Here is a 72089-nt window from a genome sequence, read left to right on the forward strand (position 1 = left end):
GTTTGGAGTCTGACATGGCTCCAGCAATTCTAACCATGTGGGTTCTGTCCTTGAGCCAGTTTGCAACCCATCTAGTGACATAGGGGTTTATATTTAAGCTGGTGAGCTTATCTATAATGCCCGAGTGGGGTATTGTATCGAAGGCTTTTGCGAGGTTCAGGTAGGCTGTGTGGACCACCTTCCCCTCGTCAATGGCCTTGGTGACTGTTTCAAAGAAATCGACCAGGTTTAAGAGGCGGGATCTGCCCTTAACAAAGCCGAACTGGGTAGGATCCAGTGTCTGTAGGTCCCCAATATCTTTATTTATGAGGTCCATGATGATCCTTTCCATAGCTTTGCAGACCAAGCTAGTCAGGCTTATGGGGCAATAGTTTCCAGGATCTGTTGAGGCACCACCTTTGTGGAGAGGGACCACTGTTGCTGTACGCCACTCTTTGGGTACATATCCTATAGTAAGGCTGAGACTGAACAGTAGTTTTATGTTTGGGTTTAGCTCTTCTTGGAGTTCATGTAGGACGCAGCCCGGGACACCATCTGGTCCCATTGATGCTGTGTTTTTTGCTTTGGAGAGGGCGGCTCTTACCTGAGCATCTGAGATGTCAGGGGGGCAGCACTCTGCTGGGATAGATATTCGCCCTTTTGGTGGGGAGGGGGGGGGAGAAGTTTGCGCTGAACCTGTCAGCTAGGATGTTGGCAATGTCTGTGGGTTCGGTGTATTTTTTGTCATTTTGGACTAATTCTGAGCATATCTGGGAATTCCCACCCAGGTTCCTAACATAACTAAAGAAAGCCTTGTGATTATCCTTAGTGTCCTGTGAAATTTTTCTCTTGAAGCTGGCCTTAGACGATTTTATGAGTGCCCGTAGTTTTTTGCTAATACTGATCAGAGATGCCTTCCCTTTTTGGGATTTTGCTCTATCATGTAGTAGCTTCCTCCTTCTATTGTATAGTTTGTTTATGGCTGGGGTCCACCAGACAGGACGTCTGCCTTTGGAGGATTGGGTCTTGGTTTTATTTGGGATTGCATGATCCATGCATTCCTGAAGGTGTTCATAGAATGCATTTATAAAGGATTCTGCGGTCTGGGCAGTATTCTCCACAGGCCCGGGGGCTTTAAAGGATTCCACCTCGGATTTGAGGAGTGTGAAATTTGCTTTAGAGAAGTTTTTCACTGTGGTTTTCTGGGCAGGGGGTGGGGTTGGGATGTGAATATCCAGTTAGATTAGTTTATGGTCTGATCTTACCAGTGAGGGATACACTTCTGGTCTGGAGCATAGAGTCCCCATGTTGGTGTTGAACACGTCCAGTATGTTTTCCCCTCTTGTGGGAGTGGTAACAAGTTGTTCCATAGCATTTGAGTTTATAAATTCTAGGAACATTTGGGCTAGGGTGTTGGAGCTACAGTAATGCTCCCAGTCTATGTTTGGGTAGTTGAAGTCGCCCAATATAATGGTGTTTGGCGAGACCTTCATATTTTCCAGTGCTCTCAGGAAGGCCGAGTGGGGTTCCTGGGTTTGGGAGAGTGGTCTGTAGCAGGCTATAAACTGGAAGGCAGTTTTACCCACTGTTAGTTGGACATGGAGAGTCTCTGATGCTTTGTGCTGTGCCACCAACCTGGAGGTGTGGGTATCTTTGACGAATATTGATACTCCCCCTCCTTTTGCAGTTCAGTCCAAGTTTTGGGGACAAAAAGCATGGTATGAGGTATAACCTGGTAGTGCTGGGGTGCTCTCGGGAGCCTTGAACCAGGTTTCTGTTACTGCACAGATATCAATGTTCTCCATGCTAAGGAGAGTTTCGAGTGCATGCATCTTGAGGTTTAGACTTCTGGCGTTGAGTAGCATTACTCTTAGTTTCTTATCCCTTGTGATACCTATGGAGGTGGGTTTGTCTTTTGAGCCTTGCCTAAAAAATGCACTATGGGGGTAGCAAGAGCCTTTGCCAATATCCGAAAGCCCAGGGGTGACAGGTGCAAGCCGTTCCTAGCGAAGCATCGTGGCTTGTCGAGCATGTCATCCCAGACTGACAGGCATTGGATCCCCTTTGAATGACACCAATACTTAAGCCAATTGTTGAAATTGATCATCTTGTCTTCATATTGTGGCATCATTCTTGGTGAGGGTAAGATGCTACTCAAGGTCAGGGTCATACCGGCCTGGGCCACATGCTCAGAGAGCTCCTCTATGTCTCTTTTCATGTAGTCCAGGGAGGTACGTCTCAGGTCATTCACACCAGCATGGACAATGACTGAGTCATATTTGTACTTGCCTTGGAGTGACCTGAGTGCATGTGTTATGTGACGGATCCTAGCACCCGACAGGCAGCTCACCGTGACCTTCTCCTTGTTCAGCCTGGTGAGCGGGAAGTCAGTGTGCCTGACGATAGAGTCACCTATTACAAGTGTATCAGGTGTGTTGTTTAGCCTTAAGGGCTGTAACTGTTCGGCACACTGGCTTTGTGAGCTATGTGTTGCACGTGTTTTGTTTTGGGGTAGCGGTTGCTTGGGTGTCTGCTTTGGAGGTCTCTGCTGCTTAGGCAGATTTTTATTTAGAGCCTCCGAGTATGTTTTTGTGTGTTTATGTGTTTGGTTTGCTGTCGTGGTAGGTCTATGTGAGACTGGAATTGTAGTGAGTGTGGTTTTCTTCTCCTCCTGACTGGTTATGGCAGTACTGAGTTGAGAGAGCTTAGCCTCCAGTTTGGATATATGGTTGCATCTCTCACATGTGTTGGAATTTGTTGGGAGGAGGAGAGGGTTGTCTGTGTACATGAGGCAGTTGTAACATTGCCTCAAAATTCCCAGATTCACCAGCTGGACCGGAGAGGAGATTGACAACTGACCTCTGGACATGCTAGAATAGTATTGGGAATTCCTTTATAATTGAAAAAAAAAGGGCCGATGGAGAACAAGGTACTCAAGGGGAGTTTGTGAGGGTGTAGTGCTTTTAATTTTTTTAGTGCTGACTTAGTGAGCAAGTGCCAGGTAACTTAAATGCAATGTGTTACAGGTAACTTAAATGCAAAAATGACAAACAGTAACTTTCTTTCAAGTGAAACAAGGAACTAAGTACAGTAAGCAATGCAGATATCACTAGGGATCTACAGAAGCGCTGAAAAGCCGCGTTTTAGGTGGAATTAGCGTTTTAGGGAAATAACAAGCAAACAAACAACAAGCATACAAACAAAGCTAGATTCAGCAGGCCTGGATCTAGTCTATGCTACAGCAGACAAGGTGTACCAATTTCAGTAAGAAACAGTTCAAATATGCAGGCACTATAAGCCTTTAACCAGAAATTCCCAGCTCAGAAGGGCAGAGTCCAGCCTCTCCTCCCACAAGAGTGCAGACCACGAACCTTCTTAATGTAAAATAACTGGCCTGAAGCCCAAGTGCTTAAACCAGAACTAATACACTTTTAGAATAACAGACACTGAGCCCTCAATCAGCAGTTCCCAACTTAGAAGGATGTAAGCTACCTGTTCTGCCACTACAGTGCAGACCACAAACCTTCTTAATGTAAAAAAACTGGTCTGAAGCCCAAGTGCTTAAACTAAAAGGCTTAGAATGAGTTACACCAAGCAGTAATAAATACAACTGAGTACTTTTAAGATGACGCAAAAGCAAAATAAAGTAGGAAGAAACACAAATACAGTAAAAGCAGATAATTTTTTTTTTTTTTTTAAGTGGAAAGAGAGAAAGGAAAGAGAGAAAGGAGTAGCAGAAACTAAGCTGATTGGCCTTCTCAAATATTCTAATAAATCCTGAATAAACTGTAGAATCAAAAGATGATGGTTCCAAGTCGCCAAAGATGATACAAAAATTCTTTATTCCAACAGTAAATGGTAAGCGCTTTCGTCTACCAATATAGACTTCATCAGACAAATAAGTAATGGCACCACTCCTATATTTATAGAACCCTTAATTGTCTTAATCAAACAATGAAATTGAAAAATTATTTAAAAAGACATATAAACCAAGTTAGTAAATTGATCTTCCACAGTAAAAGGTGTAGTAACAATATTAATAAAATTAAACAACTTCTATATAGACTTTAACATATTTTATACATAGACAATAAAATTGTAAACTTAATAAAATTGCTTGTAGCAAAAAACTTATTGTATATATATTTATATATATGTATTACTTTAAATGATTATGACCAAAAAAATATAATAATAACAATAAAATTAATAATAAAATTAAAATTAATTTAATTATACTTTCCCTGCTTTATCAACCAAGATAGCTTTAATGCTAATGTATTCATTCAAGCCAGGGAAAATATTAGCCTTAAGCCTCAACTGCCAACTCACTTCCCTGTATAATAATATATTCTTCAAATCACCCCCCCCAAAATCATTTTTCACCAAATCAATAATGCCGAATTCAAAACCTTTAAATGAACTGCAGACAGAAGAATGTTTGTAAAGGGCACTAGTATCTTTTTTAACTCTAATATCATTCATGTGTTCATAAATCCTATCCTTTAGTGCCCTTTCAGTTTTCCCCTACATAAAAAGACAAACATTGTGTGCAAATAGCTAAATAAACTAACATATTTGTGTGACAATTACCCTTACAGAAATGAACAATACTACCCAAACCATTATTTAATTTTATAGATTCCTTTTTGTAAATATGGGTACATTGTCCACATCTACCACAAGAATTTGTAGCTTTTTTAATATTTCCATAATTGCTGTCTCTTTCGAGCATTCTTTTAAAATTAGTACCTATTTTGTAAGTAAAATGGGGTCTGTTGCCTACTGCTTCATGTACTTCCTTATTGGTCTTAAGTATAGACCAATTGGTTTCCAAAATTTTAGTAAATTCTTCAGAGAAACCATTAAATTCAGTTATACATGTCCCTTGATAGTTTATTTTTTCCTTGTCAGGTTCCTCTGTTTTCTTAAAAGGTTTACCCAGTAGTGACTTAAATTTCATCCCCCAGCCATTATATACTTCCTCTAGAATCCCACCGACCAAAGCTTTCGGATACCCCCTCTCTATAAATTTTTCTCCTAAGAAAACAAATTCTTCGAATAAATCTTCGAAGTCAGAAGTCATCCTTGCTACCCTTACAGCCTGCCCTTTAATAAGGCTCCTTTTTTGGTGAAAGAGGTATTACTATTAAAGTGTAAATATCCATTACACCATGTCTCCTTACGAAAGATCCTAGACTTAAAACCTTGTACTACTTTACTAACTGTAATATCAAGGAAATTAATACTATTTTCATCAACAGTATGTGTGAATGATAAAAAATTAGTTGTGTTGTTTAAATAGACCATGAATTCCTTCAAATGTTCCTTTGTACCTTCCCATAAAACAAAAATGTCATCCAAAAACCTATAATAGCACTTAATAAATTTAGAATATATACTGTTAAATATATGTCTTTCTTCCCATTCCAACATCACAAGGTTGGCGTAGATGGGAGCACACGCGGCCCCCATAGCTACTCCACTAACCTGTTGGAAATATTCCCCTTGGAAGGCTATATAGTTATTGTCTAATACGACTTCCATTAGTTCCAAAATCAATTGTTTCTGATCTAAGGATGCTTCAAGATGTTTATGTATACTATCTTCAAAAAATTCAAAACCTACTAATCGTGGGATACAGGTAAACAAATCCTTTACATCTATAGTTAAAAAGATGCAGTTTTCAGACCACAAATCATTATTAATTTTACCCAGAAAATCCCAGGAATCTTTAAGAATATGATTCGTCTTTGTAACAATATTCTTAATAGTTCTATCTATATAGACCACCAAGGGGTGTGTTTTAGAATATTTTGCTGAAACAATAGGTCTAAAAGGTGGTTCAACAATAGATTTGTGGACTTTAGGAACTCCAGAATACTGTGAAATAACAGGGTTTGGTTGGTTCAAAAAATTATAGATGGTCTTGTCCACTCTATTATCTAACAAATATTCATACAAGAGGGAATCAATCCTCCTGTAGGCTATTTGTATCTCGTTGTATGACACCGACGCATATGTATTGGTGTCTAACAATATGTTGGTGAGGAGATTGTTATATTCCTCTTGATTAAATAAAACAACTCCCCCTCCATTGTCGGGCTTCATAATTCTAATGTCATTCTGTTCTTTAAACTCTAGTAATAGCTTTTCTTCATCTCTACTTAAATTACAATAATGTCTATCCTTTCTATTTTTATTATACGCTTCATAAATCTCATTCGTAACAATATTTTTGAAGGTGAATATAGCTGGATGAAGAGGGGGGTTATATGTGCTACTCCTAGTCAACTCTCTTTTAAATGTGGAACCTTCACTACCTGATTTTTTGTGTAATAATTTAAGATTTAATTTCCTGAGGTACATCTTAAGTTCTATCAATATATGTGCTAAATCTCCGAACTGAGATTTAACAAATTTAAAACCTTTGGAAAGTAAATTGAAGTGTTCAATACCCAAAACAATGTGTGTATAGTTAAAAATCTTAAAACCCTTGTGTTCAAAAATTATATCATTAACATCAGATGTTATAAGGTTTATCTGCCCTTCTTTCTCACATCCTTCCAACCATAAATGTTCCCATCCAAATGTACTGGGGGGTCTGGGTTGGATGCATGGTTGGTCTTGCTTGCTAGGCGTTCTGATCTTCTGGGGCCTAAAAAAAGTCATTGTTTTCTGAAAAGGAATCAAGCTCATCCATACCTCTGTTAACATTACCCATACTGTGTACATTTCTAACTTGGGAATTTATCATAGGTGAAGTAATGGGTTCAAAGGTATCATAATGTTTATACCGAGTCTGTGTTTTATTCTTATCCTTAAAATTATTGTGAGAAGGTCCTGGGTACATTTTACCCTTTATATATTGTTCCTTATCCCTTAAAAACTTACTTTGTTTCCTAATGAACACTTTATTAATCCTAGTAACAGTTCTATCCAAGACCCTGTTATATAGATATTTATATTCATCAAATAACAAATCTCTACAAATATCTACATTTAACTTGTTTAAGTCTGTTAGTAAACTGTTCAACAATATCTCATTGTGTTTAATCAACTTTTTGATCAACCCTAACCCACATTCATTAAAAAAATCTTGAAAATCTTTCAATACTACATCCGTGTAAATTATACCAAAAGGGTACTTAAACATTCTAAGTCACAATGGGACTATTTTATGATTAACACAACTATGCAGGTAACGGTTGTCTAGTTGCAAACATTTGTATTTAAATAACTTTTTTTCGAAAGAAAAAATCATGTCCCTTAACGTAGGGGAAACAGTTCCATTTTTATTATGTTCATTTGCACTACTTTCTCGATAATGAGCTGGAGATGAATAGTTAAAATCAAAGTTTCTGTCTAAAACATCCTGAAAGCAAAGAATGTCAACATTGTCCGATGGTGAATTAGGCAAATTACTCAAAACTTGGGAAGTGGTATTGGCCCCTTTAGAACTAGCGTGAGCTAGTAAAACAGTACCTTTTTCTTTGTAGTTAGGCTGCTGCAACAAACGCTCCTTTTGCCTCGCACTAGATCACTGGATTTCTCCTCGACGATGTGGGGAAAGAAAAGCCCCTTCATTACCATTATCTCTTGCACTTTCCACGGCATTCGCCTTAGTTCCACCATGGCTCTGTATCCGCGAGCGTGGAGATGACGTCGAGAAAGTCGACAAAGGCCAGTCATGCTGTTTTTGTAGTGAGAGGACTCCCTCTGCTGGCTCAGTTTGACTAAGCAAGTCAATAAGCCTGGTGAGGTCACCTCTTAACGTAGCCAATTCTTCTCGTACCTTTACCACTTCTTGCTGCGTTTTAATGAAACTGCCTGGGCTAAGTGTATTTTCTTGAACTATAATTGTAGAGTCGCTGGATGTTCTTTCCATGAGTGGTGCCAAAAGTAACGATAGTTGTTTAAACCTCCCTCAGGCAACAAAGGAACTTAGTAGAAGCACAAAACACACCAATAAATCCTGAATAAACTGTAGAATCAAAAGATGATGGTTCCAAGTCGCCAAGGATGATACAAAAATTCTTTATTCCAACAGTAAATGGTAAGCGCTTTCGTCTACCAATATAGACTTCATCAGACAAATAAGTAATGGCACCACTCCTATATTTATAGAACCCATTTACTGTTGGAATAAAGAATTTTTGTATCATCCTTGGCGACTTGGAACCATCATCTTTTGATTCTTCTGAAATATTCTCCCAGTACTGGGTACAATGAGGTAATGACACTAGACTGGGAAGAGGGTCCCAGATCAAATTTACACTAGGGGCAGGCAACTGCAAAGCCACCAACTATAAAAACAAACTGCAGAAATGTTTCTCACAGCTGAAAAGCAGCAGTGAGCCTTTAAATGAAAGTTTTAAACAGCTAAAGGAGCCTCTAGAAAAAAGAGTTTAACTGCAACAAGTTATCAGAAACAAACAGCCCAACAGATGCTTAATAAAAGTGGACAATTTCCAGTTAATACCTCACACACAGTGAAACTAGCTAGAAAAATACACAGTACACAAAGTGCTATAAATAACAAAGAAATAAAGAACAAAATAAACAAAAAACAGGATACTTAATGTTATATATTATAGCTCCGAGTTTCCTCAGTGTCCTTCCTTCGATAAGCTCAGTGTGAAATGGCAGAACGCTCACAACTGAACTTCTTGGGTAACAGAAAGTTGAAACCTGAGACAGCTTTTAAGAAAGAAATCTCAAAAGAACCAATGAGGTGCTTAGTCTAAGCTGTAGTCCAGGTGACCTCAGTCAGCCAATGACCTCAAACAATTCTCTCTCACTTGAAATGCCTGATGGCTTTGGCTAAACCAAGATGTCCCTGAATATGTGATCAGACACACAGCCTCCACAAACACTAGGCCCAAATACAAGCCTGAATATGGAAATGCTACAAATATCCCCACTACTTAGAACAAACTGCAGAAATGTTTCTCACAGCTGAAAAGCAGCAGTGAGCCTTTAAATGAAAGTTTTAAACAGCTAACGGAGCCTCTAGAAAAAAGAGTTTAACTGCAACAAGTTATCAGAAACAAACAACCCAACAGATGCTTAATAAAAGTGGACAATTTCCAGTTAATACCTCACACACAGTGAAACTAGCTAGAAAAATACACAGTACACAAAGTGCTATAAATAAAGAAATAAAGAACAAAATAAACAAAAAACAGGATACTTAATGTTATATATTATAGCTCCGAGTTTCCTCAGTGTCCTTCCTTCGATAAGCTCAGTGTGAAACCTGTGCTCTGAGAGACTGCCTTACAGATTATCTGCAAATATACAGAGCTGAGTATATATTTTTTGTTTATAGAGTTTGTTAATTGTTGCTTAGATCTCTGTTGAAACTGTTGTCTCACTGTTCTGAGAGACTATTCGGCAAATATACAGAGCTGAGAATATTTTTTTTTTGGTTTTAAAGTTTGTACTGTTAGTTGTTGCTTAGATCTCTCCCCACCCTCCCCCATTTTCTGCTTTGTCTTCAGTTGATATAGTAACAGCTGCATTAAAATTGCTGGAACCGGTGTCCTGAGAGACTGCCTTACAGATTATCTGCAAATATACAGAGCTGAGTATATATTTTTTTGGTTATAGAGTTTGTTAATTGTTGCTTAGATCTCTGTTGAAACTCCTGTCTCACTGTTCTGAGAGACTGATCAGCAAATATACAGAGCTGAGAATATTTTTTTGGTTTTAAAGTTTGTACTGTTAGTTGTTGCTTAGATCTCTGTTGAAACTGTTTTCCCTATCCTCTCCCATTTTCTGCCGTGTCTTCAGTTGGTATAGTAGCAGCTGCATTCAAATTGCTGGAACCTGTGTTCTGAGAGACTGCCTTACAGATTATCTGCAAATATACAGAGCTGAGTATATATTTTTTGGTTATAGAGTTTGTTAATTGTTGCTTAGATCTCTGTTGAAACTGATGTCTCACTGTTCTGGGAGACTGATCGGCAAATATACAGAGCTGGGAATATTTTTTTTGGTTTTAAAGTTTGTACTGTTAGTTGTTGCTTAGATCTCTGTTGAACTGTTTTGTCCCACCTACCCTCCCTATTTTTGGCTTGTAGTTTAAATTTGTTGGCTTTTGCAGTTGCCCGCCCCACTGTAGATTTGATCTGGGACACTCCCCCAGTCCCATCTTTTTATCATATTCTACCTAATAAACTCTTACTGCACTTGCTTTTAGTCCTTTTTAATTTAATTGCATTTTTTAAACCGTGTTTGGTCTAATATTGCTGCATACCCATGTGCTAGCTTGCACTGCATGTGAATTGTTTTTACTACTGTTTTTGCTACTTTTCTGTAAAAAAAAAAAATTGTAAGCCTGTTTCCTACCCTTCCTGTAACTAGTGTTCCAGATACAAATTTGCTGTATCCAGAACTGTATGTAAACTTCTGACTCCCCCAAGCCTTTCTGCGTTGGAGGGAAGCCTTCTAGCTTATCAGTGGGAGTGGTAAGCACTAGATAACCTGTCTACCACATAAGGAGTGGTTCTGGCCCAGAAATTGTAGTTATTGGTCATTTGGGCAATCTTCCATCTCTCTCAACTTTCTGATTTGAAAGCCTGCATTTGCACTTGTTTCTGTCCTGTAACTCGTCTAGTGCAGATACAGATTCTTAGTTTTAGCACTTAAATTTGCTTATTCATGCTCAGCACTTGTTCAGAACTTGTAAGCACTAAATAAGATACTAATTACTATAGCACTCAATCTTCCTCATTACCTAGAGGAAAACAGTTTTTGTACTTACTTTTCTCACTTGCTTAGAGAAAAACTGCTCTTGTACTCACTTTCCTCACTTATCTAGAGGAAAATAGTTTTTTATTCAGGCATGTCCAAGGGTCAGCTCCTAGTGTTCTCTCCTGTCTATCTGATGAATTTGGGCATCTTGAGGCAATGTAGAAATTGCCTGATGTATACAGACAACCCTCTCCTCCTACCACCCAACACTACAACCTGTGAGAGATTCACTTATCTAGCCAAACTGGAGGTAAAGCTCTCTCCAACCAAGACTGAACTTGGCAGTCATGAGGAGAAGGTAAACATTTGCACCACACCACACTCATCACATAGTCTCACCAAATCTACACCACCAAAATCCACACATGGTAACACAAAAACATTCGCGGAGGCTCTCAGTAATAATATGTCTAAGCAACAGAGACCTCCAAAGCTGAAACGCAAGCAACCCCCACCCCCCAACACAACCCAAATGACACATAGCCCACAGACTCGGTGTGCCACTCAGCCAATAAGGCAATGCACCAGTCATAGGTGACACTATAGTCAGGCACACTGATGTCCCACTCACCAGGCTAAACAAGGAGAAGGTTACTGTCAGCTGCCTGTCAGGTGCCAGGATCCGCCACATAACCCACGCACTCAGGTCACTCCACAACAAGTACAAATATGACTCTGTCATTGTCCATGTTGGTGTGAATGACCTGAGATGTACCTCCCTGGACTACATGAAAAGAGACATGGAAGAGCTCTCCAATCTTGTAGCCCAGGCAGGTATGACCCTAGCCCTGAGTAGCATTCTGCTATCGGCCAGAATGATACCACAGTACAAGGACAAAATGATTGACTTCAACAATTGGCTAAGCTTCTGGTGTCATTCTAAGGGGATCCAGTATGTGTCTCCTTGGGATGACATGGTCGACAGACCACAATGCTTTGCCACAGATGGCCTGCATCTGTCGCCCCTGGGATTGCTGCCCCTATAGTGCCTTTTTTAGGCAGGGTTCAAATAACAAATTCACCACCATAACAGGAACAGGCAAGCAAAAACTGAGGGTAATGCTACTCAATGCTAGAAGTCTAAATCTCAAAATGCACTCACTCGAGGTACTCCTTAAAATGGAGAACATCGATCTCTGTGCAGTGACTTGAGACCTGGTTCAAGGCTCCAGAGAGCACCCCTGCACTACCAGGCTATAACTCATACCACACTTTTTGGCCATGTAACCTGGACCGAAACACCAAAGGTGGAGGTGTGTCCATATTCATTAAGGATATCCACACTTCCACGCTAGTTGCTCAGCATAATGCATCCAAGGTTATCCGAGTGCAACTAACTCTGGCCAAACTGCAATCCAAATTATAGCTTGCTACATATCCCCCACCATGCCCCAGGATTCCCACTCCTCTTTTCTTGATGTACTGGAAAATATTAGGGTTCAACCAAACACCCTAATAATGGGTGACTTCAACTACCCCACCATTAACTGGGAAAACTATTCGTGTACCAACTCCTTAGCTCAATGCTTTCTGGAATTCATAAACTCCAATGCCCTAGATCAACTTATCCACACCCCCACCAAGGGCAACTATATCCTAGACCTAGTCATTACCAACATGAGTGAACGGTGTTCCACACCTGAAGTCAACTCCTCATTGGTCCGATCCGACCATAAGCTTATCACCCTTGATATCCACACCCCCCCCATTAAGGAAACCACAGTAAAAAATTTCTCCGAAGCCAACTTCATGCTTCTTAAGACAGAAGTGGTGAACTTCATGACACCCATGCAGATGGACAATACAGTTACAACTGCTGAATCCTACACAAATGTACTCTATAAGCAGTTACAAGAGTGCATGGATCATGCTATCCCAAACAGAGCCAAGAAGCTATCCTCCAAAAAAAGGAAGCCAATCTGGTGGTCCTCTGCCATAAACAAACCTTACAACAGAAGGAAGAAAATGTTGCAAAAGAGAGTAAAATCCCATGAGTGGCGGAGCTCTCTGGTCAGCCTCGGTAAGAAGCTAAGATCCTCCAAAGCTAGCTATGAAAACAAAATCACCACTAAATCCAAGGACAACCATAAAGCATTCTATAGCTATGTCAAGAATCTAGATGGCAACACCCAGATCTGCTCTGAGTTACAGCACAAAGGCATGAAAATTACAGAACCAACTGATATTGCCAACATACTGGCAGATAGGTTCAGTGCTAACTTTAGCCCCCTCTCACCCCCTAAAGGGCCAATATCTATACAGGAAGAATGCAGAGTCCCTGTAATCACAACTCTGCAGGTAAAAGCTGCACTCTCTAAAGCCAAAAACACAGCATCCATGGGACCGGTCAACATCCCAGGCTGCGTTTTACACGAACTTTAGAATGTACTGGCTCCCCATTTAAGCACCATGTTCAATAATAGCCTCTCATCAGGCTTTGTGCCCACTGAATGGCGCACAGCAACAGTTATCCCACTCCACAAAGGGGGAGCCACCACTGAACCCGGGAACTATCGACCTATTAGCCTGACGCGCCTGGTCTGCAAGGCCATGGAATGTATCATCATGTAACTCATAAACAAAGACATTGGTAACCTCCAGACTCTGGATCCCACCCAGTTTGGGTTTGTAAAAGGCAGATCATGCCTCCTGAACCTGATCGACTTCTTTGAGGCAGTCACCAAAGCCGTGGATGAGGGTAAGGTGGTTCACACAGCCTATCTTGACCTCGCCAAGGCTTTTGACACTATCCCCCATTCTGGAATTATAGCTAAACTCACTAAACTAGGTATAAATCCCTGCATCACAAGATGCGTTGCCAACTGGCTCACTGACAGAACCCACACTGTAAAAGTTGCAGACTCCAAATCTGATCTCAAAGCAATGACAAGTGGAGTACCCCAGGGTTCCGTTCTGGGACCTCTCCTGTTTGGTATCTACTGCTCTGAAGTACAGGCTAACACAGAAGGCCTCTGGCTAATGAAGTTCGCAGATGACTGCAAACTAGGAGCCATAGTCAAGTCCCCAAATGATGTGGACATCCTACAGAAGGGCCTCACTGAGACAGATGCCTGGTGTCAGAGCCATGGCCTCAAGCTCAATGCCAAAAAGTGGATTGTCATCCCCTTTGGTAAAAACTCTGTACCCATGAACTACCACATAGGCAGCAATCTACTTAACACCGAATGTGTGATAAGAGACCTTGGGACCCAGATGGACAGTAGTCTCTACCTTGGATAGTCACATCACCACAGTAGTCAGGAAGTCCTTCTACGTGGCACACCTCATCATAAAAGGGTTCTCATCCAGGAAAAAAGAGGTCATTGTTCCCCTCTACTTGTCACTCATTAGACCCATTATAGAGTACAATGCCCCTTTTGGAATGTACTTCACAAGACATCTGCAGCAGCTGGAAAGGCCACAGAAGTACGTCACAAAGAGGATTACTGGCCTCAAACAAATGCCCTACACTGACCACCTCAAAAAACTCCAGCTTTACTCCGTAGCATATCTCCTACTCTGAGGTGATCTCTGCCTAACATATAAAGCTATGTCAAACCCAGAGCTGTTGGACATGCTACACCTAAAGAAATTCCAATCCCTCCGAGCTACACACTCTAGGGACCTAAACCTTGTCACCACAATAAACAGGACACGCTGGAGGGATAGATTCCTGCCCAGAGACTTTCTATACTCTGGAACAAGCTACCCATCTATGTCAAGCAAAGTTCTTCATTAGCACTCTTCAAGAAAAATCTTGATGAGTAGATGGGAAATAGGAAATACACCCCGGGGATCACTTCTGTGTCTCTGCTGGACAGTGGCACAGGAAAATAACTTTCTTGGGTGGTGTAAGCTATGGAACCTTGCTGGCTAGGCTTACGTAGGACCTTGGGCCGATAGCCTAGTACCTACCTATGAACCTATGAACTTATGAACTAGTCACATATACTCTAAAAGCAAGAAGAAAGTGAATGAATGGTGTGGTGATAAGTGTTGTAGAGCTACAATTAGTATGTATATTTATTGAGAATATGTGTTTTTAGTATTGCTAGTTTAAGATAAATGTATATCATTGCTATTTGAAGTGACAGTGTATAACATAACACATTGAATTGAGTGATAATGGCCAGTGTATTTATGATGAGAGAATATTTATTTCTGTTCTTTGTCTGCTGCCATTTTGTACAGAATATTGGTTATCATATTTATAGACATACTGGTGTATCCTGATGTTACTAACACTGCCATTTGACATGACTGGGTAACCAGGGGTGTATATTATGGCAGAAGATATCATTGTGATGTCAATGAACTGGTAGAAGAAAGGGCTAAGATGGGAACTTGTTGAGGAAACAGGAAGTATGAATGGCAACAGGAATGTGGAAGTATAATGAAGTCATTTTTACAGAGAGGGTGGTGGAGTTCTGGACTGCTACAAAGGGCTGTTCATTTCAACAGTAATTAAAAGGGAGTTTGACATGGGAATGGGATGGACACGGGAGTGAGCAGGGGAGGGTGGAAAGGGGAGTGAGCAGGGGAGGGTGGTTTTGTATGGACTAGCTGTAACAACTAGGTCATCTCAGTAGGTCATTCGTGTTATTCTGATGCTTGTTCTATGGTATAATATTCAGTTTAATTAAAATTGCAAGAGGTGTTATTTGTATTACTACAGCAGCTCAGTCTTCATACTGCCAGCAAGTATTTTCACAGTATACCACTCTTAAAATCATCTGTGCTGCATAAATAACTGAACTTTATATGATGATAGCATTTCAGTAAGTCAGAGAAGGGCATCCTTATTCAAGTATTGTAGCTACTGCAGGAGAGCAGTTTCTTCTGCAAAACTGGGGAGGGCTAGTGCACCATTTAATAAGTTTACATGAAACAGTACATTTTTACTGTGTAGTGTTATGTGTAGCCTGAACATAGTACCACAACATGCCATTTATAGGCACAGCTCAGAACATAAGGATAGCGTTGTAAGTTAACAGTCATGTTCCCCTGTAACACACTTCTTACATAATATCATTGCTTGCTTCAGAATGTGAATAATTTGATGTAAAACCTATACAATAGTTGTTAAGTGTTTGTGTATGTGTGTGTGTGTGTGTGTGTGTGTGTGTGTGTGTGTGTGTGTGTGTGTGTGTGTGTGAGGATTATATACTGCTGCTCACTTGTGTTATATCGTATGGGTATTACATATAGTGTACACATACTCAGTAAAATTAAACAATAGTTTATGTACAAGGCTCTAAAAAGTGTTGCCAGACTGCTGTAACAGAACCTGCAGAGGGCACTCATTCACCATCATTTTATTCACTTATGAGACTCAGTTTTTACAAAAAATATTTCATTTAATTTGGCACTCTTCTTTAAACCACACCATTCAGTCTCAGGTATGGAGAGGGACTTTTATATACAGTATAGTATATGGCCACAGTTCTCTGTAAAAATACAAAAAACATAAAACATTATAAAGTAATTAGAAAATGTAGTTTGTTAGACTGTAGACAGTAAAGTTTTTTTTTTCTACTAAACTGTACAGCACATTTCTTGTCTTGTCACATCCCCAAATGTCAGACAGTACAAAGCAGGAAAGCATGATTTTAAGCCATATCTTCAAAAGAACATTAACCACTAAAAAGTATGAGAATATGACATAAGGGTAATATATATGTACATAGAACATTAGTCGGTGTTACTTGTCTTTCTTGGATAATACACACACATGTGATTGTAACTCCATGTAAATGGGTGTGCATTAATCATGCAAGAAAAGTAATACTGACTAATCTTCAGCAGTTCTAGTCCCTGCCCCTTGACACCTCACCCACCCACCCTGAAGCAGAGACATGGAGTTAATTAGCATACCATGTACAACTGCACTCAGTGGCAGGACCCTCACTATCCTGCTAGTCTCATCTGTCCATCTGGTCAAATGGTGTTCCTGAGCTGCTGCTCAGACTTGGGTCAGAGGTGACACAGGCAGGGATAAAAATGAATAAAACCTCTGTGCCAAGGGGACCTCTGAGAAATTAAGTAATTTAATGAATAACAGAAATGATTAGCCAGGTGCATAGGCAGTTTCTGCTTTAGGAACTCTGTTGTTAGGGTTGAGACCCGTGCCTAGTGAGGGAGAGTAAAAGCAAGCCTGGTTACTTTAAGACTTTTTCTATTTTTAGTTTTATAAAACAGCAGTAGAGATTTGTAGAATACATCCTACAGTCAGTAAGAATCAGCATTATAAAAGTGCAACTCCACATGAAAGTAACTAAATACAGTGAATAGATACAAAACTGAAATCAAGTAGCAAACCACAGCAGGTCTATTGCACAATTTATTCAGTAACTCATGCAGTAATTCTAGTGCGTTTGGCAACCTGAATTCGGTGAAGTTATAGAAAATTCCAACATTAAATGGAAAAAATCTTTTTAATCACTGCTGGCAACTCGACACTGTAAAAATCCACTGCCAATCATAAGCGGATTGGAGTTCCGCTGTGGATACCCCAAACTGGGAAAAGCCGAAAGACTTTTATTTACATGCTAAATTATCACTAAATTTAAACAAATAAATATGTTAATATAAAACTACAACAGTTAAGATAAATTAATCACATATTTGAGCCCATCTGGGAATAAATCAGACAATCCTACAAATATTAGAATCAGAATCCTAAATCTACTGCAACCAGTAAACAAAACAAGATAAGAGAGATAGAGTTGTCACTCAGCAGACCTACCCCTTTCCTGGAACAAACTTCTCCAAATGAATCAATGTTAGTCCCTCTCTACCTTCAGAAGGGAGTTAGATAACTGGATATGCATTCATAAGTTCACCGTGGGTATGACTGGCCAGTCCCTTCTTGAAAGGGGAGGTAAGGCCTAGAATGGGTTCTGGCAAGGTGTTCGTGGCCTCCTTGTATATTCTATGATTCTATCATAAAATGGCAGATTTTAGGATGTATATAACCTCATATTTCAGGCAAGAATGGATTCATATCCTTTCCATCATCTTGCTTTGTTACAAAGAGAGCAATACATTTCAAATGAGTAGTAAATACTGAATGTGTTTTATTGAAGGATATAGCACATAACTTAGAGGAGACATACTGTTGACTTACCTTAAATGTTGTTGTACCCCGTCTTAGATCTAATTACTCCTCCATATGTAACAAGGATTAGAAATGCACATACAGCTTATTGGATACACTGCATTAGCAGCATTCCATTTATATAATGCATTTAATACATGCTTACATGCATTTATATTCACAAAAATTATTCTTCAGGTAGCACAGAAGCTTCTTTTTCCACAGCTTAAAGAATGAGCAGCCAATTTTTAAAAATAATGTGTTTAAATCTTTCAGAAAAACAAACCATTAAGGGGGCATGAGCTATGTGCTTCAGTCCAGCATAGAGCTAACTAGCAATTCAGAGACATGCAGGAGTTAGAGGGTAGCAAAAGCTCATTGGCAGCTCAATTTCATGTGAATTGGAATCACTATATTAGTGTTTCCCCACTAACCCAAACAACTGTGTTGTATAAACACCTACAGAGACATGACTGAGTGCTCATGTGCACACACACAATCCAACACACATGTATAACCATGCAGACATCTGGAGACACACACACACACACACACACACACACACACACACACACACACACACACACACACACACACACACACACACACACCAGTACATTCACAGCCATGTCCCTAGACAGACTGGCACATAAACACACACATCAATGCTATCACACACAAATATGCACACAATGACATGCAATCCAACTACAATCACACAGATATCGAGAGTCTCTCACACGTACACACACAATCCAACATACATGCACAATTGCACAGACATCTGGAAAGTCTCACACAGGCAGACAAACAGATATACATGCACACGCGCACACACACACACACACACACACACACACACACACACACACACACACACACACACACACACACACACACACACACACACGCACCAATACAATCACAGAAATGCCCCTACATGCACATGCACTCACACACACACACACACACACACACACACACACACACACACACACACACACACACACACACACACACACAATCAAGCTACAATCACACAAACCTGGAGAGTCTTTCGTACTTGCACACAATCCAACAAACAGGCACAATCACACAGACATCTGGAGAGTCTGTCATACACAGTCAGATAGACAGACACACACACATATAAATACAGTCACAGTATTGCCCCTACACACACACACACACACACACACACACACACACACACACACACACACACACACACACACACACACACATATAAATACAGTCATAGTCTTGCCCCTACACCCACACACCCACATATAAATACAGTCATAGTCTTGCCCCTACACACACACACACACACACACACACACACACACACACACACACACACACACACACACACACACACACACACACACACACACATAAATACAGTCACAGCCATGCCCCTTCACACACACACTCACTCCGATACTGTCACAGTCATGTCCCTACATACTCATACACACAAACACACACAAAACCTCACAGTACTATTAGCTGTCATGGTGCAATCTCTAATTGGCCTGCTGCTGTTACAGATAAAAATGAATGAAGACTGTATATCAGCATGTTCACTTCCACTGCTCTTCTCTCAAGCAGTGAGGTAGATGATGTCCTATTTCAATCCCATGGTAAGGGTCCAATACAGTGCACATGATTAATTAATATTTTATATATATACATATATATATATATATATATATATATATATATATATATATATATATATATATACACACACACACACACACACACACACACACACACACACACACACACACACACACACACACACACACACACACACGAATTATCTTAAGAAAATATGTCTGGCATCTGAGACTGATAACTTGCAGTTTCCTGTTTCTGTTGCTCCACTACCTGTCTATTGTTGTTGTTGTTGTTTGTCTTTTGTCTTTTCCTGGTAAGGGGTCGCCACAGCGGAACTCCGGTCCGCTAATGATTGGCAGTAGATTTTTACGAAATGCCGAGGTGCCAGCTCAATGCCCAACCTTCAACGAAGGCACGCCCATTTACGCATGCATGTCTTTCGAACGCTACCCAACTGCGGGGAGGACATGCAGACTCCACAAAGAAAGCACTCCCAAACCCAGCCGAGAATCAAACGGGAGAACCTCTTGCTGTGAGGTAACAATGCTACTGCCTGACCACCGCGGCTACTACCTGTCTATTGTTATAATTACATATTATTCCAAATTTCTTGTCTACTCTGTTTACAGAATTTTGTCATGGTTGTTCACAACAATTTTTCAAAAACTTTACTTTTTTGCTATCAAATAACCTTCATTTTTTTGTTGTATTCCTTTCAGTTAAAACATTTATGTACACTGCAGGGTTGCTATTGGTTATCAGTTGGTGGGGGTTACTATAAGGTGGTGGGGGTCTATGTACACATAAGGTCATAGGTCATTGTCAAGTGGTGGGGACTACATACACAGCAGGGTTGTTATCAGGAGGTGGGGGTACATACTATTTTCTGCTAAAAAAAGTACAGACAGTTTTTTTCTTATTATTTACAATGCAAAATATCTTCTGACCTGGCTTACTGATTAAGATAAGCCCATCTTATTACAACATTGCACTTCTTAAAATTGGAAACTCACTCTGGTCATCTGCTTGGCATCTACTTCTCAGATGTCAAAATCAAAGGCCTTTGGCTGACCAAGTTTGCAGATGATTACAAACTAGGAGCATGTCATTGAATTCCCCCCAAGATGAGAACACCCTTCAGGAAGGCCTAATACAGATAAATGCTTAGTTGCAAGCCATGGCCTAAAACTCAGTACCAAGGAATACATTATAGTATCTTTTGCAAAGTCTACCACTCCGGGCAACTACATCATCAGTAAAGCACCTTTAAAGGTTGATTCACTAGTGAGGAATCTGGGAACTCATATAGATAGTAACCTAGCCTTCGACCAACATGTGTCCAAGATAGTAAGAAAGTTCTCCTGTGTTTTGCAACTTATAAACAGGGGCATGGCATATAGGTCCAGAGCAGTCATTTTACCACTGTACTTGGCCTTTACAACATCCATTATGAGTAAAATCCCCCCCTTCAGTATGTACCTGACCAGACCCATGAAGCAAATGGAATGCCCACAAAGGTTCCTTACAAAAAGAATACAGGGAGTAAACACAATGTCCTACACTGATCACCTCAAAACCTTGTCTCTTTATTTGGTATTACACAAACTTCTGAGAGATGATCTTTGCTGGGCATACAGGGCATTCCTGGATCCTGTTTTAATGAACTTTTTGTACAACCACAAAACAAACAGCATCAGAACTATTAGATTAAACGACCTAAATTTTGCTTGTGACATAAACAGGACATGTTGGAGAGAGACAGATATGTTTCTCAGAGAATTCACATTCTCTATGGAACAGGCTCCAAATCTGTGTGAAGCAGAGTTCCTCCCTATCCCTTTTTAAGTGCAATTTGGAGCAATGGATGAGTAATCATAAATTCACCACTGGTCTGGCTCCAGTGTCTCTGATGGGTAAATCACCAACTATATAAATCAAATTTGTGGGTAGCATTTGCGTTTCATGGTTAAGCTTATAAGGGCCCTAGTGGTCATTATTTGGGTTTCTTGGCTAGGCTTATAAGGGCCCTAGTAGTCATTATTTGGGTTTCATGGCTAGGCTTATAAGGGCCCTAGTGGTCATTATTTGGGTTTCATGGCTAGGCTTATAAGGGCCCTAGTGGTCATTAGCCTAGTATACACCTTTGAACCTATGAGACTGTAAAAAGAATCGTATGTATAAAGGAATCATAAAAGATTAACTTTTCAAAAAATATTTTCATTAAATATACAGATTTCCATCTGCCTCGTGGCAGCCTGTACCTTTTGTAAATAAATCTGCCCCTCAAATTTAAAATAGTTTTGGGTTAAACTGAGGTGGAATACATTAAGAACAAGGTTTGTTTTGGGTCCTTTACCCATAAAGGCACTCAGAACAGCTATTCCCAAAGTATGATTTGTTCAGGTGCCAAAAGAACTCAGGTCAGCTGTAGCCAGTAAGCCTCAAAGAGTTCCATGTAATGTTGTCACTGTTCATAAACAGTTCCTGTATATGTTAAAAATTAATGTAAATTTGAACTCATATGGATTTTAAACTGAATCTAATAATAATTCCACTTTACTAATAACACATCTGTACAGACACTATCATCCTGATAGGCTTGTCAGATTTCTATGCACTCTAATACAAAAATAGAGTTTTTTCAGGATGTTCAACATATAAATAAACCTCCTTAGTTGGTGGAAAGCCCAAATCCCTCCCTATTCGGAATGACTGCAATAATTCTGCATTAAATTCTTGCCTAGTTCACCTTGCCATTTTTTTATAATAATAAATCTCAAAACACCTTTTACAAATCATACCATACATAATGTTTCTTGTTCACAAATAATATTTTCACCTTTGTCTGCACTTCTGATAATAAATTGGTTTCTGACCTTTTGAAGCTCTTACTGCTAGCCATTTTTCAAAAGTGAAATTATTCTTAATGTTTCTCTGTCTGTATAGTCAGATAGGGTTTTTCTAGTTTCCTATAATAAAACTTGTTCAAAATTAGAAATTACTGCACTCAGTATAAGAGGCATAAAATCACTTCTGACATTTAAATTTGATACAATCAGTCTAATGCTATCAAGCATCCATGCAAAACAATCTACTATTCCACATATTGTCATACATCATAATATAACCTCTAAGTGTAAGAAATCTGAACAAAGCCAACAATAATGGGGGAACAAAGGCTCAAAATTAGGGACAAATTTTATATATTGCTCTCAGAAATGTAGAAAGTTGTTAGTATAACAATCATGCATTTTATGAAGGATATGAAGTTTGAAACCCAAATAATGTTATTATTTTGTGACTTCAGTCCAAAGTGATTTGTTATAAAACCACACATTTTATGAGAAACAGACCAAAAATATGCAACAAAAATCTGTATATTCTGAGAAAATCTAGACAGTTGAGAGTTATCATAATCATATACACTAGTAGCTAATGGTGTCATCAGTTGTGAATGTTTCACTAAAATGCAGTTCAATATTTTCTGCTATATACAGAAAAAAATACATCTTAAATGCAATTTTCTGAAGAACTTTATAATATCTAGGGTAACATCATATTCTATAGGGATCCAGATAGGAGAAGATATAATTCCTTACACAACACTGAATGAAAATACTAACACTGAAATTTGAAAGGCTGTGGGATCGGGCATCACAACACCCCTTTACACATTAACACACACCCTGTCGAGCATTATTGCTTGCTTGGTAGGAAAAGTCTGGATGAAAGTAACTGATCCTGCTGTCGCTTGGTCAGTTTGTCATCTCTCAAAAAACAACAAAGCTATATAAGTGGATTTTGACATGGGCTTCGTAATCACCTCTGCTGTGAACCCCATCTACTCCAAAACTAGTCCTGATCATACATTTACACAGAATGTCTGTACTTGTCTAGGGGAGGGGGTGGGGCACTGGGATGATGTCATTGTTTCTTTAACATTCCTCCCAAACACCTCAGAGGTCATTATATCTTGTGCTGAGCTGGGGTCAAAGTGGTTATTATTTCTTTAACTTTCCTCATAAACTTTAGAAGGGTGCACAGAGGGTCATTATAGCTTATATAGGAGCACTGTACTCTCTCTCTAGAAGTAACACATTGGAAATATTATTATAATCTTTTCCTCACACAAACAATTGATGCATATATAGGTGGCTATCTCTTGGGGGAGAGTAAATAAGCATGCTGTTTATATATGTCTGACAGCAAATATGTTATGTTCTTTTTGATTTAAAAGGGTACATGGAAGATGGTTGTCCTTTGGGGTTAGGGAATGAGATGGCATCAATATATTAGTAGCAGCTTAAAGTATGACTGTGGGTATTTGTCTTAATTATACCCAGTTTAACACCAAAGGGGGGATACACAGAAAGGGACTACTTATTTTGATGTGGGTGGTAAGGGGGAAAGCTTTTATTCCCAGATACAGTATTGGTATCCTCAGAGTTTTTGTCTTCATTTTATTGCAAAGTAGTGTTTGGTCATCTTTGAGCATTAAAATGCAGACACAACTTATTTCTTCCTTGAAGTAAAAAAGTAAGACTGATTTTCTTTTCCGCACACATGATTTTTGTTCAGGTCATCATTGTATCAAAAGGTTGGGTAGAAATCTCTAAAATGCACCTAACAGCATATATAATGGTTTCTGGGTGGCTTGTAACCCCCAGCTTAATTTAATTATTACTGGGAAGTCTTGCTCTGTTAGGATGTGTTGAAACAATGCAGTAAAAATCAGTTGAAGAGTTTTTTCAGGAATCATTGGATGAAAAAAGGTTTGTTTCAAAAACTTTAAAAGGCATCTCTGAGAATCTAGACCTCGGGCTTAATACTGTTATTTCCAATACAATATAGTCATGGTTAATTAGGATCTGCTGAAAGAATGCAAGAAAAAAAAACAAAGTTGAAAACCATTACTAAAGTTTTCTTTCTTTATCATGGGTTTTGTTCAGGCAATAACTGGATGAAATAATAAAAAAAAAAAAAAACTAAAATGCACCTCAGAGCATCTAGAACACCCATTGCTTCTGGGGGCCTTGTGGCCCCAGATCACCAGCTTAATGTGTTTTTTCTCCACAGTTATAAGAGTGCAGTCTTGCCTAGATCTTAATAAAGGAATTGAATAACTGTAAGTAAAACTGAAGAGTAAGACAAACTGTGAGAAAAACGTAACCTTAGTGAGAGTAGCCCAGGAAAGGTTGTTGTTGTTGGTTGTGGTGGTGCACCATGAAGCCTGTTCACTTAGGGCAGCAGTTTATTTAAGGCCAGCACTGGCCCTGACTCCTCAGTGTCCTGGTTTACTGATGTCATGACTCACCAGTGTCCTGAGTTACCAGTGTCATGGCTTACTGATGTCATGACTCACAAGCATCCTGAGTTATCAGTGCATGGCATGCTGATGTCATGACTCATCAATGTCCTGAGTAACCAATGTCAGGGCTTACTGATGTAATGACTCACCAGTGTTCTTAGTTACCAGTGTCATGGCTTACTGATGTCATGAGTCACCAGTGTCCTGAGTTACCAGCATCATGACTTACTAATGTCATGAATCACCAGAGTTGCCAGTATCATGGCTTACTGATGTCATTACTCACCAGTGTCCTAAGTTACCAATGCCATGGCATACTGATGTCATGACTCTCCAGTGTCCTGAGTTACCAGTGTCATGGCTTACTGATTTTGGGAGCTGGCATGGGGGGGGTTGGGAGTTGGCTTAATGGTAAAGGTGTTTATCTCACAAACATGAAGTACAGGGTTTATTTCTAGCTTTTGAAAGGGAAAATTGGTTAGGCTTAAAATGGCCCACAAAGGCAGCTAGCCTAGTACTTCTCTATGAACCTATGATGTCAAGACTCCTTAGTGTCCTGAGTTACCAGTGTCATGACTTGCCTGTGATACAGGGGGCTACTCTGCCTGCTGTACTGCCTCTTCTACCTCTTGGCAGAGTACAGCCACCAACTGCAACTGAATAGCCATACAGCAATTATTTTCTGTGACTTTAGCTTCTAGATGAGTTTGTTCTGCACAACACAACATAAACTAGATGTTAATACATCACAGCTATATTCTTATGAATAAACTTTTAACAGTTCTCTGATAAATAAGTATCTCACAGTAGGCATACTCCATTTATTATTGTTGTTGTTGTATATGCATATGCCCAAACTAGGAATGTATGACTGTAGGCCATGAAATGCTTTTGGAGTCATGTATGTGTTATGGATGAATGAGAGCAGTAGTGCTATATACCATGTTATACAGCAAAGCACATGCAGTAAGCTGCAAGAGCCAGCATGGCTACGAGTGGCTAGTATGAAATAACGTGTATGATGCAGATCATGTGGTGTAGCCCTGTTAAATGTATGACTGCCAAAAGAAACATGTGACTCATGTTCCATTGGTATTCTATACAGATGCATGCAGATGTACACATTCCCTCTGCACTACCTGCTAACCCACAGAAATACAGGTACAACATTTACTTCTCACATATACACTTGCATTATATTAATCTGAACACTAAAATAGCTATTATAAGTGATTATAAGTGGATATTCTTCATTTAACAGGCACACACTGACCATAATGCATCTTGATGGCTCATAGCACATATGCCACAAACTTCCTAGGTAAGCAGGAAAGTAATTTTCCTGCCTCCTATCCTATCTAGCAGTACTGTCAGCACACACTTTCATGGGATATCAGAATTATATGGCATTAGGGTGAGTCTCTTGAGTGCAATGAATCCAGCTGCACAGCAGACACACACCTTCAGAAGATGCTACCAGAGTTAGCTCTGCAGATGTAATGACTCATCTGCACTGCCAGCACACTTCTTCAGGGATGCTGCAAGTACATAGCACTGGGATAAGGACAATGAGTGCAGTGGTACTGGGTATAATGCCATTATACACCATCAGGGGATGCTGTAAGCACATAGCACTGGGGTAAGATCAATGAGGGTACAGGTAGTGGGCACAATGCCAGCATACACCTTCAAGGGAATGCTGTAAGTACATAGCACTAGTGTAAGGTCAGTGAGGTAGCGGTGCTGGACACAATACCAGCACATTCCTACAGGAAGATGCTTTAAGTACATAGCACTGGGGTAAGGTCAATGAGGGTACGGATACTGGTACTGGCACAATGCCAGCATACACCTTCAGGGGATGCTGTAAGTACATAGGGGTAAGGTCCACTAGGGTAGTGATACTGGGCACAGTGCCAGCATACACCTTCAGGGGATGCTGTAACTACATAGTGCAGGAGTGAACTCAACTCAAATAACTGAAATTAACCAGAATGCTGGTGTATACCATCTGGGGATGGTATAAGTGCAAAACACTGGGGTGAACTCTGGAGGCATAATGTCTTTCCAACTTATTGCATTTTTAGGAAATGCTATAAGCACATGATGGTAAGATGAGCTTAGTGGACACAGTGTCAAAACACCACACATCTGAAGCTAACCTATCACACACACACACACACACACACACACACACACACACACACACACACACACACACACACACACTCTCTGAAATAATACAATCTATCAATCTGTGATAGGCATTGCTATTTTGCAGCATATTATTGCCATTTTATGACTGTCCTCAGGGTGTGCAGATGAGGAGGCATACATCCGAGTACAGCTGGCAATGCTGCATAATCCTCTCGATGATAAAAAAGACAAAACCAACTGCTACACAAGGAGGAGCCAGGGATCTGCACACCACATTCGAAAATCCGTAAAAAATGTCCAAACCAAGTAAGTAAACTTGTACTCAATGTTTATTTAAGCCACAAAATCTCTGTTTAGCTTTTCGTCGGTGACTCCTCACCAACTTCCTCAGAACAGGAAATAAACACATTCAACACATCCTGTTTAAATACTACAATATAACTCCCAACTTTTGCCACATTGCCACCTGTGGTCGGAATACAAAATTTCAATATATTAAAAAGAACATACAAAAAGACATAAGACTATTTAAAAACATATGTAAATATAAAACACTCCCTTAACGATATAAGATTAAAAAACAATAAGTCAATAGCCAACAGGCTTGACTTGGAAAAAAGAAACCAGAAATATGTATTAAAAAAATAAAATAAATAATTCACTTCATTGTAAATAAATTGGACCCATGATGGAGCAATACATGTGCAAAAAATTTTTTTAAAAACAAAGGCTACTGAAAAACATGTATCATAATTTTACACATTAACGTATAAAATAGTAAAACTACCTTATCAAACTTTTTCAAGATAGAGTCCACAACTTTGGCTCCAGCATACATTTGGAAGTGTTCAATTATATTTATATATCCAACCCCAAGATTCCAGCTTTATTTGGTAACCCTAAGATCCACAAGAATATGTTGGATCCCCCCATGCGCCAGTTGGTCAGCGCTAGGGGGAGCATGACGTATGCTGGAGCCAAGGTTGTGGACTCTATCTTGAAAAAGTATGTCATCAGTGAGGAGCACATTTCAAAGGATTCTTGGTCATTTCTAGGCAAAGTGAACCAGATTCCATTCAAAACCAAGAATCATTTCCTCACTATTGATCTGATAGACTTGTATTCCTCTATCCCCCACTCAGTAGCATTGGAATGGATCCAAGCGATTTTGATTTCGAAACAAGCTCCTGCCAAAGAAATTTTGATGGTCAGAGAACTCTTAGACATAGTTCTTACATGCAATTATTTCTCCTTCAACAACCGATGGGTCCATCAAAGGATAGGGGTGCCTATGGGGTTCCCTTGTGGGGCCAGCATAGCAAATTTGGTGATGGCATTCTGGGAGAAAGAGTTTGTCTTTCCTAACCCATTATTTAAAGAGAAAGTCCTATTGTATACCCGATTTTTGGACGATATTTTCATCATTCTCCAAGAGGGGAGGGAAGTAGCAGACTCCATCCTGGAATGCTTCAATACATCTACTGAATTCCTTAGGTTCACCTCTAACTTTTCCATGGAGAAAATTGCTTATTTGGATGTTAATCTGTCTAAGGATAACTACAGGGGATGCTATATGGCCAACATCCATCGCAAACCTACTTTTTCAAACTCATATTTGCACTTTGAAAGCAACCACCCCTTTCATCAGAAGAGGTCGATAGTCAAGGGCTAACTGGTCCAGGCGGCCAGGATGGTGACATGGGACAGTGATTTCTTAAAGGAGTGTGAGTTTATCAGAGACTTCTTTTTGAATAGGGGTTATCCCGGCCATCTGATTTCAGACCTCTGTAATGCGGTTAGTCACAAGAGGGAGAATGAGGTATATCTCCCGATTTTGGGCCAGTCTATTGCAGATCAAGGTGTGTTGGTCGACGATACCCGGACTAGATCTACTTATACCTGTATAAGGTAAAAAGCATTATTAACAAATCTAGATGAGAATTTGCAGACATAAGTTAATACAGTATATGGTAATAATGCTTCAAGACCATTTATAAGGTTATCCCTTTAGTGCCAATTTCAGTTAATCTTTAGAAAATAGCCATCATGCTTAATAGGCTATACAATAAAAAAGAAAATGGACTAAACAGTACAATGTTTGAAGATTTAAATTAATGGACAACAGGAAAAGGTTTCATTTGCTATAAGACAGAGATATCATGGTACAATAAGGCACCACTTCATAAGGTAAAAACATAGGCAATAGACATTATAATTTTACCATTACAGCATACAGAGATAGGGAAGAAAAATTAACAGTTTGTACTCTGTTTAACAGTTTGTACTCTGTTTAACGTAAAAGACTCAGAGAGACAGGTTAAGGATGTGTATGGCATTTTCTTCATGCTGTTCTGGAACAGCAGATTTAAAAGAATTATCTGGCCTAATCAGTTTTAGAAACCACAGAATTGTAAGACACTGATTTTCAGAATGCTGTTCAGGTTTTATATACATCATACATGCATCAGAAAATCTAGGTAAAAGGGGTATTTGCTTCAATTCAAACAGGCCATATATGCTCTAGTGACACCTAGTGGTCAAAATTAAATTTTCAAGTTTATTTATAAGAAATAACATTTATTTTCAGATTATGAGTCAGGTGGCATAAAGCCATATATACAAACCAGATTACAGTAGTTAGCAATACAGATATAAAGTAATTACAAAGGAAGGTCCCTGTAAACTTTCATCAGGAACCTCAGGGGCAGCTGGTAGAGTGAAGGTATTCTTAGTGAATTTAGTATAGTACATTAAGGTAGAATAATAGGCCTGCAAATATAGAGTCAGACTTATATGTTCATGTATGCATTTAGTTTCAGAGAAATACAATTCGTTAGAAAGGAAAGATAAAGCATGAGATGTGCAGAAATACTGAATGTTACTTTCTAAGGGAAATATGTACTTGCAGTGGAATGATAGATAAGGCACATGGAAGACAAGGTTTGGGAAACCAAGGCTAAAGAGGTGTGTAAAACATTACAGAGTTGTTGGTATTATGAGGATATACTTCAGATATGGTTAGTGAGGTCAGTTAGTTAGTTCATACTGACATATAGAAAAGATTAAATATCCGGCATTCCAGAAAGGAAGTTAGCTTTTAGACTGCAGTACAGGCACTCAAGCCTGAGTACAGAAATCAGGTCAAATATCCATACTATTCAGGAGGAAAAGACTGTTTAAGTTAATATAATTCAGGAGAATCAGAATATACCTGTGGAAAACTTGGATATATTTATCAGCATTGTTATTGTTATCCAGCCTTCCAGAATTTCTACAGACTGATATTATCAGCACTGTTACTGGAGACAGTATTCAGATATTCCTAACATCTAATAAAGCATCATTAACCAGACTACAGCATGTGCAAACTTTATTGTGAAAATACAAAAAAAAAAAGACTTGGCCCATAAAGGAGAGACTAGCACCTGTTAAGCACAAGTTTGGGTACTCAACAAATAAGGATTTTCATTCCAGTCTCATTTCAGTTGTTTCCAGTATACTACAGTCTTATCAATTCTTTCACATAGTAATAAATGGAGGACAAAATGGCAGCACTGTTACAAGAATATGGTTGTAGCTGATGACATAATGTCCACTGGCTCTGTGAGGTGCCAGTTAAACAGTGCCCCCAAATCATGTTCCATGTGGCAGTGTATGTGGCACAACATGTGTAGAGGTTTGATGCATTGTTGAGCAGGGCCTACAACCTGAGGCCACAAACACTATCCATCATTTTCTGCAGAGCAGCTGATACCCAGGGGTGTTGACACATTTTTTTGATCTACATTTTACTTTGGTCTTGTAGATTCTGCTGAGAACCATAAAAACTTATACTTCAGCTTGGTCAGCTGTGTATAGTTACTATAGTAAACACAGGAAGACATGGGTAAGGGAGATGCTAGCTGTAGATACAATCAAGACAGTACCCAACACATCACTCTGTTGCCAAGTATGCAGCTGACAGTTTCCATGCTCCTTTTAGGCCAGGAAACACTGAACACTTGTACTTATGACTGTTGATGGTTGTTGCTTTTACATTCTTTCTGTGCCTGTTGTCATAAACACAGTACTGAAGTTCATAAGTTCAATTATACCTGTGTTATAATAATAATTTAAAAAAAAAAACACAAAAACAAAAGTGTGATGCCCCAGCACTGGACCAGTAACCAAGAAGCTTCAATCCTCACCACTGGCACCACTGGGGCACCACTGGGAGATGTACATTGGAAGGATTAAAAGTACATGCACAGTATTTCCAGATGCAGCTCTCTGTACCAGCTGCAATTCCCCTTAAGAGCACACAGAGACCACAGTCAGTCTGGGGCTGCTTTCCCCAGATCCCCAGTAAGACTCCCCACTGGTACAGCTATAGAGTTGAATCCTTAGCCAGGGTTCCAAGCCAAGTCCTCCAACACTCTCTCTGTCTGTTCAACCAGTACTTTGTGTCTCTGCCCAAGTAGCCACACGCACACTCTTGGAGATTTGTTTTACACACACACACACACACACACACCTGGCAAAGGGTGGCACAGGTTCTGCCCAGAATGCAAGGTAGTTATCACTACAACCAGAACCCTTATCAGCTACTTTGAGGCCCTTAACAATGGGTGTCGAAACTTACTGTGTAATGTTGCTCTGAATACAAATGGTAGCTTGACCAAGAACAAGGCTATTAGGAGTGGCCCACAGTGTCACCAAATATATATGCAAGTACTCACAGAACTTAAAAATTTCTAGATAGATCAGCCAGAAAGAAATATTTAAATATATTTAATAATAAATAAAAGAATAAGACAGTGCTAAATATATATATATATATATATATATATATATATATATATACATACATACAGTGTCATCAGAGTTAAAATCACAGGAAATATTTATTTATGTATTTTATTTATTTATTTATTTCAGTTTGGTGACCGGGAGGTTCACTGGGCTCGAGAGCCCGTTTTCAGTGGAGGCCCGGGGAGAAAAGCTCCACAGTACAATGTTAAATCACATAATGAAAATACTAGTAAAATACAAAGAACAATTATTACAATCAAAATAGGTGGAAATTCTACAATAACAGTTGGTATACAGTATGAATTAATTTAAAATTAAGCAACTAAGATGTTAAGAAGAATTGTCCAGGAGGATGACAGGCATAGAACATAAGGTTAGAAGAGGGGATGTTAGTTACATTAACAATGTATGACTAAGAGGCAAATTAGAGAGGTAAAAAGTTTAGACAGGAGAGAAGGAGGTTAAAATAACATTGCAGGATAGTCTGAGATAAATAAAGTAAAATATCTAAGCTAAGCTTTTCTATATTTCTGACTATTTCTAAGAGAATTATACTGTACCCTAAGGCAAATGTGTGGTGAATGGGTCTTCTGGTCAGGTCCAAGATAGACTGCAGAAATACTGTCTCCAGAGAGTTCTTAAATTAATATCTCATATATTACTGCTGGGATAGCTTGCAAAATGACATAAGTTCTTGTCATCTGCCTCTATCTCAGGTAAAGCACCCACTGCTGAAAGCTAGCAGTATTTAGCACCCACCTATGAAAATGCATAGACAAGGACATTTCCTCAGATCTTTGGCAAATGGTGGAAGTCATAAAACAATAAAACATTTCCAAGACAATACAGAAAGTACCTTAGTTTTAGACATTGTGTCTGTTGCTGCACTGAAACTGAAAGATAACATATTTTTATGGCCTAGCCATAAAGTAATTTAATGTCTGCTATTTTTCTGAAGTTTTGCAAATTAGCCTCCTGCATTCCAGTTTCCTTTGTTAAAATATATACATTTAAACAGTTACAATAGTGTATGTACATTTCTGTTCTATTCCAGTAGGGTACACTGTGGATAGATTTCAAGCAGCACTTTGTAAAATACCTCTTCAGCACACATAAACAAAAACAAACACAAACAATCAAACCAAAAACCACCTCCAGAGGAAGCCTTAATAGGCAAAAATAGTAAAATGAAAAAAAGGCTTCCACCACAGCAAAAAGTTCACTGAGAACTTCAGCACACATCTGTGCAAACCATGTTATACAACATACAGCTCTAATACATTTGTAACACAAACATGTTATGTGAATCATGTTGATATTCACAAATGACATATATTTATTTGAAAAATTCCATAGAGCTGTACTGGCAGTATCTCCTTTTGTTACACACACACACACACACACACACACATATATATATATATATATATATATATATATATATATATATATATATATATATATATATATATATCATGTTAATATTCACAAATGACATATAATTATTTACAAAATTCCAGCTAGCTGGGCTTGCAGTATCTCCTTTCATCACAAAAAGAATTAAGGAACACAAACTCATTTGTACTGTGGCCATATTTTTGGATCCTACCCATTGCATTTAAATTTATTAAGAGTTTCTAAGACACCAGTACAACAGCCTGTGTCATAAGGCAGTTTCTGTAAAATGTCATACATATTTTAGCCCCCACTGTCATCAGCTCCCTTCCAGTCAATCATCTCATTCGATCCTCATCATTGGGTGAGGGTCATCCTGGAGGGATAATCATTTAGACAGCCATTAGGGGTGGGGTAGTTTGATTTTTTTTTCTGTGTTGCAGCCCTATTCCCAGTTGCACTTGGTTAAGCATTGGGTGGGTGGGGGTACATGAAATGGAATGACAATGAAGGGTGTTTCCTCACTTCCACAAGGAGAATTTTCTCTCAGGCAACCCTGTCCCTCCCTCTGAAGCATGAGGGCTGGTTTTCTTATTCTCCACTAGGACAAATGTACCACCTAATGTGTCCCTAAGTGGAACCCTCCCTCCCCAGCCCCCACGGGAGGTGAATAGGCCACGTCCATTCACTCCACCAGTGCTGGGGCTGCTAAACAAACACTGGCCTCCTGGGTCACAGTCAGGACTCCTTTCCTCTGTGCCATGATGCCAGAAAGTGTACAGACAACTAACTGTAAACTGTGATTCTGGATTTCTATGCAAGGAGTTCACTAACCAGTTGTAACTCTTGTTTATAATGTAAACAATGAATCTGCATTGCTTCATTATAATTCTTAGGAATAGTTTCAAGAACCTTAAGGAGGACCAAATACAATGCAAAAAAAAAACATACTGGTTGTCAGCCTGCTTTATTTTAATATCTTTAACTAGTCTGACCTGCCTTTATCTGTTATCTGACTTGTATCTATATGTCAGAAAAAGGATGTATTCCATAGACAAGTAAGTCTTCTGGGGTAATTGTAGTCCAATGTGATTACAGTGTTAAGAGGCAGCCGTTGTCACTCTTCATAGGTATTGTTTCAACTAGGTCTAATTGCTCATAAGGGAGGTGAAGGACAACAAAAAAATTATTTAGTGTTAAAAGGCAGAGGTTATTCTAAAAGTGAAGTAAATGCAATAACAACAAGGTCTGAAAATTGGATGATAATACCAAATTAACTCTCTAATGACATATGTCTCAGACTGACTTCATATTGTATTAGTTGTAAATGGCTAATGCCTGTAGGCAGCATTGTGGCTCCCTTTCTGAAGCTGCACTGTTCAACTTTAACTGCTGTTAATGTTTATAGCTGTAAAACATAACATTTATTACAAATACTCAAAGCTGTTTCAAACTGGATATATTGCAAAATCACTGACCTCATCACGTACTTACTGGAATCGGCTCCAAATTTAGGTATACTGCATGGCCAGGATCTGCTGTACATTGCACATCATGCATTACATGGTCAGGATCCGCTGTAAATTGCACAGCATGCATTACATGGTCAGGATCTGCTGTGCATTGCACAGCATGTATTACATGGTCAGGATCTGCTGTGCATCACACAGCATGCATTACATGGCCAGGATCTACTGTACATTGCACATCATATATTATAGGGTCAGGATCTGCTGTGCATTGCACAGCATGCACTACAGGGTCAGGATCTGCTGTACACTGCACATTTGCATTACATGGTCAGAATTTGTTGTGCATTGCTCCATGATACATCATTAAGAAATTACAGTGCATCCCATCATTTTGTCAGAAAAACACAGTGAGTCTGTCTTTAGCCAAGTGCTCAAAGAGCACAGTAGACAATCCCCCCTCCTTTCCCCTCTTGTTTCATCCCTACTCTGTTTCATGCAGAAGCTCCTCTGGTCTTCAACCCTCCTATCATGCATTGAAAGTAGTACATCTAGTCCTTTACCTGTTCCCATTCTAGTTACTTCCCCAGCATTTTTCTATACGTAAACAAATGCCCTTCATCCATACAAACTTGCCCCCAGCTGATCTACATAACTTTTTAGAGTGTACATGAAAAGCTTAGCACCTTAAAAGTTATGTTGAATCACTCTCTTCTGCTACACATGAGATGTGTGTCAATGCTGTCAACACAAGTCATTCATGAACACAGATCCTTATACAGCACCATTATGGGCTCATTCACATTCTCTTGGGACACCACCATGTATGCACATGTGAACAAACGTAGCAAAGGCATGACAGTGTGAAAGGGAGAAATAATTTCTGTGATGACCGTGCCCTGGCCCACCAATCAAGGAGGTCATCTCCTAGAAGAGAAAAGGATAACTAATGCATACAGTAAAGTACAATTTCCCTTAAGTGCACACAGAGATCACAGTCAGTCTGGGGCTGGTTGCTCCCTTGCTCACCAGGTCCCCAATAAGACTCCTCACTGGCACAGCTATAGGGTCCAGGTCTCAGCCTAACTGGGCAAGCTAAAACCTCCAGTATCCTCTCTGTCCAGCCAGTGCTTTGTGTCCCTGCCAAGTAGCTGACAGAACACACACATACTTTAAGATAAGTATTTATAGAACTTCACAGACACTCCTGGGAAAGGCTGACACAGATTCTCCAGCTGTGCCCCTTTACCCAGACTACATGGTAGTAATTACTGCCACCACCCAGTTAATAACATCAGCTACTAAAAGGCCCTTAAAAGGGTGTCCAGTTATTACTGTGCAATATTAATATCCAATGGTTTTATGACTAACAGTCAAGGCTTACTTTAGAGTGGCCTATTACAATAACCTCTATATATATGCAATGTACTCTAGAGCTTATCTCTACACAAATCAGCCACAGGTAGAAGGTTTTAAAATATTTAATAATAAATAATTAAAACACAAGACAAAACTACTACACCACAGAGATATCTAATATTTCAGAGATCACACAGAAACTTAAAATAATACAGTAGGACAGGTCTGATTTCAAAGAAAAATACCTAATTAATCTTTTACTAGCTTTAACTATTCCTACAAGAAATCACAGTGCTAAAACTTACATGTGAACATAAGGCAGAGTGCTGATAAGTTAGATGTCCAAAGTCAAAATGCTTTCAGTCTCTTCTCAGAAATAGTATTTTAACATTACTAACATGTCTTTAAGGCCTTTCCCAAATTACATCATTTTTGACACTTTGGTTTTCCCAGTATTCATATTGCATCATCTTAACACTTGGTCTGAGTTCTCAGGCCACAAACCGCATTATTTAGCAATCTAACACCTCCTCAGAAACTTACAACAATACAAGGCATTTCACATGTATATGCTAACAGAAACCAGAGCAATAAAGCACCTTCCACATCAAATTGTAGTCATAAACTTTTGCCTTAAAACAATGGGCATGAAATCTTCATCCAGCCGCCCTGGAGCTGAATTCTAACATGAAAGGGTACAACATGCTTCACTGGGCCAGTAGTACAATGTTGTCACATATTTTGCAGTTCCACATTTCACAGTATTCTTTACACTCAAGAAACATGCCTGTAGTTTACATTTATTGACAAATGCCAGAATTATATATCAAATTCTATTTGACTAGGCTGGCAGCCTTCGCCCATCTCTCTCCAATCATCACAATTTCAACTTTAATTCAACTTCAACAATAATTTTTAACTTTTCAAAAGCAAACTTCACGTTACTTAAGACTGAGGTGGAAAGTTTCAAAGCCCCCATGCTGAAGGATAACACTGTCCAAGCTGCAAAATCCTTTACTAATGCATTCTACGGGCAGCTACAAGAATGCATGGATCGTGCCATCCCAAGCAAAACCAAGACTCACTCCTCCAAGAAAAGGAAACCAGTCTGGTGGACTCCTGCCATAAACAAGCTATACAATAGAAGGAGGAATCTAGTACAGAAAAGAGTAAAATCCCAAGAAGGAAAGACATCCCTGATCAGTATCAGCAAGAAACTATGATCCCTCATAAAATCCTCCAAGGTGAGCTTCGAAAGAAAAATTGCCAAGGACTCCAAAGATAACCACAAGGCATTCTTCAGCTATGTTAAGAATCTAAGTGGCAATGCTCAGATCTGCTCAGAGTTAGTGCAGAATGGCACAAAATACACTGAACCGACCGATATCGCCAACATTCTGGCAGACAGGTTCAGCGCAAACTTCACCCCCCTCTCACCCCCAAAAGGGCCCATAACCATACCAGAAGAATATAGAGTCTCTGAAATCACAGACACTCAGGTTAAAACAGCCCTCTCCAAAGCCAAAAACACAGCATCAATGGGATCGGACGGTGTCCCAGGCTGTGTCCTACATGAGCTCAAAGATGAACTAACCCCTCACCTAAACACACTGTTCAAACTCAGCCTCTCCACAGGCTATGTACCCATAGAGTGGCGCACAGCAACAGTTATTCCGCTCCACAAAGGTGGATCCACAACAGACCCCGGGAACTATTGCCCTATAAGCCTGACTAGCTTGGTCTGCAAGGCTATGGAGTGCATCATCATAGAACTCATTAACAGAGACATTGGGAACCTCCAAACACTATACCCTACCCAGTTCAGCTTTGTTAAGGGCAGATCATGCCTCCTAAACCTGGTGGACGTCTTTGAGATAGTTACCAAGGCTATAGATGAGGGAAAGGTGGTACACACAGCCTACCTAGACCTCACAAAGGCCTTCAACACCATTCCCCATTCTGGTATTATAGACAAGCTCACCAGCCTGAACATAAACCCCTATGTCACAAGATGGGTTGCAAACTGGCTCATGGACAGAACCCACATGGTATGAGTTGCGGGAGCTAGGTCCGACTCTAAACTGGTTACAAATGGCGTTCCCCAGGGCTCAGTCCTTGGACCTCTCCTGTTCGGCATATACTTCTTAGAGGTACAGGTAAGCACAGGAGGACTATGGCTGACCAAGTTCGCAGACGACTGCAAACTAGGGGCTATAATTGACTCTCCTGCTGACACAGACATCCTCCAAAAGGGTCTCACTGAGACAGATACCTGGTGTCAAAATCATGGCCTAAAGCTAAATGCCAAAATGTGCATAGTCATCCCCTTTGGAAAAAAACAAAGTACCCACAAACTACCATATAGGTGGTAGTCCCCTAAATACGGAAGACATAATAAGGGATCTGGGGACCCAAGTAGATAGTAATCTCACCTTTGATAATCACATTGCCAAAGTGGTTAGAAAATCCTTCTACATGGCCCACCTAATCACAAAAGGGTTCGCATCCAGATCAAAAGAGGTCATTGTGCCCCTCTACTCTTCACTCATCAGACCCACCATAGAGTACAATGCCCCATTTGGGATATACCTTACAAGACACCTGCAACAGTTGGAAAGACCACAGAAGTACCTCACCAAGAGGATCACTGGCCTCAAACAGATGGCCTATGCAGCTCGACTGAAGAAACTCCAGCTGTACTCGGTTGCATACCGCCTACTCAGAGGTGATCTCTGCCTGACATACAAGGCCATGTCCAACCCAGAAATGATGGACATGTTCCACCTAAAGAAAACCTTATCCTCTCGAGCCACATGCTCTAGGGATCTAAAGCTCACCACAACAATAAATAGGATGTGCTGGAGGGATAGATTCCTGTCCCAGAGACTTCCCATGCTTTGGAACAAGCAGATCTCCTCACTAACACTCTTCAAAAGAAACCTTGACGAGTGGATGGAAATCAGAAAGTTTACCCTGGGGATCACTTCAGTGGCTGTGCTGGACAAAGGCACAGGGAACTAATTTAAGGGGGCGGCGAAAGCCAACACATTCTGGCTAGGCTTATAAATGCCCTCGGGCAGATAGCCTAGTACCTACCTATGAACCTATAGGATGGTTCCAGACAAAAGCAGTTGAAGGTGCATCAGACCCCCATGCCTACTATATATGTCTTGTAACACTACAGGACACTGTGTCCTTATTAGGGAGATGACCTGCTGCTTCTGCTGGGAAATCAGTGTGATGTATGTGGTGCATGCATGGGGGGAGGTGTTATAGATCAGTAATAAGAGACATACAATACAGCATAGCAGAATATGTAGTATCATTCTGCTGTGTTATATTTGTTGTAGAGGTACAAGAAATGTAGGTGCTTAATGATTTCTTACACTGTGCTAGAGCACTATTGTATGACTGATTGGAGTACTATCAAAAATCACAAACAGCAATGCTGTTCTGTTATACTTTATACAAGTCCCTCTCAGAAATCCTAATGTGTTCATAATTTTCAAGGTTAGTGCTGAAATCCTTTTTAACCATCTACTCATCCATTCATCACACCCTTTTCCCCATTTTTGCACAGTGTCAGCGTGTCACATCAACAGTGACCATCATTTATCACACTGCCAGGTGGCTAGCCCTGCAACAGTTATTCTTCCATACAACACACACTCACTCACAAGTATAGCCAAATTTAGAGTGTCCAATCCTTCAACTTCATTTTTTTGGAAGGTGGGAGGAAACTGGAGTATCCAGATAAAAAGCCTTGGAAACAGCCCTTTTATGTAAATACTGCCCACAATAGTCCTACTTGTCTAGACTCAGCGAATAAAGAAACATTATGGATTTATATATTTTTTATACATTATGCTATGCTGTATCTACCATTGTATCAACTTTATAAGTTAAGTTTTCTACACCATCATTTTGGGTCTTTTAATGATGCTTGACAACTGCATTCTGTTTTGAGCACTACAACGTCATGTGGACCTTTCTTGTATTTTTCATTACTGTATAGTTGTTACTGCATTGAATAAACTGTGACTAGATTAAGAGTAATATAAACTATATTTCTAAGAAGCACACTGCTTCCAGGCAGACCAAATAATTATTTCCGTGTGTATTTTTTTTACTATAATAGATGGGCAGTATGTTTCCATTAACTGATATCTGATGACTGATAGTTTTTACACCAAAAACTGTTTGCTGCACACACCTTTTTTGCCTTTATGGCTATACATTCTCTTTTGCTAATCTGTAGTGTTTTTTCTTGCAAAATATTGAGGAACTCTGTGGTATAAAATATGTTTACCTATTTTACTGTTGCATACAAAGTACTTATCATAATAATTCTGCAGAAAACAGTTTTTGCTACCTCATTTAGCACTTCCTGTCTCAAATTGCTATAATTTATCTCAGCTAGATATGGGCCATGCTCTTAATGTTCTTGCTGAAAAATGGAAAGCTAGTAGGTCATTCTGAGAGGTGATTTCTTTTAGTATGGCCTCACAAATTATGAACCAAGGAACTTTATTCATTGGAGATCTTAAAACAGCATATTACGATAAACCTTTTATATAATTGTTACATTCTAACATTAAATTAATTATGCAGGCATATAAAATTATATCTTATGCTAGTCCTATTTATGACTTAAGATTGTGTTTCTTTTGTCTAATATTTTTGGCCCAAAGAAGGTTCAATGTACTTAGCACGAGTCTTGAAAACGGTGTTATTTTGTCTCATAATTCATGTGGCTTTTTGACCTGGTATTTGACATGCTGCTGTGTTTTTTTTTTCTTCTTCTTTTATCTTTTTCTAAATGGGGAAAGTGCACTAAGACAAATGCCTAGTTTTAATTGAAAGTTAATTCAACAGGCTGTTTAAGAACTACATGCAAATGTAGAATGTGGAACTTTAACATCATTACGTATTATTTATGTTATGCTAATCACTGAGTCATATTGACATTACTTTTTATGATTATTTTCCTACTCTAATTCTGGTCCTGTTGGATAGAAAGATTTCTTTTTCTATTTAATTTGCATACATGAATAGTTTTATTGCATGGCTGATGACCAAACCATGTTTTGCTTTTTGCCTTTTCATCATAACATATTGCTCATTAATGTTGGTGCAAAATTGGATAATTTACCACAAATGTTTGGAGAAACATTAACTGTAATTGTGGATTTTATATCATAAGGTGTTTGTCAAAGATTTTATTGTTTCTATATAACTGCAACCTTAAACTAAAGGCACTGATAATTCAATGTTTGTTACGGAATTTTACTAAAATCTTGTAACTGTACTGGTTTTCAGTTTGGATAGCTTTATATATATATATATATATATATATATATATATATATATATATATATATATATATATATATATATATATCCCTTTTGCTTTAAAATAACATTGCAATTTTTGTGATAGTATTGTATATAAGCAGTTGGTGTTGGAAAAAAACGTATTTTTTTGCATACCTTGGGTTGACGCACACAGAGCATGTTTGTCATAGGATGAATTAGTCTCTGTACCAGATAGCATATATCTTTAATTGAAAATAATAACAGCTGGTGCAAATCCCATGGCAGAGAGAGGGAGCACACTGGAGGTCGACACCTGCATGCTTTATGCACAGCACAGTGAAAAGAAGAGTGAGCATTAACATGGCCCTTAAAGCAGAGCTCAAATGAATTCTTATATCAATGAGATGCTTTCTGAAGTAGATGTCCTGGTTATAGTCCAGGAATACAGCACTACAGAATATGTGCTTCAAATGGAACTTGAACCTAGGCCCTCTGGCTCAAAGTTCTACCAACTTTGTCACTAAGCTATTGAAGTAGCTGGGAACTGACTCAGTTTTGGAATCTCAGCCCTCCCTCATAAATGCATACATGATACAGGCAAACAAACCAATGAGAATAAAAGAACTGCAGCTACACATGTATGTTTATGAATTTATTTTTCTATATCCTAGCTCTGTTTTAACTCAACAATTTTTACAGGTAATGGGATTGGTACTAAACACCTTTCTTCGTGTGCAACCTCACCATTGAGTACGCATAGAACTATGTAAAGGAATATCTTCCTTTATCCAACATAAACCATTGAGAAATTAGATGAAAAGGGAAAAGGCAAGAGTACTCACTATGTCCCCTAAACCTGTGCTCAGATGAATTTTGTTACATCAGTTACAGGTTTTTGGAGGTTAAAGGCCCATGTCAGACTCCAGGAGCACAACTGTAAAGATGTGCTTGCTTTCCTCTCTCTCTCTCTGTCTCATACCTACATATATGTATGCCAAAGTGTCCTGTAGTGTTCCAAGACATATATAAAGGAAATGCAAAGACACATTTTGCATGTTTTTACTTTTTTAAAGAACAGTGGAAGTGGACTATGGGCCAGACACAACAAGATGCATAGAATGCCTTGGGGAGGGGATGCTTCCCTTCTCTTTCTCCACAGGACAAGGTTTATACTTGTCTTTCCCCTAGCTGGTATCAATATCACCTTGGGTCTCTCCTGAAAATAGGCCACAACCTAGTGGGACTAACACAGTTAACAAATCATAAATACACAAAAACAATTAGTTTGTAATCACCAGTATTGAACTTGTCAGTCCCTGTTTGATACAGAAAGTCACTTCCTGTGTATTTTCTCTTTGCATGCATGCAGTGATTTGCTGTATGTGTACCTTTTTATATTTTTATTGTTCATAGTTGTGTGATCATGTAAATAAGGTGAGTGTGGGAAGTGCAGGGAAACTTGCCCCTGGAAAAAGTGGTTTATAAGTGGTTTTAGTGACATGAAGCTTTGACCATTTTTTCACTTGGTCGAAGCTTTAGGTAGTTGAAACTTGTGAAAACATAGGGCATGCTTGCAAGGGTTGCACTACGGGCAGCCATAGCATAACACATGATATACGCTGGGAGCATAAGCAGAAAAAGAGCAGTCATAATTGTAAACCCACAGGAAGTCAAATTCAGGAGAAAGGAAGCAGAAGGACAGAGAAACAGAGGCAGGCAAAAAATGAAATGCAAGTCCCAGTTCTTGGTAACAGATCAAGGAAAAAAAAATACTTATAAAGAGGTAACAGACAGGAAACAGTGGAGATACCTAACTGTCAGCACAGCAGTGAAGACAGAGGTAGGATAAGGAGTAGTAGAAATAGGATGGTCTATAGTTGGGAGCACATATGCATAAGTGCTTCCTTACTCCATGCAGTATAGCAGCTACCTGTGGTGTACAACATTGCCTCTGATAGATGTGACCACCTGTAAGAGACAGACCACAGAAGTGTTACAGAAACATTTACAGGATCTTGAGTGGATTCAGTTGTTGTACATAGTGTCTCAGCATTCTGCTTGGTTTTTGCCTGGTCTATACAGCATGCCAGAAGCAGAGCCACATCATGTTCTGTTCAATAAGGTAGGTTTTGCAAGTATTGTTAATGAGTAAAAAGACAGAAGTGCATATATATATATATATATATATATATATATATATATATATATATATATATATGTCTATTCACTTTAGTCAAGTAGCCCATAAACTAAATGTCAGCATGTCACCATTCATGTGCTGAGAAAGAACCTCAGCGCGTGCAACAAATAACATAATTTTTTTCAGGGGCAAACCACCCTGCACCCTCACACCCCCTGCTAATTATATTTACTAACTCTGAGATCGCACAATTCCCCAGGGAAACACCAAAAAATTCTGAATCCAGAAAAAGTCCAGGTAATCAATTTGTGAAATAAGTGCATTTATTCCTGCTTTATTAAAAACGAACCTTCATTAGATTCTGAATCTGAATGGTTAGTTTATTATTAACAGAAAACAGATGGGGTCCCCGCAAGCGGTCTTCCATTGTGTATATTAATATTTGTTACCTCTGCTGTGCAGGTCAAATGTTCTGACTTCACCCTTACAGTACAGAAATTCCTGCCTATGCTAAGCATCTGTCATTTTAAGTTGTTTGTGGTACAGTGTATGTTGGTGAGTTTTTGAGTTAGCAAAATGATACATGTTAGCAATAAATCATGTTTGGGTGTGGGTAATGGTGAATTTTGTCATGGTTGTTGTGATTTGGTCCTGAGGGCGAACCCCATGAAAGAAAAAATAATTGTTTCAGATAATTTATTTTAGCATTATACTGTACTCCTGTTTATATCACTACTGCAAGATTTATATTTTATTCTGGCTGTTGTATACTGTCAGTTGGTCTTACTGGATTAAAGAAAGAAACAGATGATTAACTGCATCCTGTTGAGATGAATTTGATTCCCGCTTCTTCTGTCAACACACTATGCATCTGATTAAGTCAGCTAACTAAACCAATACTTGGATCACCTCTGAAAATAAAATGGTCCTACCTGGAGAATAAAAATAAAAAAAAATTGTTTGCAAGAAGAAATCAGATGGTTGAATTACGTGATTGTGTCATTGCAAGTGACATTCTCATAGCTCTAGTGATGATGGCAGAAACTCAAAAAAAAGAACCAGTTTTTAAACATTTCTTCAGCAACCATTTGTTTTGAAAAACATGATGGAAAGTCTTCTGGTTAAAAATCTGAATAGCAGATCAGAAGAGATACAGGCACAGAAATTTTAACAACACAAGCTATATTTGCTTATGTCTTCTGACAATGCATATATACACAAAGCTGTAGCTATGGTGGGTGAAGGAGGCAGCTGCATCAGGTGTAAGCTATTATCAGCACAATAGACATTGTGTAGGAGGTGCTGATCAGTCCCTGCAATTCAGTGTTGGGAATCACTTTTGCTGCATGGCTGCACATCTACGTAGTACTGTCATTTAAGCAGCTGTGATTCAGATTGTGGTTGCTTTAAGGATTTGCTTGCAGTTTGTGTGTGTTAGGAACTGTAGGAAGCAGTTAGTACATTGTGTTAGGAACTGTATGAACCGATTAGAACATCTCTTTGCTTTAGTCTCTGAAAGATGTTTCAGGCAGTGAAAGTGGTATTATGTAGAAACATAGCTCTTTGTGTTAAGGATATATACTTTTTAATTTGGTCCCCAACTCGGAGGGCGAGATTTTTTTTGTGGTTCTCAGCACTGGTTGGGGAGTGCCAAATGGGGGTCCACCCAGGATGCTAGCTGATCTAGCTACAGCTCTGTATTTAATGTTCTTTGAACAGCATTAATACACTTCAGTGGTGCACAAATTGCAGTGTAAAAAAATCAGCCAATAAGCTAAATAAAAACTGTGGTACCCACAAGTGTCTGTAACAAACAATGACACAAAAATGACAGATTAAGTGCTTTCATCTTATATATGTATCTAAGACTTCACTAGAATCTAAACAATTTACATTACACACAATGGTTAAATAACTCAAAAATAATCATGTGATTAGTATCAGGTGCTAACACCATGTGTCACAGTGTTCTACTTAAAAAGATTTTTTTTATGCAAACACATTTATCTGTTTATATGATAGCACTTCATTTATCTGAACATTCATAATATCACATAATAGTGTCTGTAATACTGTAGGCTGCAGTGGTGCAGTGGTTAGCATTGTCGCCTCACAGCAAGAGGTTCTCCCATTCGATTCTCAGCTGGAGTGCTTTCTGTGTGGAGTCTACATGTCCTTCCCGTGGTTGAGTGACATTAAAGACATGCAGGTAGGTGTGTGAGTGAATGGGCATGCCTTCTTTGAAGGTTGGGCATTGGGCTGGCAACTTGGCACCGTAAAAATCCACTGCCAATCATTAGTGGACAGGAGTTCCGCTGTGGCGACCCCTAACCGGGAAAAGCTGAAAGACTTTTTAGTGTCTGTAATACTGTCAGAAGTGATCAAATAATTATATGATTGCTTCTGCCAGCATTGCTTTGTGGGAGGTCAAAGAATAGCAGGGAATGAGAATTTGTCCATTCTCTACTATTGTGTGATGGCAGAGTTAGTATATATATATATATGGGTCTACTTCATTTGATCGAAAGACCATTTGACTGAAAACCATTTGGTCGAAAGTTCATTTGATCGAAAACCAGTATTCAAGGCATAAACCTGGGATTTGTCCCCTTCCCCAATGTCGTGCGACCCTGGAGTTGGTATATATAGTTAGGGTGAGTGTGTGTGGGGGGCACAGCCCCCCACCTAGTTTCCTTTGAAAGAAGAAAATAAAAAATGTACAGATTTTAAACAAAAATAGGTGGGGGGCTTCACCCCCGCACCCCCCAATGTGGGGCCCCCCACAACCCCCTATCTATATATACCAACTCCAGGGTCGCACAACATTGGGGAGGGGGACAAATCCCTGTTATTTGCCTTGAATTCTGGTTTTCGATCAAATGAACTTTTGACCAAATGGGTTTCAGTCAAATGGTCTTTCGATCAAATGAAGTAGACATATATATATATATATATATATATATATATATATATATATATATATATGAGGATATGAGGGTACAGCCTCCCACTTCTATTTCTTTTTTTTTAATTTTGATCCTTTGGGATTGAGTTTTGATGTTCAACATTCTACTTCTTCAATATGTCAATGCATATCTATAAATATTCAAATTATGAAAATCATAACTTGGCAGATCAAAGTTTTAAGACACTGGTGATGAATGCATGTTTATTCCAACCAGGTAACTTAGTAGCATTTAAACATGCTTGACATACCACTTTTCTGTATTTTAACATGATTTTCTATGCACCAATCTTATTATTTTAATTTACCTTGTCCACAACAAAGAATGGAAATGTTTTAAAATCTTTACAAACAATGGTAACCCAAACAGAGTTTGAACCGGGACCAGACTTAATGCTAATTTTCTAACTCCAAGTGAGGAGCTGAATACAAACTTGAGAAAACCTTGCTTCATAAACTTTTTCCAGTGTCAGTAACAAAACAACAAAACAAATCCTGAAACTGTTGATGTCCACAGTTACAATAACCAAGAACTCCTGGTCCAACAATAGCTGACATTCTCAAAAAAAAATAATAATAAAATAAAAATAACAGTACAACAGTTGAGACTGAAATCCTTGCAGGAGTTCACTTTGAAAATGCTACTGCTACCAATATCTAAATTGCTTAGCAGTAGCTCACAGTGCCTGTAATGAAAACAAAACAACAACAAAAAAAATAAGCAGTTCTTCTACCTGCCAGCAGCAAAACAGAAGGCAAAAATATCACTTTGCTAGCAGAGAAACAAGAACTGACTATGACCTAAGTGATCAAAGTTTGATCTTTTTTTCAGCACCTTTATTAAATTATCACATAAGACAAAGGTATACATGCAATAATAGAAATGAAAACAAACCATATTAATGTTTATTCCATTTACATATATTCTTCTTTATTTATGTTGTCTGTATTTATTTATTTTCTTTCTTTATAACAACTGTAACTCAGTCTAAAATTAAATACATTGCTTAATCTCTACCTTCCCTTAAACCTCACTTCTTCTGTAAGCATTATTCTGCATATATTGTTCCCACAAATTCCATTTGTTTCTATATAATACGCTCCTTTCCTTTTCTAAAGATCCCTTTTCCAGTTCTTTTATCCCTTTTATAATATTCAATTCTGCAAATTCATTTGGTTTGAATTTTTATTTCCATTTTTTAGTAATTGCTTTTTTGGCAGCCAACAGAAGTAAAATTAATAATGCCTTATAATGCCTAGGGAATTCAAATCTTTTGTCCGAGCTCAAAAGTATCATTTTCTTTGTTACAGCCATTAGCTCCCAAAATATTTCTGACAGAGCATGCTATAGGGAATTTATAAAATCTCCCAGCTTATTATATTACCCCAAAAAAACATATTCCCAGTTGCCTTTTTTTCCCCCATCACACCATCAACATTTGCTAACTACATGAGAAAAAATCTTTGAAGTCTGCATGGAATACGAAAATACCTATGAAATATTTTCAAGCAAAAATGGTAGACCTTCTGGACTTTGCTGCATATATGGGAGCCATAAATACACCCTTCCATTGTTCCCTTATAAATTGCTTTTCTGTCTCTCTTCCCAGTGCTTTCAAAGCTCCTCTGTTTGATTCTTATAATTATCATGCAATATTTTATATGCCCTATTAACTATTCTTTTCTTAACACCAGCGTCTGTACTAGATTTGATTAGAAACTCTAACAGATTAGGACTTTCACTTAGGACTCACCTATCCCTTTCTTATTGCCTATACTCTGATATCAATCCCTGCTAGGGAAGACAGTTTCTATCCTGCAGTCCAAACCTTTTCTTAGCCTCATCCCACTCTATTACTTTATCTCTCTAGTTATTTACTGCCAGTACCATGGCTCTTGTACTACTTTTCTCCGGTATATTCCAGTCCCCTCTTTCCTACTTTCTGTACCCCTACTTACAGTTATCTCTATTGGCACATGTCTTCTCCATTCCTGTGTTGCCTTTGTTTTTAGAATACTTTCTGCAACTTTGTGAATATAATATTGTGATGATTGTTAATGTTCTCCTTAAGGATCTGCATCCAAAATCCCACCCTCTCCTTAGTTCTTGAAACCTCTCACTGTTTCATCATACCTTTCCACTTTGACCTTCTGTTTGTGATATGACTCTTAACTGCAACATCCCCTCAAAGCAGGTAATCCTAAACTACCTTGCCCTCTTCCCTTACCATATAAATTTCTTAAACTCTTTATTAATTATTGCCAAGAACTTCTCCTCTGGTTGATAAAAATATGCCTGATCTATATATAACACTAAAATGACTAAAACATTTTCACTGCTTGTATCTTACTATCTATATCCATAACCAAGATTTTTCAGTTTCTCAGTTTTGTATGATCTTTTAAGTCTCTACCCACATATTCTTAGCTGCCACAGCAGAAGGCTTTTTAGTCCATACTCCTAAATACTATATCTTATGGTGTCCTAATAAATATAGGCATTGCTAAACCAGTGTGTGTGTGTGTGTGTGTGTGTGTGTGTGTGTACATAATTTATGGCTATAGCCTTTGTTTTATCTTCACTTAATTTTATATCTTGAAAAAAAACACATTTCTGTTTCAAAATATTCTATAAAACTGAGATTACCTTTTCTGGATTTATGAAGTAGAAAGTAATATAGTCTGCAAATAAAGCAGGTTTTCTTGATTACCATACCAATTATATCGTTGAATTTCTGTCATTTATTTACTTTAGCAATGAATCTAAATATAAAGCAAATAACAAAAGGGATAGAGAAGACCTCTTCCTGGTGTCTCTGTTCAAACACAACTTATCAGAGAGGAGCCTTCAAATGTTAAGACTTTTCTCTGGTCCTTCATATATCCTCCTAATTAACTCTGTTATTGCATCAGGAAATACAAATTCTTCCATTGCTTTAAACATAAAATCCCAGCATATTATGTCAAATGCTTTCTCTGCATCAAGACCCACAAACAATAGTGGCATTTTCTTATATTCTGCTTCACTCTGGATCATCATTTTGTTAACGTTGTCAAATGTTTGCCTTCTCTCTGGAAAAATACATTGATCCATAATCTAGCTATGTTGGCAATACCTCTGCCATTATTTTAGCCAGTATAAACATAAGCATGTTATAATTATATTATAAAATTAAAATGAGTACATATGAAGCTGGGACTGATGAGTTTTTAACCTCTTTGGATAATAGAGCCATCACAGCTTTCTCCCAAGATGCTGATGCCTCCCTCCCTTTTAAAATACTAATAAAATCTTCCAGATCTTTATCACTTTCTTCCATCCTAACTTTTAAACTTCCACAGGAATGCCATCTGTTCCTGGAGACTTTCCTGCATATTGATTATACATAACCATATTTATATCATCTCCTCCTATCTTAAATGTTAGTTGGTGAACCTCATTTTCCTCAGATATTGGCATAATTAACTCTTCATTAAATATTTCCATTTATATTCTTTCTCTATTCCACATTCATCTGCTTTATAAGTATTTTCATAAAATTTCTGGGATATCTCCAGTATCTTTATATGATCCTGGTTGTTTTTCTTATCATAGGCTCTCTAAGTTTGGTGATAACCTTTCTACATTCTCATGCCTAAGTTATAAGTTTTCTATATTGTCTTGCCTGAGTAATTGTGCTAAAAATTTTTCTGATCAGGAGTGTTTATCATAAATAGCTGCTGAACAGCAATCTTTCCAAACTCATAGATATTATCCAAATACTCCCTTATTTTCCCCTTTGCACTCTGCAGTTGGTCATCATACTGTTCAGTGAGATTTAGCTTCTCTAAATAATTCATATTACTTCTTAACTACTTTCTCTGTTTTTAAACTCCAGTTTCATTTTGTCCAAGTTACTAGCCATTCCTTCTGAAGAAATGTTTATCTTCCCTAATAATTCTTGAATAATTTCTGCTACCCATTCCTTAAATTCCTCTCTTTTTAACAGGTTGGTGGGAAAGTGCCAGCACCTCATTAGTACTTCATTACCCTGCATTTTCATCTTCATTTTTATCAGTGCATGATCTGAAATAGTCATTGCATGCATGTTAAATCTTTCAATTAAATGCACATGTTCCCATGAAATATAATTTCTATCAAGTCTAGCCCAGCTATTGTACCTTGGGGAGTAATATGATCTCCAAGTTCCTACTACTTTAGAAATCTACCCTGCTTTGTTATATTCTCCCTTCCAAGTCCCCCTGATATATCCTCACTACCGCAAATCAAGTTCTAGTCCCCACATATAAGTAATGTTCCCTTTTCAAAGCTGATTATTTCTCCCAAATTTTTCTTAAGCTCTGTAATAGCAGGTTTTCGTGAAATATAAGTATGTACCAATGTAATCCTTTTCCTTGCCAATAGGGCCATACTGCCAGAAATATACCATTATTATCTTTTTCTTCCTCTAAAAATCAGTATTATTACTTCCTTTTTCCTTTGTCTCTGATATTTTGCTGAATATCCAGCCTGAAATCCTTTATTTATCAAAGTCACTTGCTCATTTCTTTCCAAATGTATCTCCTGCAGTATTGCTATTTGCACTGTGCATTTCTTAATATAATTTAATGTTCTTTCCTTTTTGTCTATAGCTGTAAGACAATTTATACTCCAAGATAATATTTATACAGTAGCCATTAGGATAAAAAAAAATTCCCAGCTATTGCACATGACAGTTTTTTGTATGTGTATTTCCAAGTTTTGTCATATAGGTACACAACAATGCTTGATAGTCTAATCTTTTATACAATTGTTTCTTCTCATCTCCATTTGAACCTATGTCACATTTTTAAGACTTTGTTTTAATGAAAAGCTTCAAGCAAAAACAACTAAATACACTTTAAGAACACCCCATCCCCTTTTAACTTAGAATAAACACACAGAAGTATATACATTTTCAGTAAATGAAGTTTAATCCTCCAGATAGGAGCAATTGCCCCAAATTGACAGCTGCACCCACAGGCATTTTCGCATTTAAAATTAAGGTTTCTCATACTAAAGTGCATTTTATAGTCTATGTTCTCACTTACACAATGAATTGAATGCCTAGTGTAAGCATGCAAATAGATGTGAAGGCTTTAAAAGATTTATATTTTTTAATTTAGATACCACAAAGGACAACATCAGAGGGAGCAGTAATGAAGAATTTTTAGACTATTTAGAAAATACATAGGTTCATAGGTGTGTACTAGACTAATGGCCCTGTGGCCTTTACATGCCTAGCCCATAGAAGTGCCCTGGCATTGTGCCACCCATCGTTAGTTCCCAGTGCCTCTATCAAGTAAAGCCACTGGAGTGATCCCTGGGGTGAACTTTCTATTTCTCATCCACTCATCAAGATTTCTCTTGAACAGGGCTAGTGAGGTGCTCTGCTTGACATGTATGGGAAGTCTATTCCAGAGCATGGGCAGTCTCTGGGTAATGAATCTGTCCCTCCAGCATGTTCTGTTGATTGTGGTAATGTGGTTGAGGTCTCTGGACTGTGTGATGTGGAGGGATTGGGATTTCTTTAGAAGTAGCATTTCTAACAGAGCTGGGTCAGACATGGCTTTATAAGTCAAGCAGAGATCACCTCTTAGTAACAATATGAGACAGAGAATAGCTGGAGTTTTTTGAGTCTGTCCATGAGGTACTTTAGTACCCTCTCCAGCTGTTGTAGGTGTCTAGTGAGATATATGCCAAATGGGGCAGTATACTCTATGATTGGTCTAATGAGGGAAGAGTAGAGAGAAATGATGACCTCTTTCTTCCTGGAATAATCAGCCCTGCCAAGTCTCAAACCCAGGACCCTGTACACTGTATTCAGAGCAATGTACCACTACACCATTTGAGCTATGAACATGTCAAATAAAGTTAGATGCCTGCAGGAATAATGGGTTAAATAACATGGTGGATTTCACATGTTATTTAAGAAAAATAAAAAACAAATTTGGTTACATGATAAAGTGCACAAGTCCTGGTTTAGTTCAATAAAAGGAAGCAGTGAATTGCAGTTATTTTGAATGTGAAGAATTCTCCATTCCTTTTGATATTTTTATGAGATGAAAATGTGTATTTGCTTATGTTTTTTCTTGTTTTTTTATTAAAGATTATCATACTTTCTGTTATTTTCTTATGTATATTCCCCTCTCAGGTGTGTATAATTTTAGGAAACATTAACATTTAGCCCTAAAAAAGTGCATTGGTTACCTTTAAATAAAATTGCATAGTGCACTGTTCTTTTCAATTCATTAATGAGTTAAGGCTACTGGGGAGCTACTATCACTTATTCACTTCCCATAATTTCAAACTTTATTTTTCATTGAACTTCTTGCCATTGCATTTTCACATTTTACATTTCCTTTAGTGAGGAATGCTCAGAACTCTGAGAATTAATCGCTTGTACTTACAGATAGGTCATCACTGTGTAAAACTAGTCAGCAATGAAAAAAAAAATCAGCTAACAACTTTGCGGATGCATGAAGGAATCTTTGTAAATTTCACTCAGAACAGAATATACAGAATTTCTCTGACCTATTGCCTTCAGATGTATACTTCTTGTCTCACACTGAGAGCATTTGCTAATGCAAATATATCAAGCTAATGACTTTGCAGGTGAAAGAAATTTAGCATTTTTCATAAATTTCCAAGCCCATTTTTTTTTTACAAAAAACTGTTTATATCTTAAACCAAGAACATTGATCTACATATCTACCCTTGTAAAAATTATGGAAATTATTATCTTAATTCTACATATAATATACATTTTTACACCCCACCCCCAGCATGGCAGCCCAAGATCACAGTATTATATTAACTTAAAATTGCTTTTGTCCAGCCTTTCTTCTCTTGTTATACTGTAAAGCCCATATTTCATACAACTATGAACAAAAATATTTGTTTACTTTAATATCTTTTATATATATATATATATATATATATATATATATATATAAATAACAGTTACTGAAAAGACTCCCCCACATTTAAATTATCCTTAATTACATGCTATACAAAACTGCTTTACAATATAGCATGTACTTTTATATAATGAAGCATTTTATGCAAATACTAATAAGAACAAATTTGGTTTACTTAAGGTTACTTTGTTTTCCTCTTTAATGTACTTCTAAATGACATACAATATGGTATACACTTTACTGCCCACCCACAAGCTTAACAAAGACAACAAAAGTCCAGTCTTTCTAAGCCACATTTTCTTGCAAGGCCATATTTCACAACAGTGACTGATGCTTTATAGTTTCCCATTTATTCACTAATTTCAATGTTGCTGGTCTTCCTAATCATCAACATCTCCCAACACCAGATTCATGTCTAAGTCCAAGGTACCCCTGATTTTCCTAGTCAAATCTTATGTCTTTTTTTGTTTCTCAAGCATTTTTCTTTGGGACATTGGAAAAAGTTTTATTGGCAAAGCCTCCCTATGAGATTTATTGCTAGAAGAATAGTAGCAGAGTCCCTTTCTGCATGCTGGTTTACTTTTTGTTGGATAAACTTTTTATTTCATCCTTAGCCTGTTCTGCATCAAAAAATATGTTTTCTCCTCCAGAAAAAGAAAATTCTGATGTCAGCTGGATATAGCAACTTAAAACACTTGCCTCTTGACATTCCCCGATTGCTGGGATAAATTTGATTCTGTACTGCTTGGTGTGCAGAGAATAATAATAATTCTCAAACACTGTGCTGTTTCAAATTTTTAATACTTTTTCTTTCGGCCGCAGTTTTGTCAGGATCAATGCTTTGCACTGGTAGGATTGCATCGTTACTAGTATAGGTCTGGGCTACTTTCTCATGGACAGATTTTGAACATACATTCAATGTGCCCTTTCAGTTAACAAATCCTGCAGTGGAACACCAGTCCAATTGTTTATTTGTGCTTTCATTAAATTAATACAGTCTGTTCCTTCCAGTTTCTCTGGTACAGCAGAAAACTTTAAGTTTTCTCTGCATGTTCTGCCTTCTAACTCTACTATTTTTAGAAACAGCTCTTCTTGAGATGTCTAATAATCAGCCAGCCTTCATTTTAACCTCTGATGTTTGCAGTTGCAAGAGTTCATCTGAATAGCTAAAATTTCTTCTATTTTTCCAGCCTTTTATCTGAGGTGATATATTCTTTCATTGTTTTATCTATTTTAATTACAGCTGAATACATTTGATTCATTTTTCATGCAAGTTACTGGAAGCCATTGTTTGTCCCAAAGTTGAAGCATGAACTCTTTTTGTTGTACAGCTGCAAGATTCTTCTCAGTAAGTGTTTTCTCTTCAGCTTTTTTGCTTGATTTTTTTTTTCAGTTTTTCCAAATTTCTTCTTTGCTGGGATCCAGGCAGTCTGTTTACTAGCCAGCAACTGAATTTTACCCAAGCTGACAATTTCATTGTCCCATTTTCTCAATTACTGTTTTCCACACTGGGAGGGAAGAAATTAAGCTGTTGATCAGTGTGCAGCTATCTTGGAAGTCCAATATGAGTTTTATTCTTAGCTCTGGTGCTGTTAGGGTCAGGGAGGAGGATAGTGGTGAGCAACAGATGCCAGTTTGTCCATCCTGGGTGATGAAAACTGACCTACTACACATTTGACATTTTCAGGAGTGTAAGAGGAGCATCAGCATCAGCTGGTGGAGTCAGTGTAGCTCCACTCTGCTTGTAAGGCAATAGGTGAGGACTGACAAGTGGAAGCATGGGAAGGATCTCCTATGCAGTAGCATATGTGGAACCAGTAGGTTGCCATGGGGTGGATAGGATGGAGGCAGGATAGCAATATCCTTAACACTTGATCATTGCTTAGAGAAATGAATGAGCTACAATGGCCTTGGCTGGGAATGAATGGACAGTAGGCCTCTCACTCAGACTGAAGAACAAATGGGCATATCTGTTCCCCTCCCTGCAGGGACTAACTGTCCAATGGGCACAGGTAGGGAAGTTATCAAGGTCTGGCCTTATGAAGACTGGGAAAAATGTAATCTTACCAGGAGATTCTATTTATTAGACAGCTGAAACTTTGGGTATTTGTCACACAAATTAGAGGACAACACAAACAGCCTATGGAAAGACTTAGTCTACTACTGTTATACCTCACACTTGTCTGTAATAATTTATATTTCTAATAAAATGACTCCTATATAGAATTTTTGATCACACTTGATATTAACATTGGTTGATATCCATGTAGCTGTAATGAAATGCTATTTGCAGTTTAGAGAAAAAGGAGGAAGATAAGTTATGTTCTTTGTAGCTGTGACATTTGTAAACAGTTGCAAAGTGCTCAATTGGCTTGGTTCTAAATTAAGTCAAGGTCTGCACATCCCAAACATTTTTTGTACTGTGTCTTTTTTGCCCTCATGCCTGCCAATCATAAGCCCCCATCCCATAGGTCTTGAACTCAAATGCAACAAGACAAGATCATCATTCAAGCAGTCATGAGGGGAGTTTGGTCACATTCCTGGCCACCCTGTGTTACAGAAACCCTCACCTTAGCAACCTGAGGGTCTGGCTTTATCCTGCTAGATTAGGGCTGCCCATGTTTAAAGGTGCCTAATAATCTACTGGCTAGGGAACTACCAAACTGGCATGCCACAGTGTGGCATGGGATTGAATTTTCTTTTAGTTATCATAACCCCCCTGTCATGGATCTGGAAATGCATACAAATGAAAGTGGAGCACATAGTAATGGTCCTGGCACATATATGCCCCATCTCAAGTGCTGATGTCTGGCTACTGTTTTGTGTACTGGTCTTTCTGCTTCATAAATTTTAGCAAGCTGATGGATTTATCAAAATATACTTTACATTTCTGTACTTTAATACACTTGAATGCAGTTATTAATAAAACAACTTAATATAATAAATTACACATATAACATGTTACAGCTTACAGCTTTTTACTGTACAAGGTTTGCTTTTTAATACAGCTACAGATGATAATTCTCCACGTACCTTGGAACTATGTTCCTACAAAATACCCAGATACCAACATTCAGTTTTACAGTCTTTTTATACAGTTTTTGTCTGAATAAAGTCAATACTTTGGTATTTGCTTGATGCCATGCAGTCTGCTGATAAGCTGATTTTTGTTCTGTTTCAAGGTGAATTATGTGACAACCTTCAATACTTAGGTAGTCGTTCCTCTCTGGTTCTCCTTGCACATGTTTTAATAATTACTTCAGGAATTAGGGAGTCATCCTTATATGCAGTTCTTCTTGTAGCTGTGCTAGTCATGGAACAGTCTTAATCACATAATATGTATTCCAAATATGCATAATAACTACTATACTATTTTTTCTTACTTTTTCTATATATATTCAGAAAATAAATTTTTAACCCTTTAATGAATTCTAACAGTTCCCCTTTTGTTTTAAAAACACACAAAACAAGTTTACATTGATATGTATTCTTTTGTTAGATCATAATTTTCATTGTGATTTACAGAAAACACATTAGGAATCAAAACCTTTTTAGCATTTTCTTGAAACAACCAGTCAAGACACAATTCCACACAGTTAGTACAATGATAACAAGCATTACTACCAGAACTGAGTGTATAATCCAGTATAACAACTTTTTTCCTTTTGCAGACCTTTCTGTAAAAATGTCTCACCAATTATGAGTTGTGTCTGCCTCAGTTTTTTCAGCTAACTTGATTAATTTGTTTTTTTTTACAATTATAGATTTTAATTCATGACTTAGAATGTTGTTGTTTGCCTTTCAGCTTTTCCTGGTTAGGGGACGCCACAGTGGAACTCCGGTCCGCTAATGATTAGCAGTTGTTTTTTATGGTGTCGAGTTGCCAGCCCGATGCCCAACCTTCAACGAAGGCACGTCTATTCAAAGCATGTCTTTCGAACGCCCACTTGAATGCGGGGAGGACATGCAGACTCCACACATAATAATAGTCTTATTTACCTTTTGCAACTGTTGAATTAACTGTTTACTTTCATTTATGACTTTACGTAACGATTCTAATGAAAATCCTACATTAATCATTGACAATGCCTGTGAATTCCATTACAAAGGCGTCGCCCTCTTGCTTTCTGGAATGAACACATATGTTTCATTATGCCATGTCAGGTGAGTTATATTATTAAGACAACTTACAAAAGAACATTGCTTAGTAAATGTTAAACTTTGAATGTGAAGTTGTTAATCTCGCCGATTATTCTCACTGATGGGTTGGAGCTGATCCTCAGCTCTGACACGGCCGATAGCAAGCTCAAGGTTTGCCAGTAGCTCGAGACCAGCCCCTTATCCCACCATGCACTGCTAGAATTACCTCAGATCTAAACAACTCACATGGAACGTTATGGTAAGTACATAGCTTCTATTTTGCTACAATACACACAAACTGTAGGGTATTTCAGTAAACATTTCAAAAATAGGAATTAAAATTGTCCATTTACACAAATTTACAGAATGTTGAAACAAGTGTGGTTGATAGACTGGTGAGTGCTGACCACACATCAGTCCATTAGCTGTATGAGCACAATGTTCAATTTTATGAGTTTTATTTTGTAAATCAGTATCATTTCTCTCTAACTGGGGTAGGTAACCACTGTGCCTGTAAATGCGCAATTTGTGAAATATCCTGGCCTGTCAATTTTAATCTGTTTGCCAATATTTCTGTATCAATCAAATTCAGTGCACCTAAACCTGTTCCCATCTTACCTAAAAGAGTATTGTACCATGCCTTCATTTCCTACAGCCTGTAGTGTCAGGAGGGAATGAGACATTAAAATGTGTTACTCTTTTTTGGTATATTTGTCACACTACCCGTACATGCTGATGGTACCCTGATTACTTGTTCAAACTTGGTTCTGGGATGATTATTAAAAGTCCTGATAATAAAAAGGCAAGGGTGTTGTCTTCAAATAATTACTGAATCATTAATACAGACCAATATATTTCACTCCCATAGCTCTATTTTTAACCCTTTTGCAGTACTGTTCATACAGTCAGTATAAAGCATTTTATAGCAGAATTGTTCTGTAAGGACACATTTGCTTTACGTTGTAAAAGTTGGACATATACCTGTCCTCTGGCAGTCTCCCAGACTGTAACATTTTAGTTAAAGTAAAGGGTTCCAACATGACATTGCTGTCTTTCTGGACAAGAAAAATTACCTTTTGTTCTATTTGTTGTAGCATGCACCCACCATAACCTTATATTAGTAATATTACTTTTGTATACCTTTTCTGCCGCAGTGTCTGTTATTCCTGGTGCTATTATACAATTACAAAAAACTGTGAAAAACAAAATAGATATTGGTCTAACACACTCTTAAATGTGGATATAGTTACAAAATTATTTACATTTGCTGTTGTCTGCCTTTTGCTCTTCTGTATTCCAAACAGCTGCACTTTAGGCAGCTTCATTTTCATTTTCTGAAAAGAAAATACATGCATTTCACTTCTGTGACTTCATTTCTTCACTGCTTTTAACTACTCTCATTTGATCTCTATGCACTAGAACTGTTCTGTTTTTCGTTTTACGTTTGATTTTGTACACCAGTGGACCTACTTGTTCCACTACTTCAAAATGTCCCTGTCAATGGCTATCCCAGGGCCCTTCCATCTGAAACATTTTTACTGATATCTTTGTTCCACAGGGAAGGTTTTCTTCCGGCAGTAATATTGGGACTTTTCTCCATGGATGGAAAGCTTGTTCTATTGCATTGTAATCACATATTTCTGTAAGTTGCTTTAACCATTCCTGATGCTTGCTGATTTCTAACATAGATCTACTGTTTGGTGTATCAGGATCAAAAGGAAACTGTAATGGCATTTTTCTCCCTGTCATGATATAAGGAAATATTCTTGTCTTATTGTTGGGTGTTGCCCTTATACCCATAAGAATGCCTGGTAAATGTTGTACCCATGTATTTCCCTTTTCAAGACATCCTTTTTTGAGATGCTCTTTGAGCGTATGATTTATTAGCTCTACAATTTCATTTGACTGTGGGTGATAAGGCACATAAAATCTTTGCTGAATTCATAACAGATAACACATTTGCTTTATTAAATCACTAACAAACTGCAGACCATTGTCCGACTCAATAATTCTTGGCCACCCCTAATGACAGAAAATATTTTTCCATAAGGCTTCTGACGTTGCCTTTGCTGTCATGGTTTTAGTAGGAATTGCCTCTGCCCATTTTGAGAAAACATTCACTACTACCAGTAGGTATCTGTAACCTCTCTTTGTTGTTGGCAAAGTACCTGCATAATGTATTTGAACTGTATACCATGGCCCATCTGCTGGCTGTACTCAATGTAGGTTTCTACTTTTAGCATTTACCTGCAAACAGATTAGACATTCTTCTACAATTAGCCTAGAGACCCTTTTTAAACTTGGATTCCTATACTTTTCTTTTACAACTGCCCATAGTTTATCAGCTCCTGGATGTCCTAATATTTGGTGATTTAACTTGACCAACTGACATGCTAACTGAAATGGCACTTAAGGTAGCTGCAATCCTTTTGTAGTAGAGTACGCATAGTACTGTTTTGGTGGTATTCCTGCTATTATGCTCTGGTCTGTTTCTTCTTTTAAATCCTGCTTCTTTTGAATATTTATGAAATCTTCCTCAATTGACTGTCTATCTCCTTTAAGGCACCGACTTCTTCATTGATATATTCATATCATGGAAGTTCTGTTCCCTTTTGTGCTACTTATTTTGCCAACATGTCAGCTAATGCATTTAACTTGAAAGTCTCACTTGGTTTCTGATGGGCTTTTACCTTTAAAATGCTGTATTGTCCCTGCTGGTTTGACCTTGTTATTACTTTATGTATGTCTTTTAATACCTTAGCATGCCGTAATGGTTTGTCTGCACTGTCTGCAAATCCTAGTCTTACCCAGATGGCCATATATAATCTTAAAGAGTTTACTAGTTAAACACTGTCTGAGAAAATGTTATCAGAATTGTAATAATTGAGTACATACAGTACTAACTCCAATTCAGCTCTCTAAGCTGACATATGCCCTGGTAACTTGATTAGCTCTGGAGAACCCAGCTTTGGATTCTCTGGAACTATTTAAAATCTTGTCCAATATTTACCTTTGTCCTAAAACCATGCTCCGTCCACAAAGATGGGTGGCTTAAAGTGGTGAAAATCAGATGCCAGAAATTGTACATCAGGTGACATTATTTCTTCTAAGCAGTTATGCTGTTTTCCTTCATATCCTGTGTGATTTGATAAATAATATGTATCCCCTTCTAGCTTATTAGTGGGAGTGGTAAGCACTAGGTTGCCTACCTACCACAAGAGGAGTGGTTTCTGGCCCATAAATTGTAGTTTATTGGCCATTTGGGCAGTTTTTTCCATCTCTTTCAACTTTCTGGTTTAAAAGCCCACATTTGTGCTTGTTTCCCACCTTTCCTGGAACTAGTCTAGTCCAGATACAGATCTGCTGTATCGAGGACTGTTTGTAATCTTCTGAGCAGTGCCAAAAAGTCTGCTCTTCAATTTTTCCCTTAGATCTGCTAGTTCTCTCCTCTCCAGCACTTTTACTAACTTATTAGTCTAGCACTTTACCAGACATCTTGCAGCAATTATTGTAGCACACAAAAGTGTTACCAGCACTAAACGTTCTACAAGGAAACAGCTCCAGTACTTATTAATACTCACCCCTCCAGGCATGTCTAAAGGTCAGTTCCCTGTGCTTTCTCCTATTAACCTGGTGAACTTGGGCATCCTGAGGCAATGTAGCAACTGTCTCATGTACACTGACAATCCTCTCCTCTTACCTCCCAATACTCAGACTTGTGAGAAATGCACTTATATATCCAAATTGGAAGCCACACACTCTCCCAGCCTAGACCGGAATAGCTGGCCAAGAGGAGAAGGTCAACACAGGCACCACACCATATGGAACACACAGCCCTCCAGAACACACACCAGCACTGCCTTCACATAAAAACACAAACCACACATCCACCTTCGTGGAGGTTCATAATAAAAATCTACCAAAACAGCAGCGACCTCCAAGAGAGAAATGCACTTGACCACCACAACACAACACTAATCATGAGACACATAACTCTCTTAAACAGTGTGCCACTCAACCAAAGCCCCTAAGGCAAAAAAGCATACCCAACACACTAGACATAGGTGACTCGATAGTGAGGCACACTGATGTCCCACTCACTAGGTTGAATAAGGAGAAAGTAACAGCTGCCTGTCAGGTGCCAGGATCCACCACATAACACACACACTCAGGTCCCTCAACAACTGGTACGAATATGACTCTGCCATTGTACATGTGGATGTGAATGACCTGAGATGTACCTCCCTGGACTACATGAAAAGAGACATGGAGGAGCTCTTGGATTATGTAGCCCCAGGCGGGTATGACACTAGCCCTGAGCAGCCTTCTACCATCAGAATTATACCACAGTACAAGCAGAAAATGATTGATTTCAACAATTGGCTAAGTTTCTGGTGTCATTCTAAGGGGATCCAGTATCTGTCTGTCTTGGATGACATGACTGACAGACCTCAATGCTTTGCCAGAGATGGCCTGCATCTGTCACCCCTGGGCTTCTGGATACTGGCCAAGGTACTTGCCACCCCTATAGTGCCTTTTTTAGGCAGTGTTCCAAAGACCAAATTACCACCGTAACAGCTACAAACAAATGCAATCTGAGGGTCATGCTGCTCAATGCTAGAAGTCTAAATCTCAAAATGCACTCGCTCAAAGCACTCCTTGAAATGGAGAACATTGACATTTGTGCTGTAACAGAGACCTGGTTCAAGGCAACAGAAAGCACCCCTGCACTACCTGGCTATAACTCATTGCACACCTTTCAGCCTCAGAATTTGGACCGAAGCTCCAAATGCAGTGGTGTTTCCATATTCATAAAGGATACACACACCTCCAGACTGGTAGCCCAACATAACACATCAGAGATACTTCAGATGAAGCTAACATTGGGTAAGACAGCAATTCAGGTTGTCATCTGCTATAGGTCCCCAACCATGTCCCAAGACTCACACTCCATGTTCCTAAGCACTCTTGAGAATATTAGGGTCCAAACTAACACTCTCATCCTGGGCGACTTCAATGACCCCTCCATTAACTGGGAAAACTACTCATGTACCAATACACTTTCCCAATGTTTCCTGGAATTCATTAATTCCAATGCCTTGGACCAGCTCATTCTTACCCCCACTAGAGGTAGCAACATCCTTGACCTGGTCATTACTAACATGTGTGACCATTACTATGTACCAATAGTCAACTCCTCCCTGGTTAGATCCGACCACAAACTAATCACCTTGGAAATCCACATCCCTCCAACCCCCCCCCCCCACAAAGGTAACCACCATGAACAACTTCTCCAAAGCTAACTTTGGGCTCCTAAAAACAGAGGTGGCTAACTTCACGGCATCCATGCAATTGGAGAACAACTGCATGACTGCCGAATCATACATTAATGCCCTGTATGAACACATACACAAATGCATGGATCTTGCCATACCCAATAGAACCAAGACGGTCTCCTCCAAAAAAAAGGAAGCCAATCTGGTGGTCCCCTGCCATAAACAAACTCTACAACAAAAGGAGGAAACTGATGAGAAATAAGGTGAAGTCTCAAGACTGGAAAAACTCCCTTATCAGCCTCAACAAAAAGTTGAGATCCCTCATCAAATCCTCTAAAGCAAGCTATGAAAACAGAATTGCAGCAGATAGTAAAGACAACCACAAGGCCTTCTATAGTTATGTAAAGAATCTCCACGGCAATACCCAGATTTGCTCAGAGCTGTTATGGCACCTCCTATACCGAGCCAACAGATATTGCCAATATACTGGCCGACAGATTCAGTGCCAACTTTACCCCTCTTTCCTCCAGCAAAGGACCAACCACAATACCAGTAGATTGCCAGGCACCGAGTATTACTGCTGCACAGGTTAAAACACCACTGTCCAAGGCCAGGAATACTGCTTCTATGTGACCTGACAATATCCCTGGCTGTGTTCTACATGAACTACAGAGTGAACTGGCACCTCACCTGTGTGCCCTGTTCAATCACAGCCTCACCTCAGGCTTTGTCCCTACCGAATGGCGCACTGCTACAGTCATCCCTCTCCACAAAGGAGTAGCAACTACAGACCCTGAGAACTATTGCCCCATTAGCCTGACAAGTCTGATATGCAAAGCTATGGAACACATCATCATGAACCTAATAAACAAAGATATAGGGAACCTCCAAACTCTGTATCCCACACAGTTTGGTTTTGTGAAGTATAGATCATGCCTGTTCAACCTGGTTGACTTCTTTGAGTCAGTCACCAGAGCTGTGGATGATGACAAGGTGGTTCATACAGCCTACCTTGATCTGGGAAAGGCCTTTGATACCATTCCCCACTCAGGAATCATAGAAAAACTTACTAAGCTAGGCATCAACCTCTATATCACTAGGTGGGTTGCAAAGTGGCTCACAGATAGAACCCACGGTGTGAAAGTAGCTGACTCCAAGTCAGACTGTTGACCAGTCACGAGTGGAGTCCCATAGGGTTCAGTCCTGGGTCCTCTCCTGTTTGGTATCTACTTCTCTGAAGTTCAGGACAACATGAAGGGACTCTGGCTGACAAAGTTCACAGACAATTGCAAGTTGGGAGCCATAATTAACTTCTCAAGTGATGTTGACATCCTACAGAAAGGCCACACTGAGACCAATGACTGGTGTCAGAACCATGGCCTTAAGCTCAATACCAAAAAATGTGTCGTCATTCCATTTGGGAAAAACATGGTTCCCATGAATTACCACATTGATGGTAGTCCACTGAATACAAAATGTGTCATAAGAGATCTGGGAACACAGGTTGACAGCAGCCTCTCTTTTGACCACCACATTGCCACTGTGGTCAGAAAGTCCTTCTATGTGGTGCATTTCATTACTAAGGGTTTTGCATTCAGGAAGAAAGAGGTCATTGTTTCCCTCTACTCTTTCCTCATTAGGCTAATCATATCAAACAGAGCATCTCACTGCCCCTCTTCAAGACAAATCTTGATAAATGGATGGGAAATAGAAAATTCACCTCTGGGATCACTCCAGTGGCTCTACTCGACAGAGGCACTGGGAACTAAGGTCAGGTGGCACAATACCAGGGTATTCCTATTAGCTAGGCTTGTAAAGGCTCCAGGACCATTAGCCTAGTACATGCCTATGAACCCTGTCTGTATGGTGATAGTTTTCATTCCAAAAAGTGCCATCCATTTTGTGAATACTGCCTGACAAATACCATTTGTGATTTTATTCATATCAAAGTTATCTACTAAAACTTTCACTGCTTGATGTGGTGTTTGTACTATAATGCTGGAAGATACAGTCAGATACTCAGTTTGCTTAATGCCCCAGGAAATGGCTAAGAGTTGCTGAATGCATGGATGATAGCCCATTTCCACTGGGGTCATTTTTCTTCTGCAGAAGGTGACTAGACATAATGTTTTTTCCATTCTACTTTTCTTCACCAAGTGGTCATTCCTGTAATAGTACTACAGATACTGTCTTTTTTCCTGCAGCTGCTTGTAATACAAATGGTAACTTTGGTGTGAGTGCTATTAACTCTCTAGTTTGTGCTAACTTTACCTTCATTTGTGAAAATGCTTCATCTTCATGAGGTCCCCACTCCAAATGAGTGGAGTTTTTTTGTTCCTGTAACATTTTGTATAGAGGAGCAGCCACAGCTGCATAATCCTCTATAAATTCCCTATTATAGTTCATGGTTTCCATGAATTTGTGTAAATCTGCTATTGCCAATGGCTTTTCCATTTGTAAAAATACCTTGCACTCGCACTGGGCAAGGAGACCTTCCTGATGGTTTAATGATAGTACCTAGAAATTTAACTTCCTGTGTCATGAACTGATTTTTTTCACTTTTAACCTTAAACCCTGCCTGCTGCAGAGTATGAAAAACTTTTTTTGAGAAGCCATACATGCTCCTCCACTGTTTCAGACTGAATTAATATATCATCAATGTAATGCAGTACTGAATCATCTTTTTCCAAATGTTGCAGAATGGACCCTACCATCTGATAAAAAATAACTGTCGAAATCCATGCGGTAATCTTGTCATGACATAATCGCTGATTTTTTAATGTAAAGGCAAATTGTGGCCAGTCTGTCTTCCTGCGTGGTATAGCGAAAAAGCCATTTGCTTAATCTACTACTGTAAACCACTTACTTTGTGGTTTAATACATGCAGCCAGTTCTGGAACTCCCAGAATTAGGTGTGCTGCAGGAGTTGTGTACTGATTAACCTTTCATAAATTAATGACAAGACGGTAGCTACCGTCTTTCTACTTAACCTGCCAGATTGGTGAATTTGTGGGACTGTTGCTTTTTTTTTTGATTCCTTCCTTTTCCCATTATGCAATACATTTGTCCATATGTTCTTCTGCCTCCCTAGGAAAGGGCTACTGCTTTTGAAATGGTGGTATGTAGTCCTGTTCATTACTCACCCCTACTAGTATTTCTAATTTTCCACAATCATTGGGTCCCTTAGAACACAGGTTTGGGAATTGCTGTTGTAAATGCTGCCACACATCCTTACTGTATTTACATGTCCTGTAGGCTTGTTAGGTTTTTCAGGTAGAGAGATTGTACAGCAGGCTGCACTTACCTCTCCCTCTCCTTTTTCCCCTGTCTCCTATCCACAAAATACTGTTAGCCAAAGGTCCTAAAATGTTCATACCAATAATGGTAGTTGAACAGGATGGATGCAAATGCACCCTTCCATGACTGCCCTTCTTGGTGAAACCTTGACTACTGATTAGTAATGTGGTTCTGGTTTGTCTTGAGAGAAGTCTCTGAGCAGGTGAACCAAGATGTTTATCAGGAGGAACATTTCTGAGATTCAAGAGATTCCAGTAAGTAAAAACTAAAAGAAAATTCTAACCAAGCTAAAATCTCCACTGTGTGATTCTTCAAACCTCTTATATTAGAGGCACATGGGATATATGCAAATGACTGTGTTTCTAATGCTTAGTCAAACAGATCACTTGTGCAGTGTTGATGAGGCTATAGCAAGGCCAAAACATGAATGTTCACAGCTAGTGGGGTTTGGCTTTATTGGCCTGAATTTGTCCATTAAACGACTTAAAAAGAAAAGACGTCATGGGCATTCAGAGTTATCATAAAGCTGAAACACCTGATGTTCTTAAGGGTCATTGGCTAGAATTTTATTTTAGTTTTTACAAATTCAAGAGATTCAGGAAACATCACTATTATATTATTTTGACTTCTCTAGTAAGTGTTTTGTACTTTGAACTGCACGTTCTGCCAAACCATTTGACTGCGGTTACTCAGGGCTACTTGTGACATGAGTAAAGTCCCATTCTTCAGCAAATCTTTTGAACTGTTGGCTGATAAATTGCATGCTATTGTCGGAAATAACTTTGAGCAGCCTACCATGTACAGCAAAATGATGCCTCATATTAGTAATGACAGTACTGAATGCTAGGTTGGGAAGTAGGTCAATCTTGAACCAATTGGAGTAAGAGTCTACTAATACCAAATAATGTTGGCCATTACACTTGAAAATGTCTGTGGCTACTGTCGACCAAGGTAGTTCTGGATATCTGTTTTTGCTAAAGTGGTTCTTTCTGTTGATGTGTTTTTGTACTATTACATACTGAACAAGATGAAAGTGCTCTCTCAATGTCCTGTGACATAGAAGGCCAAAATACTAGTCCTCTCACCCTTCTTTTGGTAGAATCTGTTCCTGGGTGACCAAAGTGCAAGACAGTAATGTACTCTGGTTGCAAAGACTTTGGAACAATTACTTTCAGACCTTTCTTAATAATACCTTTGTCAGACAAAATCTCATCTCTGTATGGAAAAGAAGGTTGCACTTCTTGAGGTAAACTAGATTGCTTTGATGGCCATCTTTGATTGATAACGTGGTTAAGCCTTTGTAAAACTGGATCTGTAGCTGTGTAATCTCTCAATTCATTAAGATGTGGAAGAAAAAGTTCTCACTTCCATGACTACAAAATCAAGGTTCTCATTCTCGTGCTGCTCTAAAGTGTTTCTGGGTGATCTGGATAAGGTATTAGCAAGAAAAAGAAGTTTGCTTTTCTTTTAGGCAAAATTGAAATTATACTTTTGCAATGCTAGCCTCATACATTACAGTCAGGCTGAAGCTGAACGCATAGGTTTTCTCAAGATAGTGACTATGGGTTGGTGGTCTGTTTCAATCTGAATAGGTCTACTATAAACATAATCATGGAACTTCTGAACATGCAAACACAATTGCCAAAAGCTCTTTCTCGATCTGGGCATACTGCATTTCAGTTTGGGTAAGAGTTCTCCGTGCATAGGCAACAAATTGATCCTCTTGTAAAATGACTGCACCAAGACCAAATTTTGAAGCATTGCATGAAAGTGTAACTGGCTTGTGAACATCATAGAATCTGAGAGTTGTTGGACTAGCAATTCTCTTTTTCAGACCATCAAATGCTCTTTGGTGTTGCTCTAACCAAGACCATGATACATCCTTATGTGTCAGCTCTCTGAGTGGTGCTGATATTTGTCTCAAGTCTGTAATGAACTTGCCAAGGTAGTTAACCATGTCAAGAAATATTGCAGGGCTTGAACATTGTCTGGAGTTGGCATCTCAAGAATGGCTGTTTGTTTTGAAGGATCTGGTCGTAGGCCTGAACTGGTAAATACATGACCAACATAAGTAACTTCTTGTAGCCTGAATTTGCATTTCTGTGTATTGAGCTTAAGATTCACTTGACGTGCCCTTTCCAGAACTTTTCTGAGGTTTCTGTCATGCTCTGCTTCACCATGACCTCCTACTAGTATGTCGTCTACTATAATAGCACAAGGATCCTAGAAAAAATTTGCTCCATTGTACACTGAAAGACTTCACTTGCAGAATTTATCCCAAATGAGATTCTCAAAAATCTGTACCTGCCAAATGGAGTACTAAAGTTAGTGAGCAATGATCATTTCTTGTCAAGCTGAATTTGCCAAAATGAACACTTTGCATCTAAGACAGAAAAAACAATGGCATTTGGCATCAAGGCTATGACTTCTTTGACTGTGTGCATTGGATGATGAGATCTTTTTAATGCTTTGTTCAAATCTCATGGATCAATACATGTTATCTTTTCATCTGAGCTTTCCTTATGAGCTACCACCATGGGAGATACCCATTCAGTTGGAGTCTCGAATGGATAAATCACACCTTGTCTCACCATTTTGTCTAACTCTGCTTTGACTCTCTCCTGCATGGCTGTTGGAACTTTTCGTGCTGGCCTGATTACTGGACTGACCTCTGGGTCTAACTTCATGGAGTACACAACTGGAAGCTTCCTTAGTTTGTCTTCAAAACGATCAGCATAGGTGGAAAAAAATGTACTGGGCAAAATTAGAGTAGTGTTTTTTTAAGCTAACTTGGTGAACTTCCTTGTTAAATGAAAGCAGTCCCATTTTCAAACTGTCTCTGAGCCCTAATAATGACTGGACGTGCCTCTTGACCACATAAAATAATAAGTTATAGCTTCTTCCAGCAGCGTAACATGAAAGCACTACTAAGTCTTCTGTCTAAATTTCTTCACCTCGATAAGCAACAAGCTTTGCTCACCTTGCCACATCAAGCCTTTCACCATGACACACTCTAGCAAATGTTTCTGCTGATATAACATTGCACTTTGAACCTGTATAAACTTTGAGCTCTATGGGTTTGCCATTTATCTGAACAGTACAAAATACTTCATTCTTTGGCCTTAAATCTACTGTATTGACTGTTTCGTGAAGCACTGACACACCATCAACTTAAAGAGTAGGGTTGGAGCTTTCTAATTAATCAACTCGTTTCTTAAAAAATTCCCTTTTAATAAAAGAATGTGGGCCTTTTGATTTACAAAACTTTTTAAAATGATTCCACTTTTTGCATTTGTGGCATTGTTGACCAAAAGCTAAACATTTTTCCCTTTTAGATTCATGACTTTCACCACAGTTACGACATTTGGCAATGAAACTGGATTGCGGCCCATGCTTTGAGTTTGCTGACTCATCCATATGCTTCATTCAGACTGTGCAAACTCTGGAATTTGCTAGACAGCTCTGGGGTTTACCAGTGAGTGATGTAGTGGCTACAGTTGCTGCCATGTGCTTGGGCCTGTTTCTTTTAACTATGCACTGCATACTGTCAACATGAGCTTCATCACTGTGTCTTCTGTTCTCATTTGTAAGCATATTTGTCTGCTTTTCTCTGAGCTCGTATATCTGACAAATCTCATTGGCTTTATTCAAAGTTAAATCACTGTCACGAAGCAGAATCTTTCTCACAGCATCATCTTTTATACCACACACAAGTCTGCCCTTTATCAACTCATCCCATAAATCACCAAATCTGCAAATTTCATCTTTGTTTCTCATGTCAGTTATATATGCTGTAAATGTTTCACCAGGCTTTTGATCCCTTGTATAAAATAAGTGCCTCTCCATTGTAACATTTGTTTTGGGGTTACACATTTCTCTAAATTTATGTTTTAAGCCCTCAGGGTCCTCCCTTGACTCAGCTGTGCAATAATGTGATAGTTTTCCCACTCTCCTGCATAGATAGCAGGTGCATACACAAATGACTGTTCCCGTCCTATAGCTTCTGACCCAGCTAAATTAAGTAGAATAAATGCCTTTATACGGTCACCTTTATCAGAAAATGCAGCCTGTATGAAAATGTCATACTTTTGCTCAAACACTCTCCAGTTCTCAGCAATATTACTGTCAAACACAAGTGCACTCGGTTTTCGAAATCCATCTGCCATGCCCACAGAGTATACAGAAACACATTGAAAATATGGCCTTGTATTTATGCATGAAAAACCTGTTCTGTGCACTTGTAATAACATTCAAATGCACAATAAACTCTTCGAAATACTGTACTTTGCAAAATATGCTCTGTAATGGCTGTAGTAAGAGTGAAAGGGAAGGTCTACAAGAGGGTAATGAGACCAGCTATGTTATATGGGTTGGAGACAGTGGCATTGACAAAAAAGCAGAAGTCAGAGCTTGACGTGGCAGAGTTGAAGATGTTAAGATTCACACTGGGTGTGACGAGGATGGACAGGATTAGGAATAAGTATAGTAGAGGGTCAGCCCAGGTTGGAAGGTTTGGAGACAAAGCCAGAGAGGCAAGATTACATTGGTATGGACATGTGCTGAGGAGGGATGCAGAGTATATTGGGAAAAAGATGCTAAGGATGAAGCTGCCAGGTAACAGGAAAATAGGAAGGCCTAAGATAAGGTTTATGGATATGGTGAGGACGTGCAGGTGGTTGGTGTGACAGAGCAAGATGCAGGGGACAGGAAGAAATGGAAACAGTTGATCTGCTGTGGCAACCCCTAACTGGAGCAGCTGTAAGAAGAAGAAGAATGGCTGTATTCTTGAAATATGCCCTGTGATGGCTGTACTTTTGCAAAACAGTTTACTGTAACACTGCACAAACATGCAAACACATTATTCACTTCTGATAACTTGGATATCTTTGCTTAATATGAAAAATTCATACTTTACGAAAATGCAGTTGTTTCCCCTTATTTTATTCATTTTATGTAATTCATACTTTATTTCAAACATTTTCTGTAGTAATTCAAATATTTTTATCAATATCATACATATCAGTTTATGCAAATATCATTTAGAACATTCTGTATGCCTTGTTTCATATTATATGAAAACAAATTGTGCTGAGCAAGTTTTAATACCTGAAATTCATTTCTGACCTGTTTTGCGAAGTTTGCACATTTTAGGGATGACTCACTTTTGTATATTCCTCCAATTCCAAGCAAGTGCCTTAAGTCATTTTAGCCATGCCACCTCTAACTTCATGCCTTTTAGACATGTCGCTTCTGACACCATCTGGCTCGTCTCTCTCTCTCTCTCTCTCACACATAGATAACAAGCAGGCGGGGTATTTTGTTTAGATGCTTTAATACATAGAAACACATCAGTATGGACAGCATTATTATAAAATACAAACGAAGTGGCTAACAGACAGAGCTTTCATACATACATGCTTATGTCTCAACGGCTTACTACAAAATGGCAGTCAGACTTGCACATGCTCAGTATTTATACACTTGTGCAAGCCCTAGGACAACTTCTTAAATGTACATACACACACATTGATCTGCAGGAACCTCTGTATAACCCAGTACACAACGTACAGTAGCCCACCCAAATACAGGTCTGGACAACATGGATATGCAATTTCCAGATGTCTCTGTAGTCATCTTGGTAGATATGGGCATCCTGAGACAATGTAGCAATTTTCTCATGTTTACAGACCATATAATCCTTAAAGAAACAAACACACTATGCAAGAGATGCACATACACAATTTCACTGGAGGCAAAAAACTCCCATGCAAGCAAGGTTGTCAAGAGCACACACACTATATTCTCCACACATAGGTATGCATTATCATGTAAATGATCAGCAAAGATATAGGCAACATTCAGACACTGGACCCAACCAGTTTGGCTTTGTCAAGTGAAGGCCATGCTTTCTAAACCTGGTGGACTTCTTTGAGAAGGTCACCAAGGCAATAAATGAGGGGAAAGCAATGCCTACAGCCTACCTGGACCTGACTAAAGTGTTCAATACAATACCCAACTTGATTATAGTTGACAATCTCACTAAACTGGGCATAAACACATACATAACTCTCTGAATTGC

The sequence above is a fragment of the Protopterus annectens genome, chromosome 3.part0 (assembly GCF_019279795.1).
Source record: "Protopterus annectens isolate FY-2018-M chromosome 3.part0, PAN1.0, whole genome shotgun sequence".
NCBI lineage: Eukaryota > Metazoa > Chordata > Ceratodontiformes > Protopteridae > Protopterus > Protopterus annectens.